General features: G+C 33.8%; 4 protein-coding genes and 1 long non-coding RNA gene across 10 annotated transcripts; 2 read left to right on the top strand and 3 right to left on the bottom strand.

The window, feature by feature from the left end:
• Positions 1-3,694: 3,694 nt before the first annotated feature.
• LOC114320682 (uncharacterized protein At4g06598) lies at positions 3,695-9,451 on the bottom strand. The gene is made up of 5 exons (XM_028267751.2): positions 9,193-9,451; positions 7,369-8,113; positions 6,635-6,710; positions 6,402-6,528; positions 3,695-4,310 (listed from the first exon to the last, which is right to left on the bottom strand). Exons 2-5 carry the CDS (start codon positions 8,091-8,093, stop codon positions 4,135-4,137), a joined length of 1,104 nt encoding a protein of 367 aa, XP_028123552.2. The 5' UTR covers positions 8,094-8,113; positions 9,193-9,451; the 3' UTR covers positions 3,695-4,134.
• A 4,693-nt stretch (positions 9,452-14,144) lies between these two features.
• On the bottom strand, positions 14,145-24,395 carry LOC114320680 (magnesium transporter MRS2-4). The gene is made up of 4 exons (XM_028267750.2): positions 23,680-24,395; positions 19,275-19,723; positions 17,015-17,296; positions 14,145-14,807 (listed from the first exon to the last, which is right to left on the bottom strand). The coding sequence occupies exons 1-4, from the start codon at positions 24,035-24,037 to the stop codon at positions 14,529-14,531; spliced, it is 1,368 nt and encodes a 455-aa protein (XP_028123551.2). The 5' UTR covers positions 24,038-24,395; the 3' UTR covers positions 14,145-14,528.
• A 1,321-nt stretch (positions 24,396-25,716) lies between these two features.
• On the top strand, positions 25,717-26,812 carry LOC145813727 (uncharacterized). The gene is made up of 3 exons (XM_082909624.1): positions 25,717-26,130; positions 26,216-26,242; positions 26,405-26,812. Exons 1-3 carry the CDS (start codon positions 25,717-25,719, stop codon positions 26,810-26,812), a joined length of 849 nt encoding a protein of 282 aa, XP_082765750.1.
• Positions 26,813-37,089: 10,277 nt separating this feature from the next.
• Positions 37,090-39,628, top strand: LOC145819558 (uncharacterized). 2 transcript variants are annotated; one of them, XR_014360311.1, is made up of 2 exons: positions 37,090-37,497; positions 39,229-39,628. It is a non-coding gene; the product is annotated as an uncharacterized LOC145819558 (long non-coding RNA). The 2 variants fall into 2 exon arrangements; XR_014360310.1 differs by having other exon boundaries at positions 39,222-39,628.
• Positions 39,629-46,050: 6,422 nt separating this feature from the next.
• Positions 46,051-53,766, bottom strand: LOC114320679 (uncharacterized). 5 transcript variants are annotated; one of them, XM_028267746.2, is made up of 6 exons: positions 53,518-53,726; positions 50,913-51,613; positions 49,305-50,468; positions 48,830-48,992; positions 47,109-47,657; positions 46,051-46,263 (listed from the first exon to the last, which is right to left on the bottom strand). In XM_028267746.2, the coding sequence occupies exons 2-3, from the start codon at positions 50,977-50,979 to the stop codon at positions 49,348-49,350; spliced, it is 1,188 nt and encodes a 395-aa protein (XP_028123547.2). In that variant the 5' UTR covers positions 50,980-51,613; positions 53,518-53,726; the 3' UTR covers positions 46,051-46,263; positions 47,109-47,657; positions 48,830-48,992; positions 49,305-49,347. The 5 variants fall into 5 exon arrangements, with proteins under 5 accessions (XP_028123547.2, XP_082770583.1, XP_028123549.2 ...); XM_082914457.1 differs by having other exon boundaries at positions 49,147-50,468; positions 53,518-53,692; XM_028267748.2 differs by lacking the exon at positions 50,913-51,613 and adding an exon at positions 53,323-53,388 and having other exon boundaries at positions 53,518-53,690.
• Positions 53,767-57,951: the final 4,185 nt, after the last annotated feature.

Genomic DNA, 57,951 nt, shown 5'->3' with positions numbered 1-57,951 from the left:
CGCTTTGCATGGAACTTCTTATGAAATTCCAAGCTCAGCCTTAAAATATTATTACAATCTCAAGTTGACACACATCTTTTTTTATCAGTACATATCATTTTTTTGGTGAATAAGATGCCGAGAGTTTGGATGATTAGTGTGGTGGCCAAATGAGACCATTTTTTTATATTGGCATCAAATTACAAAGAACGGTCAGGATTGCATAATGTATCACCCATCTAATGGTGGGGAGATTTCTAGAACATACTCTAAAAATTTCTCACATTCTTTACAACAATTATGTAGATATTCTCCATAAATATCTTAATTACGCACCAAGAAATTCAAAGAATATAAACCCAACTTTCATTGGTCTAGTCTGGTCATTGATTTTCTCTTTTTTCTCTTTGGGTGAATTAGGGGAAAGAGTGCACCAATAAGGAAAGATATAAAAAAAGGGAAATTACAATTTGGAAAAAAAAAAAAAAAAAAATTAACAAAATATAGGAGGTGTAACTTTTTGTGAGGTGGAGTGTAACTCAAAAATAAGGGGGTGCAACTCAAAATTATACGCCTCCATATTTGTGCAATTTTCTTGCAAATATATATATATATATATACAATAATGCTTGGTAACTTGAATTTTCATGGTCCGAATGACTCGAATGTCTCAAAACGACAAAAACGACGTCGTTGTTGGAGTAAAACAATGCCATTTTGACACATTCAAACTATTCGGACCACACAAATTTGAGCTACCAAACATTTTTGATATATATATATATATGAGAGTAGTTGGCACATGCTAGTCAATCTAGCTTTCATCATGTGTATATCTTGTGTGCCCTATTTAGTGTTACAGCTTCAAGCCAAATATGAAATTAAGATTCAAGTGATTATTCAAATCTAGTTATTACGTATTTTGAGAATTTCATGTTTGATGGACACTTGATTCTGTTTGTTTTGTTCTTTTAATTTTTTACTTAATTTTACAAATCAATTCAATTGTAGTATCAATTTGATATAAAATTACTTATGGCAACTAACATATCCCAAATCTTAAACTACCATTTGTTTCGGCATATGGAGCAACCTGATTGGAGGCTAAGTTGAACAACCTGGTCTCAAATGTGTAAAATAAATTCTCTTATCCCCAATGCTTCTTCGTCATATTCATGGTGTCAAGTTCCCATTTTGTCAGCTACTTTTTTTCATATGCATTGAAGTAGTATTGAGCTATATTATATGAAATCGGGTACGGTTGTGTTGGGTTTAGACGTACGCGTTTAAATATCTTCTTCATTAATTTTCACATCCAACGACACAGGGACGTTACAAAATATTCATGTTTTTTAATATACTTCTTTTATTAAGGTAAAATTGTATTCATGAGGTTCATTTGGGGTGTTTTATGCATAGTTGTATAGTTAACTCGAAGTGCTAAATGTAGTTGCTAGGTGAATGTCTAGCTATATGTGTGACAAATAAATCATATGCTTACTCAATTGTTGAACGTTCAACAGAAATGCTACATATTTAGAAAAATTCGTGTAACGTAGCTTTCAAGTTGTATGCTAAGAAATAGGATAGGACTAGAGCTGTAACACAAATAAAGCTCTCCTCAAGATCAATTCATTATTGCCTTATTAAGTTTGAACATATTTTGAAACTAATCAAATTGTTAATTTTGACGCAACAAGGTCAAATGTGTTATGAAAAATAAAATTACAATCTCAGTTTGTGATAAGTTCTTTGAAATTAAATAAGTCAAATTTGAAAGCATTTTAAAACTCTTTATGTCCTAATACCAACTTGAACAACCTATTTTGACTCGTATTAAAGTAGTAATATTTTTACTTGTGTAATACCTTTTGAGTATTTCCATTCTTTGTTGCAACAACCCAATGCAGCTCCTCAGCCAATAGTGCAGTGCACACAACATAAAGAATGGCTTTCTGATTTCTAAAGCCACTTAGCTTGCTTTCTTTCATCATAACCCTAGCACAGTATTTTTATATCAAATGCAATGTAAAACACAATCAACAGCTAAGTTCATTGTCAAGACATTTTCCACAATGCAAAATCAAAAACACAAAGTACAAATGTTATAGCAAATTCATTGGTGAAGTAAGAAAGTTTCAAGTCTAGTGAAGACTGACTAACATGTTCCTTGATTTTCTAATCCAACCTCTTTTTTTTCTTTTTAAGATGTTACAGGGATGTTCTATGGAATTCAGTACTACAATGACATGTTTCTACAATCAGGCAACAACAGAAACGTACACACGGAGGTTATATTACACAAAGATTCCGGGGATTTTCACTTTCCGGGAAGGGTGGGCTTTTCCAAGAAAAATTTCCTTCAATAGTGATGAATGTATCATGCCATCTCCAGATGACTACCCAAGGCTCCCAAACAGTGCCTGCCTCGGGCATTCTACTTGTAATGTTTGTTGAAGTTTTGTTTGCTTGAGATCATGCCCGTACGGTTAATTATTTTTCTCTTAACTAGAAATTAAACATATGTTTCATAAATATTTTTTCATAAGCACTTTATCTTCATTATGATTTCTCACACCATAAAAGCTTAAGGTTGCACTTGGTAAAGCTTTCTAACTATGATTTAAGAGTAAGAGTTGTATTTTGAATTTTGAAGTTTTGAAATTATGATTTGAGTGTGAAAATTTTGTTTGGTAAAAGAGTTTTGAAAAGAATTTTCAAAAAGGTTTTGAATTGAGTGAGGAATTTTTGTTGTGACATTTGATATTTGATACAAAAACTTACAACTCATAACCAAACATACAACTCAAAATTCTATTAAAACATATAAAAAAATTTAAAAATTCAGAAAATATTTTTTTCAAATATATGAAAATTAAAATGTCAATTGCAAAAAAAAAAAAAAAATTACACTACTCTGGTCAACTGGTAGGACGTCCGGTGAGACGACCGGTTAGGCCAAATTTAAAAAAAAAAAAATTGAAAATCGCACTCACACAGAGTTTTCTGCAGAGTTGTGAAAAATTAATTCAAAAGCTCTATCCAAACATCATATTGGAACGTGGGGGTAAAATCAACGTTTGGAAATTGTTCCAAACACAGCTATTCCTAAAATTCACTAAAATCATAGAAGCTGCCACAAACAGTACAATATGTGCTCGTGCTAAAATTTTATACATTTCTTAAACAACACCCCCAAAAATCAAATAAATAAATAAATAACCAACTAAAGGCAACTCTGCCTTTTTTATCTTTTACAGTCAATCCCAAGCCTGAAAAAGGGAGGGCAGATGATTGCTAGTCAGCGTAAAAACTTATAGTCACACCTATCTACACTAAATCAACCCAAGGTTAATTTAACCCAAGTCAAAGTTAATCTAATGTACCTCCTCTCCACATATTGAGCCAACAAATTGTTCACAATTTTAGCTTGATACAAGAATGTTAAATCTAGAGGTTCAATGCTGAGCCACAACCTCCAACTTCCATTTCTCAAAAATTATTTCTACCAAATAAAAGAAAGGAATTCAACTTCTTTCAACTCTTCTTTTCTTTTTTTTTTTCTCTATTATTTTCCTTACATCCAAACATAGCTTCAAGGGCATGCATAAATACTGAAATGACACGATCTCATAGCCAACAGAGCCTAATAGGCTAATTGACAACCTATAAACCAAATGCATCATATAAAATAAAATAAATAAATAAATAAAAATTCCTGGAGAAAGCATAGCTTTTATTACAAATTTTACAACAATTCTCGTCAGCATGCATTACAAGTAATTCCCCCACAAATTTGTGCACTATATTGGATTCCAAGAGACAATAAATTTGCAAGGGGGCAAATTTTGAACAGAGTTCTGAATTTTAATCAGTAGAACATACAGTGGAGAAGAACATCGATCATTCTTTTCAGTTTCCACCTCAGATGAGTCAAGCTCGTGGCATGACTACCAGGTGCACATACTAAATTAAATGAGCAAATACAAGTAGAGAATGAAAAGCAGAAACAAAAGTCAAAATGTAAAACAAGTAAAGCTGCTAGATGAAAGGTACCAAGAGTGAAAGAGCTCGGGTCAAACATCACCGGCACAAGGGAGACAGCAATTTTTGTCAAGTCAAGGTGGGTCACAGCTCTCTAGCTACATCATATGTTCAAATGTGAAGTGGGTCACGGCCAGAACTGGTATCCCTGTGCTTCAAAGAGAGGTTTGCGAATTGCGAATCAAGGTCTCTACTATTGTTGCGTCTATGACTAGAAGACGGTTGTTGTTGTTGCTGACACAAGGCTCGCAGCCTTCCAATTTCTCTTTCCAATACTTCATGCTCCACTGCATAAACCCTTCAATTGTCTTAGTTTCTGGATGAAAATATGTGAAAGAATTTACTGCTGCCCTGTGTTGCAGCTCGCAAAAAAATACAAATTAAGGATATATTAACCCCACAGCGCTCATTCTTTCATATGCTTCATGTGTCCACACTAGTTGTGAAGCACACAGTCCTGCATCCAACACACTTGAAAAAACAAAGAACACACCCAGTAGTGTCGAACCTTTACTATTCATTTTTCTTTGTTTGAGAAAGTTCCACTTTGTACAGATGGCACCACAAGTCAAGCATGCAATAAACACTCATATAATAGAACAAGTAAATATAAATGAAAGTGAAGTGAACAAAACAAAAAGAGCATACATGTATTTATCCATATGATAATTGCCAAGCTTCAACTTCCATTTTATGCAATTGTTATCATAAAAAGTAAGATGGTTCAAAATTATAACTGTCTTATATTTAGATGTTGATGTGTTCTCGAAAATGGGGGTTAAGACTGGGTACATCTTGCCCTTCCCAGACCCTGTTTTAGTGCGAGCCTTGTGCATTGTGTCCTCAGCATGGATGCGTCTTCTTTTTTAAAGGTTTGCAATGTCATGTATCCATGTCGCATCAAGTCATGTCAAGTCAATGTCCGGTGTTTATAGCTATGCTACTAAGCTCCAAAGTCGCACATTTTGTAATGCAAGTGACTTCAATACCAATCATATTAAAGCTTTTCAAGCATGTAACCTATCTACCACTTATATGTGTGTATTTATCAACAAAGAAATTATAACATGGCAAAATTGCTAGCAATTTTTCTTAAAAAATGAAGCAATACATATCAATCATGTGAGTTTCTATATATAACCTACCTCAATGCCACCTCTAGTAACAATCATAAAGGAAGATATATATGTTGGATTCTACTAATGAAACAAATGACAACAAACATGTAGATCAACCCAGCTAAAATTTCCGTTCTAATTGTAACAAAGAAATAGTTTTATCATAAATGATTGCCTAATAAATTTGATTATCTAAAATTCACAACTGTCACCATAATTCTGTCCACCAGAAGACAGATTCAAATGAAGGTTGTTTATATTTGCTGCCATTGTCCAATTATCATTTCCTCACCTCAGCATAACATCTTCTACATTGTCCAATGAGAAAATATGTCCACCAACTTTCTAAGGGCATCCAGAAGGATGTCACTTTCTCAAGAAAAGAGAATCCACCATTCACCTTAATTTTAAAAAACTAATACTTATCAAAAGCAGCCAGGTAATGCAATGGTGCACCAATCTAGAGAGAAATCTTTCTGTTTAGCAAGCACTTATGCTGTGCTGACAGGGATGCAAACAAACACAGCTACTACAATTATCCAAGCATAAGTTCAATAATAGGTCTCCTGATCCCAAGACTTAGGTTAGCTATCCAAACATACCCAGGAAACAAGGTATTAAAGTTATTGAAGACCCTGGGCTACAACCAGCTGAACAAGTGAACTAGAATAAGCACGGGCTGAAACAAGCATAATCCACCTACTATGTTAATGAGCCTAAAGCTAAGTAGTGCAACAATTGGGTTAGCAGTTTTCATATTTTTTATTGAATAAAGGTCTACAAGAAACCAAAAATGGTAATGATGTAATGCAACTAAAAAACTAAAAATAAAAGAAGCTTTATCAAATTCCACAGAAATCAGAAACGGATTCTGATCCCCCCCCCCCCCCCCCCCAAAACCCTATAGCAGTTCCAGGAGCATTCATGCAGAAAACGACCAAAAATTTAATGTTTTCTTACAGTAAACGTAAAAGAAATGTTTTAAAAATTATGTAAGCTACAACAAAAATTTTCCCCTGCTTCAATGACATAGGCAAAAACCACTGGAAGTTTACAGTTAGCTCAATATTCCTTTATGCTCATTCCAATACAGTTTATCTTCAATTACCATCTAAGAATTCAGATTCACAATTACCCTCAAACAGCATCCATTATCAATATTCCCATAATTCTTGTAGGATTGATTATACCTGAGTTGGGGGCTTCCAAGCAACAGAAGCAAATACAATTCAAAAAACTTCAAGAAGTATGAAAACTTACAATACTTTATCAGCTGCTCCTGGGCTAAACTTTCTAAACGTTGCTTCAAGGCTTTGTTCTCCATGGTCAGAATAAGATTCTGCTGGTTGAGAAATTCAAGCTCAGCAGAAAATTCAGATCCTTCGGCCTGTAATTGTATATAAGGACTAACATCAGCACATTATGATAAACTACAGCAACTTTCCCCAAAAAAAATGTTTCAAATTTTTTTACTAGTTTCTAATAATACATGCCTGTAAAGCTTGCACATTCCTTTCCAGTTCAGCTATATATTGAAGTTTCCGAACCCGTGAACGTTGAGCAAATTGCCTGCATAACAGCATTTCATATTTATTCCGCAGCAACTCACATATCAAATTAATAGTCTTTACAGATAACACCAATCTCATTTTAAAGATTGCACACTTCTCATATCAAATTACCTAATGTATTCAATAGAATAGTCATATAAATGACACAAAAAAAAAAAAAAAAAAAAACAAACAAACAAACAAACAAACGAAAGCCACCACATCTGAATTACTAATTGAAAGAACTAATATCAAACAACTTCACTTTAAAACCCATACACTCATACACATTGATTTCCAGTTCAAGAGCAAATGAACTTTGCTCAAACGTAGGACCTATTGTCCCACCAGGGAAGAGCATGCAATTTCTTTAATTTGACACTGATCACTGAACGAGCTTTCCTGGTCATGTATAACCAAAATTACAGAGTCGTGCTGATTTATGTTCCTGCTAATATTGGGAACTCTACTGACTGGGAACAGGATTCTCAATCTGGGGCGGATCTTTCTCTGCACCAGAACAAGCATAAAACCTTGCAATTTTAAACTGGAAAATAAACCATAGAACAACTTTGGATAAAGATCATCATCAAACCTTGCAATTTTAAAGGTGATACCACAGAATAAGAGTAAGAAAGCTAAGAAACCAAAGTATTGAAATGAAGGATAGGACATACTGCTTAGCACGTTTTGTATCCATTTCAGATGCAGAAAGCTTAGCATGAGAAGGATCTTTCTTTTCAGAAGTGGCTTTTGGATCATGTGGACCAGATTCAACAGGATCCTGCTTCTCAGTGGTTGTATATGGAACCCCATCTACTTCTTGCAGAACACATGATGATCCCGAGCTTTGAATGATGACGTTGTCTCTAGCAGAAGGAAGGCCACTTGAATGTACCATTGAAATCAAAGATGGATCCCTAGTCCGATTCTTCAGTTTTCCCAAAGAGTTTGGCTCTGGGTAAAAAGAAGCATGCCGCAAATCTCTGTAATGTTCAAACTCTTGTGATCCCCATGCTGGTACTGAAATCATATTTTTATATTTGTACTCATCATGTGCTAAATAATCTACAGTAGAAGCAGTAGCTACATCTATATATGCAAAGGAGTCACTGGATGATCGCCTATGGCCCCCTTTATGTATAGGTGTTTCTGGCTCATTAAGGAGTTCATCCAGCCACAAAGGTTGCTCCTCCATCAGAAAGCTCTCAGAGGAAGTACGTTGGTGGTGTGGATTTATCTCTCTGGGCTTTGCAATACTTTTTGGTCCAATAGCAGGACTAGGTACATAATCAATATATGACGGAGAAATACTTGGAAATGGACTTTTAGGCGGAAGTAAAGAATGCTTTCCATTGAAAAAAGCATTTCTGATGTTTGATGGCCCCTTGACGTTTGCCATGACCCAAGTACACGCAGTCTCTGTCAAAAAAATATAGTACAAATTGAAAATAAATAATAAGGGAAAAATTTTAAGGAAAAGGAAAAGGAAAAATCAGCAACGAAAAATATAAAAACAACATGAACTCCATTAGTTAATCTAAAGAAAGTTGATACTTAAGAAAACAACATCTAGAGAATAACAAGAATCCAACAACTTGCATTTTTGATCCAGGAGTAGAAACTAATCTAAATACACAAACTGAACCTTCTTCACAAGCCCAATAAGTTGAAGCAAATAACTAACATAAAGCAACAGAAAGAAAAAAGAAGGAAAAAAATAAAAATTGGCATACATGTATTGGTACAACAGATATCCTCAATTTTCAAGATATACTACAACCAAAATCTCATTTAAACAAAACCCTTAAAGACTTGAGGATAAGATCTAAGGTCTCAAGTTCGAGTAGGGGCTACTGGAGGTTTGTCTCGGACACCGGTTATCAAAAATAATAAAAAAAATACTCAGACAAGACGGCATTTATGGGTGGCACATACTTTCAAAAATTGTAAAGAAATAGAGATATTTTATGGCAGATACAGGAGTTCAATGTAAGATATTTCCATTCTAAAAATCAAAGCATAGTGATATTTTATGGCAGATACAGGAGTTCAATGTGAGATATTTCCATTCCATTCTAAAAATCAAAGCATAGTGATATTTTATGGCAGATACAGGAGTTCAATGTGAGATATTTCCATTCTAAAAATCAAAGCATAGGGTTGGCCAGAAAAAGCAATTCTTGAATTTGAAAGAAAGTAATCACAGCTAAAACATTTCCAGATTCGCAAGTGATTTCAAACAAAGCATCACTAATTACCCTCTAAGATTTTAAATCATATCGCACGTATTCTATTTTTATTTTATTTTTTCATTTTTCTTCTCTGAGGTCCCAAATATCGATACAACAGTCCAAGATTCACAAATTTATACAGTATTTTCATATTCTCTCCCACATTTCTCAGCAACCAAACAGAATACTTCAAATAGAAGAAAAATTACAAGAAATAAACAGATTAAAGAAAAGCGAGCAACAGATTCGCAGAGAATAAATTCTGACCTTTTTTCTGGGAGTGAAGAAGGTGGAAGATCTTCGAATGCAATGTGATTTAGAGAGAAAGAAGATCGAAAAAACGAATCTTGCTTTCTCTCTCCTAGGGTTTCGATTTGATCTTCGAAATCCCTTCTCTCTCTCTCTCTCTCACTCTGGTTGACGACTCGTGTTTTAATGCTTTGGTTTGGATGGATGAGTTGAAACCGAAAACGATGATGTTTTTACTTCTTTTGCTATTTTGTAATTTTGCCCCAAAAGAGTGAAAAGTAAGTCAAAAGCCCCCAAATTTCTATTTATAACCAGTTGGCCACAGCCTCACAAATAATTTTGGTTAAATGGTAAAACTACAAACTATTTACTTTCTCAAATTTTAGATTTTAGATCATTAGCTCTTTCAGTTTATTAAATATTTTTCAATTTCTAAGTTATAAGAAAATATTGTACACCATATTCTTGCCAAAAAAAAAAAAAATTTAAAAGTTTATAAAAGACATATAAGCCATTTTTGTTAATTGATAAAATTTATGACGTGAAATCAGTTTGATTTTCAGTTTTCAAAACCTTTAAAAAAAAATCATTGAATACAACAAGATATAAAAATAATTAAATTTTTGTATTTTTTTGTATTTGGAAAAAAAATTTAAGTTTTTTTTTCATAAATATTATACTTTTTAAGCATATTTAGATTAGGTGTATCTAAAAATTAAAAAATTGCTTAAAATATTAAAAAATTAAAAAATTTACCAAAAATACAAAAAATAAAAAATTCAATTTACTAAAAAGTTAACTCAATTTTTTGGAACCAAACATGGTATGATTGGGATAATTTTTTAAAATTTTTCACGAAAAAAATGTATAAAAAAAATAGAGAGAAAATAAAATCTTTAATTTTTTTGTATCATTCTTTGGTTTTTTTAGTAATTTTTTGATTTTTTAACTTTTGGGAAGGCTTATCTCTAGTCTACTGTATGGATTAGCACGTAGTGGTGGGCCTGTGAAGCCCATCACGTATCTCTTTTCAATGTCCAAACTGTTCAATGTGTAAAGCTTATCAAGTAGTTCATGCTAAAAAAAATCATATTAATTGGACATCATACCCTCTTGATCGAAACACATTTTTGTCAATAGTAAATATAATTTTAAAAATAAATTGTTAATAAAAACGTGTTCCGATCAAGGGGCTATTGATATCCGATCAACATAATTTTTTGCAAGCATGAAGTACTAGACGAGCTCTACACATTGAACGATTCAGATCATTAAAACGGGACCTTAGTGGGCCCCATAAACCTAACAATACGCTCCAATCCACACAATGGATTAGAGAGAAACCTCTCCCTCAACTCTTTTATGATGTTCCCAAAACTCTTTACAAAATCTTTTTTTTTTTTCAACAATGATTCATCTCCCCTTTTCCCCCATCCCCTTTGACCCCCTCTCTCTCATTAGTTACATTTTCTTTTTCTTTTTCTTTTTTTTCCTGCTCCTCCAATCACCACCCGCCACGTAGCAAAGGGGGTGAGGGGGTGACCCCCAAAAGGTGGTCTCAAGCATTATTCTTTTTTTTTATTTTTAGAATCGTCTAGTCGATACAGACTTAGAAGCTTTTAAAAAATTATCTTGAATTTTTAAAAAGACAAAAATAAGTCCAAAAAAAAAGTTGGTTATTTAATTGGGTAAATTGCACTAATCTTCTCTAAGGTTTGAAAAACAAAAAAAACAGTAATCCTACCGTTTTAACATAATTACACACTGACTTTTTTTTTAATAAGATTGAATGAACCAAAACTAATGTAGATGTGAAAATATAAAAATAAATAACCTAAAATATACGTTTTTGTGTAAAAAAGATGATAATATTTTTTCATCCATATAATTAACAAATTATTAATAAAAATGAATTAAATATTATGTGAATTAAAATCACAAATAAACTTAATATAATTATGTCAAAATTATAAAACTTATTAAGTGTGTAATGTTTCAGCTTTATGAAAATTGAATTTTTTATTTTTCATATTTTTGATTTTTAGTGAATATTTTTAAAATTTAAATAATTTTTTTTACCTTTTTAGATGCAAATTACTTAGATGTATCTAAATAGTAAAATATTGGGAGAATTACACTAACAGTTCTTATAGTTTGAAACTCGTGTCACTTTGATCCCTGACTTTTCAATTGTGACATATTTGACCATGAATTTTGAATTTTGTACCAAATAAGGATAATTGAAAATACCATTGTTTATTTTTAAGGGCAAAATCGTCAATTTAATAAATATATAAACTAATTTGATAAAAATAAATGTCAAAAAAATATTTTTAATTTTTTAAAAATTATTTTTATTCACCAATGATAAAATTATGTAAAATTGATAAACATTAATAAAAATTACGTGATTAATTTTTAAAACTTAATTTTACATGATTATCATCCAAACACATAATAAAAATTAATTTGGTAAAAAAAAAAAATAAATGTCTAAAAGATTTATCAATTTTATATAATTTTATTTTTAGTAGATAGAAATAATTTTTAAAAATTCAAAAATATTTGTTTGACATTTATTTTTGTCAAATTAGTTTATATTTTATCAAATTGATAATTTTACCCTTGAAAAATCTAATGATATCTTCAATTGTCCTTATTTGAAACAAGACTCAAAATTCAGAGTCAAATGTGTCACAATTGAAATGTTATGGACCAAAGTGACAAAAGCCCTAAACTATGAGGACTATTAGTGTAATTTTTCCTAAAATATTTGTAAAATTTTTTTAAAAAAATTAATAAATACACAAAAATATGAAAATTGTACTAAATTTTTTATTTTTGTATTTTTTGGTATTTAGTGTATTTTTAAAATATTTTTTTCACAAATATTATATTTTTAGTGTATTTATGTTAGGTGTGTCTAAATTTTTTTAAAAATTTGCTTAAAATATTAAAAAAATTCATTGAAAACGTTAAAATACAAAAAATAAAAAAATAAAATTTTTTGAAAACCATAGCCAAACAAGCTGATTGTATTTTTTTTTTTTTAATTTCAAAGTAGTTCTATCTAATTTTAGCCAAATAAAATGAAACAACTACTTTTGGGTCTTTTTTTTTTTTTTTTTTAAGGGGTACATTTTTAAATAGGCCACATTTGGGTGGAATACTAGAAATTTGACACAGTGCTCAGAAAAGGACTTGTCTTATTGTACACTTTGCCTAGTTGGAGTTTTGTTTTCTTTTGCAACTTGCAACTGTGTGTTGGATTCTCACAGCTGGTGAGTGGTGAGACAGACAGGATTGAGAAACTCAAAATACATTATCTCCATGTTTTGGGCGGACTGGATTAGCATTTCTATAACTAATAGTTTTAGGATTACGAATTCATTGGATTATGTATCCTATCTTAAATAATAGTCAAGTTTAAAATAATTAGTTTGTACTTCAATTGTTTAACCAAACATCGGATTAATAATTTTATTGGACTATTAGTCCAATCCCAAGCTCATGTCTACCCAAACAAACATATATTATTATATCTTTAACCTTTTTTTTTTTTCTTTTTGAAAAAAGTAGTGTGTTCTTAGAACAGTATTCAACATTGCTACGAGCCACGCGATCATGTGAATTCTATTATTTAGGGACAAATCATTACATGATTGTGTGGTTTTGAACTTATAACAATTCTAACGTCATGTTATAACAGTTGTTAAAAATCAAATTATAATGTAATTTGACAAAAATTTAACTCTCGACTGTCTATCAATATTATATCAAATTATAACATGACCAGATCTTGTATAGAACAAAACTCTTTCTTATTGTCTTTCTTATAATGAGGAGTACTTGTATTTTTATTTAATTTTTTGAGAGATAAATAAAAGAAAAGAAGTGTTGTATACATAAAAATTATACATAATTACGATTCAGAATGCTGTTGCAACCTTGCATCCTTTCACTTTAAAAAATTAAATTCAATGTAAGCTATATTTTCAAATTTGTCATTCTATATTAAAATTCTAATGGTATATGAAGAAATAACTTTTGCATAAAGCTTCCAAGTTGCTCATAATTGGTTAGTGCACAACTTGCGCCTTGTTTGGCAACAACTTTTTCTTGTGCATTACTTTAGAGAAAGTATAAAGTTTCAAAAAAAAAAAAAAAGAGTTGAAACCGTTAAAAAGTCTCTCAAATGTGTTTGGACCATCAATTTTGGTAAAAAATTGAAAAGAGGGAGAGAAAAAAAAAAAAATGAATTCACATCTTATTTATATTTTTTCCCTCTCTTATCAGATTCCTATTCAAATTTATGATTCAAACACAACCTAAATGAATTTAAAAATTTAAATTGTGAACGTGCAACAAAACAAAGTTACAAGGTCCTGTTTAGTGTAGTTGTTAAGACAGATTATAAATTATAACTTAACAAATTATAGATTATGATTTTAATTAGAAACTATTAATTTATTTGGTATAACTGTTGGATTATAAATTTAAGTTGTTGAATAGTGTCTGTTAAATAAGCTGTGAAGTAACTTTTTCAATTAACTTTTATTTTTTATTATTCACTATTTGTCTATATTTCTCATAAAAGATAATAATAATATTTTACAGTCCATTTGTGTCTTTTTCTATTTCTAAGACAATTAAAAATATCTAAGAGTATAACCGTGAATTAACATGCCCACAGCAAAAACTGATAATCAGAAACAAAGAGTGAGCAGTTTCTCAAAATCAACTTTTTTGACTTAAAATAAATTGTTAAAATCAGAAACTGTTTGAAATAAGTATAACTAAACAGTTCAAAATAACTTTTTAAAGACTAGAAGCCATAAGTTGGTTAAAAAAACACCCCACCAAACACCCCCAATATAAGTCAAGCCTTGAAACCCCAAGATGAATCACAGAATGAACAGTACAGTACATTAATGGGATTTGAATAATTTAGTCAGAAAATCATTCCAGAGTTGGTCAACAAAAGTTCCTTACGAACATGAACCCATAAATATAATTGTAATATAAATGTGTATACATTTTTATCCTACATCCAAGTTGAGCACCCTAATACCAGCCAAACTAGAATATTCACACATACCTAAACCAACCAAAAAAACAGAGGAGAGAATTTTCAGCTCAAGAAATTTCTATATCTTTTAATTATAAAACATCTGTATAGCAGATTATAAAGGGATCTATGATCCAAGCATATTACAACACAAGACCCAAAAAAACAAAAAGTCGCTTTAATACGGGGCCTGAAACTGCAGCTTAAAATTTAAGACTTTTCATGGCAAAAGGAACAACATGAGCCCATGAAATTTCTAAATCTACGATGTTAAAAGACATAGAGCTCACGATCCAATCAGTTTCTTCCATCTGGCATATCCTAGAATGAGCAGGAAAAGTAATACACAGGCAGCAGTAATGACTCCAACGAAGATGTTGAATATCCCGTTAATTTTGTACAATTGACAAGGGATGTTCATACCAAACATCCCAGCTATCAGAGTCTCGACAGCAATAGCAAACGATGCAATGGTCAATACCAGCTGCAGTTGAATAAGTTCATTTCGCTGGTTGTCAAGTTGGATATTGACATAATCCTCTGTGTCATCAATATACTCACGGACCTGCAAATATCACAGAAAATAATTTTCTCATAAATGTAATTATTATCTCTTTGGGAGAAAGAAGAACATCAATGCATTATTATACCAGATACCAACATATTGTCATAAAGATCACAAGATGCCAAATGCCCCAGTCTAGAAAACCTTGCCTTCATATATAACCAAAACTCTAAAAACTTAATACAACAACAGAATGTCCTCACATCTTAGAATATGGATTTAAATATTCAGGCTATGGCAAGAATGAAGAAGAGGAATGGGAATCTAATTCCAAGTCTCATTCATTCCGTTGTGTGGGTGTGTCCAAGACAAGAAATGTGAGCAGCAGGTTTACCTTCCAAAACAGAATGAGATTACCACAACAATTGGGAATCTCATTTCCACACCCCCAATGGGAAGTTCACATTCTCAAACTACCCAAGCAGAAAAAGAAAGACGGAACAATAATATCTAGAATTTCACTATTTTCAAATAGAGAATTCCCAAGTGATCCAAACATTAAGGTTGTGCTTGGTTGGAGGATTCGATGAGAGAAATGGAAAGGAAAAAGGAAATGCAATCCCACTTTTTGTTTGGTTATAATGAAAAACACCGGAAAAAAGAAAGTGAGAGAAATACAATCCCACCTTTTGTCTTTTGGGTTCACTTACACTATGTTTGGTTTGGGGATTTGAGGAGGGATTTGGAAAGGGGAAGGGAAAGGGAAAAGTTAGGTGAAATGCGAATAAAATATACCTACATTTCACATAGTTTTACACACCTTTTCCCTTTCCCTTTTCAAATCCCTCTCCAAATCCTCCAACCAAACACAGCATTAGGCTCTTTTCTTTCTCTATTTCCCAACTCAACCAAACATAACTTGAAATTTGAATCCTATCAATTCTTTCACCTTTTCTTTCTATTTCCCTTTCTTACAATGCTCTGTTGGAATCTTGAGGCTTTCAAGAGAAAAGAAAATGTATGGGAAATGAAATTACTTGTACATATTCATTTTTTATGGATGACTAAATAAAGAATAAAAAAGAGGAACCATTTATTTTCTTCTCATTTTCCAAACCCAACCAAAAAAAACAAAGGAAAAAAAAATCTTACTTCATTTTCTTTACCTAAATTTTCCATTTCCTTCTTTTCCCCAAACCAAGATCCAAACATAGCCTTCAATTGCATTGACACACAAATTTTGTTACTAGCAATGAAGTCCTCGTAATGGGATCCCCATTAATTCTCCTTGAACTCTGTCATCCAAACATAGCCTTAATTTCACTTAAGGTACTTTTCCAAGAAATATTCAGGGAGCACCTAAATAATAATTCTCAAAATTGAAATCCCAAGTTTAAAGCACTTGATAGAAAATTGATCAACAAAATTTAGCTATATTTCTTTCCTTAACAGCGCAATTCTTTTTTCCGCAAACCATTGTTAAGCAATTAGGATCTATCATATATCTTACTAATTGTTTTGACGGCTGGGTGGGCCCACCACAACTATGATAGTAAAAAGGCTCTAGTGTAATTATTGTCTTGTCTAGCAAAACGTTAAAAGATTATGGTAGCATGGAGAACTTGCTTACAGTACCCCTTTTCTATAGATAGAAGTACGTTCTCTAGTTAGGAAGAATGCCAGTGGAAAGTTCATCAGTCCCTTCTCTACAGATAGCAGTATTCTTCAGCAAGAATCCCAGTGGTAAAGTACAGCAGCCTCCAAGATTTTCAAACAAGGAACTAAACTTCATAAAGTCGGAACCAAAGTATACAAAAGCAATAGTAATTTGCTGAATGTTGATTAAGCTTAGTGAAAAGTAGTTTTCATTTTCAACTACATGTTTATCTCAAAATTTGCAATTTTAAAAATTCATTACTTAAATATATCATCACCAGAAATTTAATACTAAAATTTCTCAATACTTAATTTTCAGTTTTATCAAACAGGCCGGATTGCAATGACCGAAAGTCACAGGCATTATAACATTGAGAAAGGTTCTCTTTTTTTTGGAGGGGTACAATTGAGAAAGGTTAGTACGTCACCGTCACAAAATACTTTTAAGCCTGCGAAATTAGCTTGATATCCAACCAGATATATAACGTGCATATAAAAAAGTAAGTGATAATTCAATGCAGGAACAACTTTCTTAAGATGGTTTATTGTAATTAGTCTCCTTTGAATTCTGCCCAAGCTACAGTTAAGAAGAAATGAAGAATAATACTTACAGAGAGTATCTTGTTACGAGTCCCATCCAGCTGCATGAAATAAGCCTCGAGCAACATCTCCAGGTCTTCCACATCATGGTCACCCAAATAGTTGCTTGACACCAAACTTGCACTCCTGATAGAGCCAAAACGGCGAAGATGTGGTCCAGCACTGACAATGCTATTTGAAGCTGTAGCTCCTAACAAAGCCTCAGATTGCTGATTCTGAATACATTTCCTTGTTAAGTATAAATGTGCCATGTCTTCATTGTCATCTAAAAGATGTTCAATTTCATCGCGCACCTAACATCAAACAAACATCTGTCTCATATTAAATAAAAAAAATAAAAGCAAAGGCATACCATCAATAACATGTAATAAATGTCAAGACCTATTTAGTCTAGGAGATACCAAACATTAACAGGAGATGCTTACTTAATTTCAACTCTGCTGGAAAATACCATAATTGTTAACAATGACACAAAAAGAACTCAATTAAAATTGGGAAACTAAACTTCCACTACACCTCCATAATTCAATCATAAACCTTCAGCTGCATCTATTGCACAATTTGATAGATGAGAAAATCCAACTAGTGGAGCCCGTGGCTTGCCCCAGTGGTACAGGCCTTGAAGCCAGCTCATGTGTACTGGGGTTCAAACCCCAACTATCCCTCCCCCAACCCCTCCCCTCCCTTGAACTGATCATATATATATATTCAACTTGTGGGAAACCGGAGTATATCCCACGCAAAAGAAGTCCATGTCCGAACTCTTTTCCATCCACAACTCAATATTGAATTGTTTACAGTATATTAAACTGCACCTGCATGCAATGGCCCCATAAGAGGCCACTGAAATGTATGACACATCTTATGGTACATGCCACTAAATTACAATAACGGGACAAAACATAGAAAGCTTATCATGAGGGAGTAGATGATATCGTTGCTTTCAGGGTTGATAATTAATATTGTTCTAATCTTGGAATAAGACAGCTTCTGGCTAAGGTTGAAATTTGAAGCAATTGACATAAACCACAAAGGAAAGTAGGCTTTTGTAACTTGCCCTAAAAACTAACCATAGAAGGGGGTGTAACTTTAGTAACCAACCTGACATTGTCCGGTCCAATAGAAAACCAATTTAGAACCGTATTGGTGAAAAAAGTTAACCAATGTTTTCATTCAAATCTGGGTTGATAGAAAGGAGAACTTAACATTATTTCTCAGAATCAAGGGTACTTCAGTAAGGTAATACTCGCACTTTTTTTCCCCATCAATTTTTTTGTTTCTTCTCTTTTTTACCTTTTAAGCGCTGGTGGGAGTGGGGGACAGAGGTACACATGCCTGCACCTGCCAACACCCGCCAGTAAACAACTGGACTTCTCCAGTTAACTAAGAAGCACAAACACACGACATGACATAGACGTGCCGACTGGACAATTTTCAAAAATGCATGACTCAATGTGGGGGCACTCACAAAATTTATAGTTTGAATATATCATTCAGAGAATAAAAAAAATGCAACATAAAACTAATTCCTATAAATCTACACTATTTTTCTCTAATCATTGTATCCCTGGATATTTTGGTCAAACTTATTAGTTTCATGGTGTCTAAGTGATGGACACTGGTGTCTCCCAAGTGTCCAAAGCATGTCCGGGTCCAAAGAATTTTTTTTTTTTTGTGAAAAAAGGGACACGTTTAAGTAGCTAGCAGGACCACGATCTTCAATGTAAAACAAAACATCATCCTCAAGCAGCTAGCTACACTGATCTGCAATTAACACTGATGTTCCATCTAAAAGTTGTACATAGTTCTAAGCAGTCTTGAATCTTTCACATCCCCAGACCTCAAAATTTATTATGAACATCTCTATCTCTAGAAATGTCAACTAGCAGGGAGTTCTTATCTCTGTCATCATTCTCAGACACCTTGATTTCTAACACAAGACATGGTACACTAGGGATGCAAACGTAACTCAATAAAACATCCTACAAAAAGATTGGCCTTCAAATTTTGGATGGCATAAAAAAAATAAAAAAAATAAAAAGGTAGGATTCTGCAACAGCAGGGTTCTAGCATGATGCCACAAATTCCAATTCATGCAAAGTTAACAATTAAAATGAGGCTACTGATCGAGCAGGCCCTTTCCTCTTTTCTCACATTAATATTTTCAAAATTTTCCATGTCTACATTGATGAAAAAATAACCGGCAAGTGCACCAACACCGTAACATAAGTAATCTGTTATCTAATAGAAGAAGCAATAAATAAAGTTTACCTTTTGTACCCGTGCAAGCAAACGGGTCAGATTGCTTTTCAAACTCCTTACGTGCTCAAGATTTTTGGTGCTAACATTCCTTGCCAGTTCATCCAACACAGGGTAAGCATCTCTCTCAAGGTCTGCCACACTGGAGTCCAGATATGTACAAACAACTTCCAATGCAATCTCAAGAACTTGAAACTCAAATGGGAGTTCACACTGCAGACCTTCCACAGCTTCAGGAACAGGTAGCCATTGTCCCCCAGTTGACGAACACATTTCATTGTCTTGTACATCCATTTGGCCCCCTCCTTGGATCTTGGACAGGCTTTTATGAGGAATTTGTTGCCTCAACTGATCCACAAACGGAAGAACCTCCTGCCGGAGAGGATCAAGCAACAGTACTTCTTCAGCTGTAACTATAGCCTTTATAAACTCTAAGTTGACAACCATGGCTTTCTCCCTGGCTGCAAGAGAAGGGAAGAGGAGGGGGAGGAACCAACATTACTCTCTCATCACAACCAACTAATATATACAAAGTTGTCCATCTATGTAGGTATCACTAGCAGCAAATAAAAGAAAAATAAATTACTCCAAGATCATTATAACTAAAAGAGACCAGGGGGTTTCTTGATGTCAGAACACATGAATAGGAAATCAAAACAGCATTATTAGGGGATAAAGAAATGAAAACAAGAACTAAAGGGTTGTTTGATAACTCCATCAAGTGCTTAAATCTAAATATTTTTTCACCTACTAAACGTACCACTAAATGCTAAATACACTCATCAAAATGTGATTTTCACATGTAATTAATGGACAAACTTAAAATTCCAAATTTTGGAATAAAGCATCCAAAGCCCAAGAGACACAAGCACAACAAGGATTCATTTTAAAAGACTACAAGAAATATATAAGAACATAAAGAGAACTGGTGCTAGCATGAAGTTGAAAGTTGTAACAAACATTGCCAAGGATTCAAAGGTTCAATATTGACCCAAAGCCTTGACATCATTGTAATACCCTAAGGCCATGTTTGTTTGGGTGGACTGAATTAGGTTGGATTAGCATTCCCATGACTAATAGTCCTAGGACTACGAATCCCTTTAGATTGCATATCCTATCCTATATTTGGATTGAGTTAGGATTATAAGGAGGAATTAACAAAATATTATCCAATCCGATGTTTGTTTAAGGGGATTGGAATGGATAGGATATGACAGGACATGAGACATCCAACATATTGACCATAATACCTCTATTATGGTCATTTGATAAGTTAGTCCAGACTTTGACTTAGGGATGTCCTAAATAAGTGCATTTTTTGTCTTTTTGGGCTAAAAAGTTGAGGAAAAAAATATGGACGTTAGGATTAACTTTTTGACTTTTTATGAAAAAATGTGTATTAAAAAATTGTATAAGTAAGTGTGTAGGAGAAGATAGGATAGGAGGCCATACGGACTGACAGTGGATTGGCAATGGAGTAGGCTGAGTGAGTAGATGAGAAAATATTGTCTCCTTCTCAGGCTTTGATTGGATGGTGTTGTCTGGCCCGTGGGGGCCCACCACGAGTCCCGTTTTTCTAATCGAAACCGTTCAATGCGTGGAACTCGTCGAGTACTATATGCTTGTAAAAAATCATGTTAATTGGATACCAATAGCTATATGATCGTGTTAATTTTTTTTGTTAACTGTTAACTATAACACCATCCATTTTTATACAAAACTGATTTGATCATGTAGTTAGCGATATCCGATAGACGTGATTTTTTGCAGGCATATAGTACTAGACGAGTTCTACATATTAAACGGTTCAGATTATCAAAACGGGACCCATGGTGGGCCCCCACGGGCCCAACTTTACCATCCAATTTTGTGATTGGCCAGTTGTAATATTTTTTTTTTTCTCTGTCACTGACTACTTGATCACGTCAATACCAATCTTGGGCCAAAAAGTTTATTTATTTTAATATTTGTATATTAATTTTTTTTTATGAATAGTGATAATTTTTTAATTTTTTTGGGTAACTTTTTGGCTTTTTCTAAGGTTGCCAAACTAGTCCTTAGTCCCCCAATTTATATCTCAACCCCTACGTGGGATTGAATAGTCCATCATATATGGGATACCATATCCAGATGCATTGTTAGTTCATACTTAAATTTTTTAACCAAATATCGGATTAATAATTTTATTGGACTATTAGTCGAATTCCAAGCACATATCCGTCCAAACAAACATGGCCTAAGTGTTATTGCATAACATGTGCATGTTTTTATTTCGTACTTACCCGTTAACAAAATTGCTTCAATGAACGAACAAGGTATGATGAAACAAGTGCCATCAATTCTTAGGTGCCATCAATTCCTATATTCCATTCCACCTCATACCAGAATATCCTACAACCATGATCGTATTTACAACCATGATTGTAACATACAAGCACGCTTTTGAGCCCAATGTCCACATCAACAACACTATCTCAATTGTAGCCCTTTCCTTTCTCCTGCACTCACCTAGCCCTTTCTAGTATGATCACAAAGAAATTTTTCTCTATGAAAATTAAAATTTCTCTAAGTCGAACAAAATTTCTCTGTGAAAATTATTGAGGGATCTTAACTACTATAAAAATATTATATGTCATTTATCTTATAAAATCTTAATCTCATGAACCTTAAAAAAAAAATTCCCTTTCTGTAATGTTATTGTTTATTAATATAATGTTTATCATGTTCTCAAAAAAAAACAAAAACAAAAATATCACGCTTGTGCTTTTTTTTCAAAAGTTCTGATCAATCAGACTAATCATGTTAGTTACTAATTTTGTAACTTAAACTTTTTAAATATAATAATATTAAAATATTACATCTAATTCTCTGATTTTTCACTTTTTTAAAATTACAAATACATTTATTGAGATTTATTTAAAATATAATTAACATTATAGTTGTAAAAATTACATCCCGCTCCTTGAAATTTATAATTTCATAACAAATAGTCTCTTTTATTAATAAATCATCAAATCAATTAATAGTTTTTAATTATATCATAAATTTATTTTAATTAATAATTCAATAATTTTATCATTATATAGGAAAATAGTTAAGAATTTATTGGATTAGCATTTTCATGACTAGTAGTCCTAGGACTACGAATCCCTTTCGATTGTGTATCTTATCCTATGTTTAGATTGAGTTAGGATTATAAGGAGGGATTAACAAAATATTATCCAATCCGATGTTTCTTTAATTGGAATAGATAGCATATGACAGGACATGAGACATCTAATATATTGACCATAATATCTCTATTATGGTCATTTGATAAGTTAGTCCAGACTTTGACTTAATCCTTCAATTTATATCTCACCCCCTACGTGAGATTGAATAATTCATCATATGTGAGATACCATATCCGGATGCATTGTTAGTTCATACTTAAATTTTTTAATCAAACATCGGATTAATAATTTTATTGGACTATTAGTCCAATCCCAATCACATGTCTACCCAAACAAACATGGCCTAAGTGTTATTGCATAACATGTGCATGTTTTTATTTCGTACTTACCCGCTAACAAAATTGCTTCACTGAACGAACAAGGTATGATGGAACAAGTACCATCAATTCTTAGGTGCCATCAATTCCTATATTCCATTCCATCTCATACCAGAATACCCTACAACCATGATCATATTTACAACCTTGATTGCAACATACAAGCACGCTTCTGAGCCGAATGTCCACATCAACAACACTATCTCAATTGTAGCCCTTTCCTTTCTCCTCACTCACCTAGGCATTCAACACCTTTGCAAGGAATTTAAATCCAGCCTATATGTTGAACCCCCCTGCAACTTAAATTCATGACATGATGCTAGCTATAATACCAAATGTTAGGTCTAACATAATTCTTATATCCCGTACCTAGTGGAATATTCCAATGTATGTTTCATACCTAGGGATGGCAATGGGTTGGATTTTTCGTGCGAATTTTTTATTTTAAACTCAAGTATTTTGATAATACAATTTCATACTTTAATCCTTATAGTTTTAACCTTCCTACTACCCCCCTATAATTTACCCTACCCTACCAATATTTTCCCAAACAATTATTTATTAAAATCAGGTTGGGACAACAAATACAATCGAGTCGTAATTTTCCCTCCCTACTCATACCATTTGGGCGATCCTAACATACACTAACAAGGAATGAAAAAAACAAAAAGAAAACAAAAAAAATCAATTAAAGGTCACAAAAGGTAGAAATTAAATTGCAAGTATATATATACACATGAATGCAGATATGTGTCTCTGAATTGGCTTTCTTATTTATCAAAAAAACAGAAGAAGGTATGTATGTGTATGTGAATGCTTGTGTGTGTGAAAATGGATCAAAGATTGATTTGAAAATGAAGGAATTACCAAGGATATTGGAGGAGTGAGAGAAGATGGGGCCAAGAATCCTCAAATCCCTAGCCGGAATCGACGCACGCTTAATAATCATGCTCTTATCGCACTCGATCAGCTCCGATTGCCCGAACTTGTCGAACCGCATCCACAGCTTCGCCCCTCCGGCCTTCTTCTTCGGCTTGATCGACGTCCCCGCCGCCACCATGGCGGAGATCGAGTTATTCACGGCGGCAGCGGCGGCGTTATTCGGCGACTGCGCATCAATAGCATTGTTCGGCAACAGAGACACCACCTCAACCTCCGTGTGCGGCGGTTTCTTCATCCGTCGACGGCTGCTCGTCCGGCGAAATGAGAATGGCCCCTTCCCCATTCTCTCTCTGAAACCTAATGCCTTTCTTCTGGTTCTCTCTCTCTAGATTTATATGTTTGTCTGTCTAGGCCATGAAAAAGGAATGGAGGAGAGAAGGATGGTTGTCTTCTTCTTCTTCTTCTTCTTCTTCGGATGATTCTTGTGCGTCTTCTTCCATAAACAAGCCTTTTCTTTCAAAGATTCGCAGAGGCAAGCGCGACGAAGCTGTGGATGCTAATAAATAATGCAACAACTAACCTGTGCTCTGGTTAATTTCTTATTTATACCCTTTTAATTATTAATAATTTTATTTCTTTAATTTTTTCTAGTCTTTAATTTTTGTATTGTTGTTTAGTTGAATAGCCTTTGAGGTTTGATGTCTGATTTATGTAAGAGAAACTAATGAAATACCCCTTTTTAATTTTGTTTAGTAGGGGAGATTTTAAGGTATTTTTTTATTAGTTAAGGTTTTTTAATATTTTTACAAAAAAAAAATTGATTCAAATAAATTTTAGTCTCGACTTAAAGAAATTTTAAAATTTGTCTGATATGATCACAGAGAAATTTTTCTCAGTAAAAATTAAAATTTCTCGTAGTCAAACAAAATTTCTCCGTGAAAAATATTGAGGGATCTTAACTAGTATAAAAATATTGTATGTCATTTATCTTATAAAATATTAATATCATAAACTTTAAAAAAAAAATCCCATTTATGTAATGTTATTGTTTATTAATATAATGTTTCTTATGTCCTCAAAAAAAAAAATCCAAAAATGCCGTGCTTGTGTTATTGTTTATTTTTTTTTCAAAAGTTATGATCAATCAGACTAATCATGTTAGACCATCTCCAACGGTGAACCAAAATTGATATCAGATTTAAATTTTGATGAAAAATGTACTTTTCTATGCTCCAACCGTTGCATCAAATGAATATCAAAATGAGAAATCAGCAAAAAAAGTATCAAACTGAGAACAAGTTCTGGATTTTATCAAATCACTGTTACTGACCATTGAAAGAGATGCATCGATTGCCCGACCGGTTGGTCAACCGGTTCATCAGATTATGCGACAGGTTTGGACTATGAGGGGTTTGAACTGGCTGAACTGATGGGTTTAAACTGGTCCGTGGCCTGAGCTGTGTAGGTGAACCGGTCAACCAGCCAGTTGACCGGCTGGTTGACCATCCGGTCGCCCGGTCTACGCATGAGAATGGTACTGCCTTGAACAGGTTTGGTTTGACAGGTTTGGTTTGAACAGGTAGAATTGTGGACTTGGAATAATTTGAAATAATTTGAAGGGTGATATAAATTTCAATTTCATTGAAAATATAATTCAAATTGTTATCTTTTATATAAATATTTTAAAATTAGTCGTTTCAGTAAATTTACCGTTGGATGGACAGAGTCTTTTGATAATTTGCCGCTCATATACATATTTTAAAAAGTAGCTCTTTTAATAAATTTACCGTTGCATGAACAGAGTTTTTTTAAAATTTACCGTTGATAATGTGTGCTATAAAATATATCAGTTTTGTATATCAAGATGACAGAGTCTTTTATTTTGAGAAGAGCATTACATTGTATGTTGTGAATTTTGTTTCTTCTGTGATTTTTCTCCTTTGAAACTTTAATTTATATTGTATACCATTCTAATATTTTTTACTATTTTACATATTATATGTACTGTATTTTTTTGAAGTTATGGAAGATTTTCAAATGTTTGAAGAATCACAAATGTTTCAGCACAACACTGATATTAATTTTGTGTCGGAAACTTCGCGAGAACAGAACACGCAGAGCAGTGATAATCATTTCATTTCAGAAACTTCTTGTGTTTCTCGTGGTAAAGCATTTACAATTATAGAAGATGAAACTTTATGTAGATCTTGGTTAGCAGTCTCTCAAGATCCCATTACTGGTAATAGTCAGACTATGGTTATATTTTGGGAACGAGTACTTGTTAATTTTAATTCACAATTGAGTGGTGAATCAAATCGAAACCATATTTCTTTGTCTCACCATTGGTCTGTCATGCAAAAGGCAATTAATAAATTTTGTGGTTTTCTTGAACAAATTCAACTGAGGCAACAAAGTGGAACAACTGAGGCAGACATGGTAACATTTATTTGTGTTATTAAATATCAAATTTCTTCTGTAAATGCATATTTGTTATTAAAATTGTTGTAATTTTTTCTTGTAGGTCGCTGAAGCAAAGCGGATGTATCATGTAATACAGAAAAAACACTTCACATTTGATACATGTTGGGATATTTTGCGCCGAAGTTGTAAGTGAGATGAATTTCGAACACAATCCAAAAAGAGTACGCAACATGCTTATCCATGTTCTAATCCACCAACTGGAGAATCTGATGCATTTCAATCCAACCAGAATAATGTTCTGCCCGAAGAACCATCTAATCCATCAACACAACCAATTGGTACTAAAGCAGCGAAAGAGAAGTTGAAGAATCAAACCACCCACGATAGTAGATTTGATGAAATGGCTGCCAACCAATCCAAACTGGTTGAAGTGTTATCAACTATTTCTGCTAGAACTATTAAGCGAGATGAACAAAAGGCGATCGACCGTAACCAGAAAGCTGCAGAGCGTCGAAGAAGGGCCGAAGATAGGGAGGAACAACTAAAACTCCTATCTATGATGAATGAAAGAGAACAACGAAATGAAGATCATAAAATAATGTCAATGGACATGACAAATTTAAATCCAATGCAAAGGGCGTACTACGAAGATCTTCAACGACAGATTTTATTTCGAACAACTAATAGATTACCTTGAAAGGTTCTGTATTTACTGGTTTCATCTATTGGTGTCATCTATTGGAAAAGGAAACGGAAAAACTGTGTACAATTATATGAAATGTGTCACTTGCGTTTTCTATATATGTAAAATGAGAAATTAATTAATTTGTGCTCAGTTTTTGTTTCTTGAGATGGTTGCGATCTATTCTCTACTGCTTCTTTGGATACCATATTGATTGGTAAAAACAAAACACACCAATTACTAAGTACTTATCATGAATGCAATTCTTCTTCATGGATATGTCAGATAAGGGGCTCATATATTTTTTTTTCTTCTACAATTTCCTACAACTATCTAAATGGGTGTTGTTCTTCTGTTACGCAATCAAGTCCAATGGGCTACATCTTCATATTGTTATAGATGATTATAATTCCAAGGTTTTATAATTTCACCCTTCATTCAATCTGCGTCTTATCTTCATCTCAATGAATCTCCTCTGTCTGATTTCTCAAATAAGAATATGTTGTCTCTTTGTACATACAGTATTACAGATAACTACTTACATATAAATACATCCTTTATTCTTTTCTTTGGTTACCATTACACCTTTCAAAAACTTTCATACAAATTTAAGTAATCAGAAACATTAATAACATATTACAGATTATGGTATGAGTGAAGGTCGAAAAGATGGTGCTAAAGTAATACCCAACCAAGATCATTTTATATCACATAATATTACAAAATCAGTACATTCATAAAAGAAATTTACCTAACAAAAGGTTGTGAAAATAATACAAGACAAAACAATGGAAACACATAATGGCACACCGATCAGCAGTCATTATCTGGTTGTGATGGAGGAGGGAAGTAGTGATGGTATATGTCATTTACACGATGCTCAATTCTATCAATGCGATTGTTTGCCATGTCATGACGTCTTCTAATGTCCAAACGAAACTCACCAAATTGTTCAATTAATGAGTTCTGTGTAGTGGCAAATGTCTCAAACTGAGTACCCAACGAATTGACCTGATTAGCCATTTGATGTTCCCATTCAACGCGTTGATTATAACGTTGTTCTTCTATGGCCAAAAAATCAGTCCAATATTGAGGTGGTTCAGTTGATGGCATCACATTGACAGGAGGATCTTGTCGACCATCATCTGGTGGGACTTCATCCTCTGAATCTTCTGCAGCATTATCATTTCCCATTAAATTGGCGGCTGCACCAGCACGATTCACAGTATATTGCGTAATGGGTGAACGGATTTTGATCTCCATTTCATTTGCAAGATGAACCTTAAAATATTTGAAAATTTTTGTCAAGAGCGCCCAAACAGTAATGACCGGCCCATTTCTTGATTTGCCAGCACCATTTCTTTCATAATTATGTAAGGCACATCTAACTTCTGCCCAACCTCAAAACAGTATAACAAATAGGCATTAAAATATGGAACCGCATCATGATGTCCTTTTTTCGGAGTGACATTTTCCACAATCCACCGGTGGAGGATGCGAAGATAAGATTTTAAATGTCTTGCTTGTAGACTAGTTCCAGTAAATCTGTTTTGACATATAGTAGTATATACATCAGAACCATTACCGACAATATTAACTAACTCAGCCTCAGTCTGAAAATAGGTATTTTCTTCACCTACCTCAACTCCAATAATGCGTGCCAAAGTAGGAACATCAAACTGTACACCCTTTCCTTTCACATATGAGATAAGAGTAAAATTTCCATCTTCTTCATGAGTAACTCTTAGGTGAACATAAAAAAGGGATACTAGCCGTGGATATACCTTTTGGGGTAAATTAATTAAATTTAGCCATCCCATTGATTCAAGTTTACTAACTAGTAGTGCATCATATTGAGGTGGCAGATTGACCCTCCTCCCTGTTACAATAGGTCGGCTTGAGAAATTTTGAAAGGCTAGTTCATGACTTTCACTGAGAAATTCATCTGTAGGATATGACTGATTTTGAGGCTGTTGTTGTTCGCGTCGTTGAGGGTTAGAACTTTCACCAGCTTCTGTTCTCACTCTTTTAGTTCTAGGCATGATGTAAATATCTGTTGAATTTTAATAAAAATGTGCTATAATGAAGTAATTAACATAAACACTGTCTTTTAAAATGCTTACTGAAAACATGAACTTATAATTAAAATGTAGACATGTATTTTTAATGAAGCATGGCCACTGAAAATTTAAGAACATAGTAATGTAGTATAAAAGCATGCAGATTTAAGTATTCAGTACATATCAAATGAATGTAGCTCATGTTTTAAAACATGAGCACTAAAAATTCAGTATTGTAGTTCAGGTTTTAGTAAATTACATTCATTTTATAGAACTACAAAGTAACATCAAGTACAAATCAAAATATTGTTTTGTAGTACAGGTTTTAATAAACTATATTCATTTTAAAAACATTAAAGTAACATGAAGAAAAAATCAAAATCTTGATCTGTAGTTGAGGTTTTAATAAACTAATGTCATTTAAAAAACATTAAACTCAACTCTTGTTCTGTGGTTGAGGTTTAAATGAACTACATTAATTTTCAAGACATGAAAGTAAAAAACATTCATTTTCAAAACATGAAAGTAAATAAACTCATGTTCTGTGGTTGAGGTTTTAATAAATTACATGTATTTTGAAAACAAGAAAGTAACATCAAGTGAAACTTAAACAACATTAATTTAGAAAACATGAAAGTAACATATAGTGAAATTATGTTCCTGTCTTCTATAAACCAGTTGAAGAATTGAGTGGCATGCACACTGGAACCAAAAAAAAAAAAAATTGAAAAGGCCGGTTGACCAACCGGTTGCCCCGTGAATCACCTTGCTCCAATAATGCTGCCTTTTGGTTCTGTTTTGATGATCTGCCTTGTTTTGATGATCTGCCTTGTTCCTCTGTTCCTACTGATGCTGCTTTCGTGATGATGGAGATTCACACTTGAAAATGTAGAGTGTGTGGTTAGAGGGCTTCAGTGAAACCATGTGAAATGTGAATGTGGTGATGGCAATGTTCAGATGATATAGAGGATGGTAGGTGGTTGAATTGATATCTTCTGAATGGTAGGTGGTTCAATAAATGATTTTATATCATATAGTTCAATGTCTGTAGGGTCAATGTTGAATGTGGCAGAAAAGTAGGTTGAATGCATCAACATCAAAGTCATTTACGGATGGCACAAATAATTGATGCCACAAATAATGCAGAAATAATTTATGGAATGGCACAAATAATTGATGCCACAAATAATGTATGGCATAAATACATTGAATAATGCACACATAATGTATGCATTGAATAATGAAAATGCATTGAATTTAAAATAAATATACATACAAATACATTGAATATACATACTGAAATGCATGCAATCAGTCAAATTATAAATATTGAAGATAAATCCTTACAAAAAAAATTATTAGAATGCACAAATAATGGCATGCATGATGAATCCCACGAGCCAGACCCTTACTTAATTGAATGCTTCATTTGATGAAAAAATTGAATGCTCCAATCCTCACTTCTTAAAAATGCCAAACCCTTAATCATCAAATCTTTTTAAAAATTCCAAACCTATTCCCAAAAGTTTGAGAATCACGAATTTGGTAAAAAGCTTTTTTTTTGCCTTGATTTGATGAAACAACTGTAAAAGTTTGATGTAGATTGGAGGTGATTTTTACTAAATTTGTCATCAAATTTTAATTTGATAAAAGATTGAAGATTCTTAGGAAATGTGTGATTCACTGTTTAAGGATGGAAGGGAATCAATGAGTAATGGTAGGAATATAAATACAAAACACGAGACAAATATGTCTCATATGAAATGTGATGTACATGATATGAGATCCACATATAACACTCATTTCATGTAAAACATATATGTCATATTTTATATTTCATATTTGTGTTCCTACACTTATTGGGGAATCAATAGTGAACCAAACTTGCAACTCCAAAACAGAATTATAAAACTCCAAAACAGAATTGTCATACTGAAATAAATTATTTTGATGATTGTTATAAATTGAACAGAGAACAATTACGAATATTGAAGATTGGATCACCACAATAGCACATCTAATCACATAACTTCTGCGTTACTTGGTTAATATAGTGCATCATAATGAAGATTACAAACAAGACAACCTTCTATTTCTTTACTAAACAAAATTACAAAATATATCTGTGGTGAATCTAGTTTTTACCACGAAGATGCCACATATGTTCTATTAAATCATTACGGAGGGCATGATATGCATTTTTATCCCTAATACCTAAATGACGAGACAAAAATGATTCAAAGTCATTGGTAGGAGTAGAGGAAAGTTGCACTGGTGTGTTGGTAGATGAAATTTCATAATCAAAATCAAGGTGCTCCTCCCTCTCATCTTCAACAATCATATTGTGTAATATAATGCAAGTCTTCATTATGTTGGCAAGCATTTTTGGATCCCAAAAACGTATAGCACCACCTATAATTGCGAATCGAGATTGGAGGACTCCGAATGCCCGCTCGACATCTTTCCTGGCAGATTCTTGCATCATTGCAAAATGTTGTCTCTTTGCTCCTTGGGGAGAAGAAATTGTTTGAACCAGTGTTGCCCATTGCGGGTATATACCATCAGCAAGGTAATAACCCATATCGTAACTATGTCCATTAACAGTGTAGTGGACAGAGGGAGCCTTACCTTGGGCAAGATCAGAAAACAAAGGTGACCGGTCTAATACATTCAAGTCATTGTGTGACCCAGGCATTCCAAAAAATGCATGCCAAATCCATAAGTCATAAGAAGCTACTGCATCAAGAATAATGGTTGGCTTTTTTTGATGGCCTACGTATTGACCTTGCCATGCTTTTGGACAATTTTTCCACTCCCAATGCATGCAATCTAAACTTCCCAACATACCCGGAAACCCCCGAACCTCGCCAATAGCAGGTAACCTAGCAATGTCAGTTGGTGTCGGAGATCTCAGATATTCTACTCCAAAGATTTCAATGACTGAATAACAAAATTGTTGCAAACTTTGAATCACAGTGCTTTCCCCAATACGTATGTAATCATCAACTGCATCTGCTGCGACACCGTATGATAATATTCTCATCGCTGAAGTCATTTTTTGTAGGGCAGATAATCCAAGTACATGAGCCGCATCTTGTCTTTGAATAAAATATGGATTGTGTGCTTCGATTGCATTCAAAATTTGCAAATACAAAGGACGACGCATTCGAAAACGTCTCTGAAATATTGTAGGTGAATACACTGGATTTGCAGCAAAATAATCTGCAAACAATCTGTCATGACCTTGCCTTCTATCTCTGCGTATATACTTGTGACCTACAATAGAACCCCCTATTTTCTTTGAGCTATCACTTGACTTAAGAATCTGAAGCATACTACTGGTATTCTGCTCATAAGCTGCTAAAAGTGTGATCATATATTCATCATCAGACTCCTCATCAGAGGAGGAGGAAGAAGAAGAGGATGAAAATGAAGTAAATATTATGGATTTCAAAGTATCCATTACCCTCTGTTTTTGTTTAAGATATGATCCTTGTGTAGTTGTCTAAGATATGATCCTTGTGTAGTTGTCTGGCATATAAATAATAATGTGTTTATATGAGATTTTGGTAAACCAATGGAGGGAAAAACAAATAGGAAAATAATTAGGAACAGAAACGGAGGGAAATCAAAAAAGAAAAAAAAAAAAAACATAAAGATTACCGGTCGACCGGCCGGTCAACCAACCTGTTGCCCCCTACCAGTTCACATCGGTCAGTTCACTTGGTTGGTTCAAATAGTTCAGTGGTTGGTTCAACACAGTTCAGAAAGGTTTTTAAAAAAAAAAAAAATTTTCCTCTACCCGGTCGGTCGACCATCCGGTTGTCCTGACTGATATTTGATGAAGGTGAACCGTTGGAGCGTGAAGTATCAAATTCAGGAAATGGCCATTTTTTAACTCAGATTTGGTGAAATATTAAGTTAACCGTTGGAGATGCTCTTAGTTACTAATTTTGTAACTTAAACTTTTTAAATATAATAATATTAAAATATTACATCTAATCCTCTCATTTTTCACTTTTTTTAAATTACAAATACATTTATTGAGATTTATTTAAAATATAGTTACATTATAGTTGTAAAAATTACATCCCGCTCCTTGAAATTTATAATTTCATACCAAATAATCTCTTTTATTAATAAATCATCAAATTAATTAATAGTTTTTGATGATATCAAAATTTTATTTTAATTAATAATTCAATAATTTTATCATTATTGTAACGCCCCGAAAATAAACCAACATGATCAACTCACATTAATTAACATCCACTAAGCCATGACAATGAACCATCCATCTTACATAGAAAAAGAGAGTGTTTATATAAAAGTTCACATGCGAATATGCATTCAATGATAAATGAATCACTTGAATCTATAGCATGTGAGGTATCTAATCTCAAAACAATAAAATGCCCTTAAGGGCTTACATCTTCCAAGACAGTAGCCCCGCTACATAAAATGGTCTCTCGGACCCAAACATATTAACCCTTGGCTTACAAAAATATCACAACAAAAATAAGGGCAAGACTACTCTTCACCAAAATACATCAACGCCCTCAGCTCGGTGGGATCACAATATCTTTACCTGCACCAAATCCCATATGGGTGACCATAAAGCCCAATAGAGAATTCTCGCAAAGTATATATAGTTATGCCTTTTTCCTCAACACAAAAGTAAATGTAAAAGCAATGCTATGCCAAGGTTAATCAATGAGGAAAAATATTCATTTCAATATACTGTTTCAAAATCACCATGTTCTCAATATTATCATATGATTTCATCAATTTCAAACTTCCAACATTAATTCAATGGGGGCGGTAAATACGACACTAGTAATCCCTAGGCTGGTGTCTGCAAGTAGGCTCAACAAGAACTACCAAACTGTCATTTTTACCGGTGCTAACCGGAAGGCTCGACACCTATCCGCGCGGTTTTCTGGTCTTTCACCGAGGACACTCAGGCCAACTTATCAAGGTTCATCTACACTCCCTATCCGGACTTACCACGTATTTACCCCATTCACATTACCATATTTCTCATACAAATCATTTTCTGTCATGAATGCAAATTCCTTCGATTGAGAACCACAATACACAATAATAAATGAAATGGTTTGCAATGCAATAATTTCCATAATTCATAACATTTCTTCATGTTCAAAGCCTTTACAATAATGCCACATTCACAATTTTCCCATTTATTTCTTCATTGTTCCCTTCACAAGTCAACCACATGTCATCCATTCATACCATAATTTCCTCATTTCACGAGTTATAGCAACATAGTCTCACCAAGAGCTACACGTAAAGCTTTCACAACAATTTACTACCTCTCAACACATTGAAAGTTTACCATTTTGCAAACACATTATGAAATTTATACCTATTCAACTTCAATTCAAAGATAGAAAAGAATTTCAAGAACCTTTCCATGTTCCTTCCAAAATCCCTAATTTTTAGGGTTTTCACCAAAAACCAAACCTTTCCCATCCCCATAAGGAAACCCCATCAAATCATCCTCTTGAGTTCAATAACTAAACAAGCCCACTAATATTTAGTAAAATGATTTGGGATTAAACCCATTTTGAAAACTCCACATTTTAGGTCACAAAATCAAAATCAACACTAATCTTCCAAGGAAACTTTTAAATCAACAACGACAATACATAACCTACATATATAACTCAAGAAATCCATACCTCAAAGTAGAAGCTCAAAGAAGAAGATGAGAATAAACTCAAAGTGCTCCAAAGCCCAACTTTTTCAGATCAACGTGAAGCCCACACCAAGCTCTACATTTTCTTCAAAGAGACTTGGGTAGAGACACCCAAGAACCAAGTGTATTTGTAGATAGAAGACGTATGTAGAGAGAGTAGGGCTGTTCACGGGTCGGTTTGGCTCGGATATACCCTTTACCTGTCAGCCGAACCGACACTCTCGGGTTAACAAATTAGTGATCCGTGGTCGACCACAGTGTGGTTCGAAATCGACCGAATTAAATAAGACGGTTTGACGGTCGGTTCAGTCGAATTCGAAAATCTAAGTAGATGAGAAATTTTTGTGTAAAATATTGAATTGAACTCATACTCATAAATATACATATATATACATATACACACATACATACATCTATGACAGCGTATGAAAAAAAATGAAGAAAAATGGAGAGAGAAAGAGAAAGACTCACCATCGTAGCTGTAACCATCTCCATCGCCATCGCAGATCATTGCTATTGCTAGCTGCCTCGTCTTAACCCCAATCATTACCATCAAAAGAAAGAGAAACACAGATGAACCATGAGGGAGAGATGACTTTGTCTCTCAAAGAAAGAGATGAAAAATGAGAGAAAGAGAAAGGCCAGAGACGAGATTAAAGAGAGAGAATAAAAGATTCTTCAACTTTTGGTCTACCTAGGGTTTATGAGAGAGAGAAGAAACTGTGAAGACAATACAGAGAGAGAGAGAGAGAGTCATCATTTTTGTTCTTTCCACGGTTTACGAGAGAAGAAAGAAGAGAGAGAGTGGGAACAAATGAGAGTAAAAGAAGGGAATGACTTTTCAATTTTGAGTCTTCCAAGATTTTATGAGATACATAAAGTGAAGAGATATTAATCTCTTTAGAAAGTGAAAGGCCACTCTATCAAGTCAATGACAGACTATTATGCATACTCCCAATGTAAATATAATATTTATTATATACTTATTATTGTTTCGGTCGGGTCGAAATCGTCGGATTTATATTTAAAAAAACCATTACCGACCGTGAATTTGTGAAATTTAGTTTAAAATAACCGCAGCCGACCGTTCTTCTCTTCGAAATCACCCGTGGTAGCCCGGGTCAGTCCGGATCGGACGGTTTGGGTGGGTATTTGGTTCATACGAACAGCCCTAAGAGAGAGAGTGTACCGGATCTAGGGTTTGAAGGAAGAAGAGAGTGAAAAAGTGTGCAAAAACACGCTGTTGTGAACTGATATACTCGAGGCTCGCTCGAGCGAATGAGTGGTCGCCCGAGCGACCAGACACAACAGAACCTCGCTCGAGAGCAAGAAGCGTCACTTGAGCGAACAATGCGAAGCTTCAGGTTTGCAATCCAGAAGCACGCTCGAGCGCAAGAGTGTTCGCTCGAGCGAAGAAACTCAAATCATAGTCCTCGCTCGCTTGAGCGAAGGAAAGCTCGCTCGAGCGAAGAAACACAACCTTCAGGTCAAAAAAAGACGCAGACGCACGCTTGAGCGAAAGAGTGCTCGCTCGAGCCAAAGACATACTACTCAAATCTTGCTCGAGTGAATGAACCCTGGCTCGAGCGAAAGAACTAAAACCCAAAGCTCACTCGAGCGACCAAAGCCTCGCTCGAGCGAAGAAACCAAAATCTGGGCAGCAACTATTTATTTCAAATCACATCCAACCTGTTTCAAACCTGTCCAACACATTCAAAAACTTAAATACAAAGAATTTGAAAGACGGAAACAAGATAAAGACAACAATAACCATGACGGAATCCCAAATCCGGAATACAATAAGCAAAGGAAGGAAAATCGGAATCGTTATAATTATATAGGAAAATAGTTAAGAATTTTATCTTTCAATTAATTCTGTTAAATAAAAAATTATGATAATGAAATATTTATAATTTTTCAAACTAGACGAGACAATTTATATTTTAAGTAAACTATGTAATTGTAATTTTTTTTTTTTTTTGGTCTCACTTGTTTTAACTTCTATAGTTAAGTCATTATTAGCAAAATAATGTTTGAGGGCCCGTAATGAGTGGGTCGAATTTGGCTCAAAACCCAAAACGACGTCGTTTTGGGTTTTGATATTTTTTTTTCTTCTTCCTCAGTCTGATACGCAGTGAGTGAGGAGAGAAAGAGAAAGAGAAAGAGAGGGAGAGGGAGAGGGAGAGGCCGTCGCCGTCGCCGATAGCCGATCGCCGCGCCTCCGCCTTCGCCGCCTCGCTGCTCTGCTCTGATCGTCTCCGTCGCTGCTCTGATCGTCGCCTCCGCCCCTCGTCGGCTCTGCCCCGCTCGTCGCCTCCGCCGATTGTGTCGCCTCCGCTGCCTCCTCCTCCATTTTTTAGGCCCCCTCCATTCCTTCCTCCCCCTCCCCCTCATTCCTTTCTTCGTCCTGCTGAAAAGAAAAAAAAAAAAAAAATTAGGAAATTTTTTTTTGAGCCATTCGAGCCGCTGCCCATTCGGGCTCTGTAGCACCACTCTTATTAGCAAATGGAAAATGATTTAGAGCTCGAATATTTTGGCTCGAAATGGCTCGAAACTTTCAAGTCACGCGCTACTTCTCTTTCTCTGTCCTTCAGACCCAAAGTTCCAGCTCAAACTTTCTCATTCTCTACCTAAAGCCCTTTCGCTCTCATCCCCTCACTCCTTTCCTCTCCACCTGAAACCTTGTCATCGCTTCTTCATCCGACTACCTCTCCGACGCGAACATCCAACTTCCTTCGACTACCTCATCCGACTCCACACCGGAAAGTTCTCATACTCTCGTCATTCTCCTCCGAGTTGGTGGTCAGCGGGATACTCCTCTCATCTCATGCTCCTCTCATTCGACTACATTGATCTGACTCCTCTCAGTGCCAAAAACTTGTAATACGTTGGATTACCGACCAATTGAAAACGAATCTCAGGTAAACTCGACATCACAAAACTAGGGTTTGAAGATTCAAGAAATTAGGGTTTCATGTTTTTCCCTTTTGCCTGATTCAAGAAATTGGGGTTTTGTGTTTTTCCCTTTTGCCTAACTCACTGATGTATTGTATGTATATATGTTCTGCTGTTTGAATGAAAAAATTGATGATTTTCGCTGCTATATATTAGTTTGCTGGTGAAATTTTCTGTTGAACATGAATAAAATTTTCAACACTGTCCATTTGATACAATGTCTGGGCAGTGATGAACAGGTAATTTTTTTATAGGCAATCCATTTGATACAATGTCTGGGCAGTGTTTGATACAAGTTTTTTACATGTTGTTGTCTAAGTTCTGGGCAGTCCATTTGATACAATGTCTGAAAGTATAATCAAACATGACAACAGCAAGCTGTAAAGACACTAAATATTATTCCAAGAATATAGAATAATTTTTCCATGTCCTAAAAAATTATAATATCAAGTTGTAAAGATGAGATATATATGGTTTTTGTTGTCCACTGAAAGTACTTTAGCACTGATTCATTATTCATAGAAGAAGATAAAAATTTCTCATCCTTTTCTTTGGAGAGTTCCATTGACTATTTAGCACTGATTCATTATTCACACTGATTCATGCTTCACACCTTGTCATCAAGCAAGTATATATAAAACTCATGCAAGCAATCCCCTTTTATGCATATGACTTCTTTGGAGAGTTCCATTGACTAACAGCAAGCAAGCACATCTGAGATTATGGAAGCTATGGAAAGTTAACATAGGGATTTAAGAAAAAGGAATTTCAAACACTATTTTGGGGAAAACACTACACCAATTAAGGAGTAGGGTCTATTACACTACACCAGATGTGAGTCTCTGCATCTGTTTATGCAAATTAACAGGCTCATCAAATTAGATGAATAGAATAATAGGTAAACAATGAATTGCTGGATTTGTATGCATAAATTGCAATCACACCATATGTTTTTTTTTTTCATCTTTTTATCTTTGTAGTTAAAATCCAGAAAACCCACAAACCCAAGATAAGTTCTTTGAAGATGCTTTTGATAGTTTTTTGGATTAGTTAAAACTAAAAGATAAGTTTTTTTTTTGGCTCAATGATGATGCTCAACGTTGTTGGTCATGTGACATCTCTATTCATTGAAAACATTACTTCTTACTTTGTATTCTTTGTTTAATTTACATTATTTATTTGGAATTTTTTTTGATAAATATTTGGAAGATCTTTGCATAGACACTAAGGTAACAGCATGCAAGCAATTCCTCATAAACACAAGCTTCGTATTTTTATGGAAAAATGTCCAAATGGTTTTGGTTTATTTTTATTTTATTTTCGAAGTCTGTAAATTCATCGGCCTTTAGATTATAAATTATGTTAGATTTTCCAATAATGCTACAATACACATAATATATCACGGGCAAATTACACAGTAAAGTCTCATAACTAAATCACTACCTTTTGATAATCAAAATTACCACTACATTTCAATTCATTTATTGATTTTTCATCATTTATTTGTTTTGATCCACGATTCCAATTCATTTATTGATTTTTCATTCTATATTTCTATAATTTTCATTGTAATCAATCAATTCAAGTCTGGATTCTTACAATCTTGTAATGGGCTACGAATCTATTTATTCTGCACTTCTTTTTTTTTTTTGCAAGACATTATATATATATATATATATATTACTTCAAGTTCGCAGACGATGATGATGAGGACGTTACCTCCACAATCTGTTCCATTACTGTACTTCATAAAGCTGTAAGGACAGAGGAATTCAATGATGTAAGGACAACGCTTTCGGAGATGGACACTAAAATTCATGACCATGGTAGAAGGCTTCGAAGGATGGAAAAGAATTTCAAGGCGATGATTTATGTGATTGTATTCTGCGTCATTTTGTACTTTATAATGTAAGTTAGTTAAACATTTAGGTTTTGGGGAATTTTATGGATGTAATTATGGATGTACTTATGGATGTACTGGACATGATGGATCAAGTATATATGTTATCTTTTCAATATTGTCATGAATTGAATGTCGTGTTCTCATGGATTGTGGATATATGTTGTCACAGGTATATGTTGTCATTGTAAATTCAATTTTTTTATGTTACTGTTGGACTTGTTCTGGAGCTGTTTTTCAACAGTTTTAGGCTTGTTTTGGTCTTTCAATATATCTATTCAACATCATTTGAGCCTCCAAAGAGACTATATCTGTTGAACATGAATAAAATTTATCAAGAATACAAAAAATGCAACAACAGCAGCCATTGTGACAACACAAATGTAGCAGCTACACAAAATTCATTGAAGTTGTGTACTTGAACAAACATATGCTCTCTCACCACCTTTTTCGCATTTTTTTTTTAAACCTTTTATATGACCACTATACTTGATAAGATATTTTTTACTTTCATTTCATTCTATAGTGTAATAAAAAAAAAATCATCCAATCATGAACATCTAGAAAGAAATAATACATTCTAGAATCTAATTTCCATGCAATTTCACCATGAATAGCTGTTAGTATAATAGCCAATTCTCCAAAAAAGCCATTACAAAGAAATATAAGAACAAATAAAATTCCAAATTGATAAACACAATAAATAAAAATAGAACTTCTCTATTTTATTGCAAGGGGAAAAAATGGTTACAAAAAATAGAACTTCTATTTTATTACAATTAAAGCCTCAAACAGAACTTCTCCATTCCCCTTCCTGTCAATCCTCTGCTTTTCATCATCAATGGCAGCATCATTCTCCATCTTGGGCTTCTTGTAGAACATGAAATTCCTAACTCCAACTGACTCAAAGCTACAAAAAAAAAACAAAAACAAATTCAAAATCAAAATAAAGCCTGAAAATATTGAAAATAGAAGATTAAAATTTGTGAGATTGAAAATAGTTGAGCTCAACCAGCTGCTGCTGCTGCACAAAATTCATTTACAAAATGCAGTAGCAGCAACATTGAGTTCAACCAGCAGTAGATGAATTTTGTTCAACATTGACACACCAACAAAACAAGACAAATGCAGCAGCAGCAAACAAAAGTCAAACCAAAGTCATCAAAGTAGTTCTAATAAAATGCAGCAGCAGCATTGACTCCAACAAAAAAAAAAATGCAGCATTGACACAAACAAAGGATTCGTTTCCAGTTCTTCAACTTCCTCGCTTCCATTCAATGAAGGATTATTTGAATCAATGTCCATTGACGCATATAACTTGAAACAAAAATTCAGTCTACATAACCAGTAAACAGACATAAAAGAAAATGTAAGTGAATGCAGATAGTTAAAAGGTAGAGTGTATTAACAGAAATTCAGTCCATGTATTCTTTCACCTCCCAAACCAGACTGTATGACAAGTACGTCCAAAACCCCTCACATTTTGTACACAAAAAAAGCCTCACTAATTGAAAAAAAAAACCATATTTTCACAAATTTAAACTAATTCCCATCACATTCAAGCAATAAACATAATTTTGACTTCATAGAATGCATCAGAATTTACTATTTCATTAAACTGGAATGCATCATAATTGATACAAAAACCTGGAATGCCCACTTCATACATGAATGCATCAGAATTTACTATTTTCATTAACAAAATTACAATTTCTCTATGTGGACTTTCATCAAACACCTGGAATGCATCACTACCAAAACATTGGCCATACAACCAATGAAAAAAAAAAAGCCCAGACCATTGCAGACATCTCAAATGCATCACAAAAATCAATAGATTTGCACCTATCACAAATGCAAAAAAAAATCAGAAGAGGAACTTACCAAATCTCCTATGCATGGCGGTAGGGATTTCGAACAGAGGTGGTAGTCGTCGGAGAAGATGTTTCACTGTCTCAGCTTACCTAAGTCAGTTGTCGGCGAACACCCAAGTCGGTCGGTCGTCTGCTCTCCTGTTTCCCGCGCTCGGTCGTCTCCTCTCCTCTCTAATGTGTTTTGTGTTTTAATTGTTATACCTTCTTTTTTTTTTTTTTTTAAAGCGTGTGAAACATATTTTCGAGCCATTCGGGGTAGCTCATTTCGAGCTACCCAGCAGAACCGATTAGCAAATGAGTAATGATTCATCCCCCTTTTCCCCCCACCCCCTTTGACCCTCTCTCTCTCTCATTGGCTATTTTTTCTTTTTCTTTTTCTTTTTTTTCCTGCTCCTCCAATCACTCCCTACCACGTGGCAAAGGGGGTGAGGGGGTGACCCCCCAAAAGAGGTCCCAAGCATTATTCTTAGCAAATATATAACGTCATATCTCATTTTCATCAGCAGTGGTTTTTTTAAGATTACAAAATTAATTCATCCTGCATAATTGATGCCCTTGATATGATTGGGGGTAGAGATCAAACATTACAAATCTATCACCCTATTGTCATGTTGTCATCTTAGTCATTACAATAATTATAATTTAAAAAATTTGAGAATAAATTACTAATAGATCATAATAATTAAATTTTATTTTTATCAGAATTAATTGAAAATAAGTTTTAATAAAATCGTCGTTAAAAATAATTTTTTGTGATTATTTTTTTGCATATGTCGTTAAAAATTGACAATTAATAGTTTTTGTTACTGTTTTTATAAATTATCAATAGAACTTATAATTAGTGACTTTTTTGTGATGAACTTTTTAAATTATGTTGAAAGTTAAAAATTAATAATTTTTTTTATAACGATTTTTTAAACCGTCGCTAAAACTTATAATTAGTGACATTTTTTGTGACAAATTTTAAATTGTCACTAAAAATTAACAATTAATGATATTTTTTAATAATATTTGATGAAAAATATCATTAATTTTCACAGAACATATTAGACAATAAATTTACATATTAAAATCTACATGTAAGTCGGTCAAAATTTTATTCACACATTTTTTAAGTTTATGAATAATACATCCATATTGATTGGTCTAAAACAATACACAAAGATGGGGAAATACAAATTCCACATATTAAAATCAATTATTAAAAGATATGTGAATTAATTCATTTTTATTAACATTAACTATAATAATCTCGAACAAAATATTACAAGTAATAATATAAAAACCGCAACTGTCTCACATCAATGTTGCCGAGGGTCACTGTCACTTTCCGACAAAGCCGTCCACGACTTTCCAACAAGTATTTACATTATGCGAAGAACACAAAGTGGAATGTTTCGGCTCCATTTGGTAGAGCTTTGTAACTATGATTTGAGAATATGAGTTGTATTTTAAGTTTGTGTGTTTTAGAATTATGATTTGAGTGTAGAAAATTTGTTTGGTTATGGTTTTTGAATAAAGTGTTGAATTGAGTGTAGAATTGAGTTTTGAAAGTTTGATTTGACATGTGAAGTAAGAAAATTTGTTTGGTTATGAGTTTTGAAAAGAGTTTTCAAAATTTAATTCAAATTGCTATAACTCATAACAAAACACATTACTTTCACATTATTGAAAATTTTGATCAACACTCATAACCAAATTCTTTTTAAAATTCAATTAAAAAAATTTATTATTAACAAAAATTAACATTAATCAATTTTTTAATTGAAAATACTACGAAGGAAATAATTTTTTTTCAAAATAAATATTCAAAAAATTTAAATCATAAATATTTAAATAATTTAAATAATCTAAAAAATTTAATAAGTAAAAAATTAAAATAAATATTCAAAAATTTTAAATCGTAAAAATTTAAATAATTTAAATATTCAAAAAATTAAAATAATTTAAAATTTTAATATTTTAAATTTAAAAACAACTCTACACTCAAATCGCAACCAAACACATAAAACAAAACTCAATTAAAAAATTATTTTTAAAACTCATAACCAAACACATTACTCGAAACTCCATGCTACTTTTACAACTCTACACTCAAATCGTAACCAAATACATAACAAAAAAATTAAAATATTTAAAAATATTTTTATAAAATAGAGTTTGAATTTATTTTTATAAAATATTTTAAAATTTTAAAAATTAAAATCGTAATATTTAAAAATTAAAATATTTAAAAATATTCAAAAAATTAAAAAAATTAAAAATATTTAAAAAATTAAAAAAATTAAAAAATTAAAAAAATCGTAACATATTTAAATATTAAAATATTTAAAATCTTAACAAAATTAAAATATTTTTAAAATATTGATTTGAATGGAGTTTTGAATTATGTGTTTGGTTATGAGTTTTGAAAAGTAATAATTATGTTTTGAATTGAGTTTTGAAAAATGAGTGTAGAATTATGATTTGAAAACCCTAAACAAACACCATACTCAAAAGTGAGTGTGGAACTAGATTTTGAAGACTCCACCGAACGGAGCCTTTCTGTTTCTCCAAAGAGCCTCTCAAATATTCAAATGGAGCTGAATTTATCTGTTCATTTTCAAATTCATAAATTGAGGATATGTGCATTTTCAAATTCAAAAATAATACTAATATTTATGTCGTTACACTTCCAAATAAAAAAATTATCTCAACTTTCAATCTAATCATCATTTAAAATATAAAAATTATTATTTATTCTTTCAAGTTAAAAGCTAGTGAAGCTCAATTACCTACACGGTTGGAGGAAAATAAATGGTTTCACTAAAAAAATCGTTAGATAATAGTAACCAAATAGTTACTTGACTGTCGCCAAAAATTGGTTCTCCAAAACCCTGGTTATTAAACAAAATAATTACCGATTGCTGCGACTAGAGAGATTATAAAAATACACAAGTTTATTTTTCATTAATACCAAGGAAGAGCATATCTGAAATTAAATGTCCTTTACACCAACATATTCGAATTACTATGTCCATATAATAAAACAAAAACAAAATAGCTATCTCACTTGAAAAGAGGATTTATAGTCAATTGTCCCTTTTTAAATTTAAAATGTGATTATTAACCACATTTTAAAGTAGTTTGAGAAATAATTTGATTTGTATACTAATTATTTTGATTTTTAAAAAACTGATCAAGTCAAAGAACCCTTTGTAGCACTCTTTATGACAAATAAAATGCACAACCAACCACAGACACTCACATCCTTGCATTATATACCGATCTGTCAAAACTGACCGAACCAAATCGATCCGCCGCATTTTGGACGGATGTGTGATTACAAGCGGACGGTTGCGGATTGATTTTCTCCAATCTGCCAATTTGGCAGACGGATGGCGAATTTGAGATTTATTTGACCGCAACCGAATCGCCAAACCGCCAAACCACGAGCACCCCTAGTAATTTATAAGATTTTGTATTTTTAATTTGTTTAAATATTATGTTTGTGTTTTCAATTGAAAAATAGTTTAAATATTCTGTTGAAAAAAAATTTTCAACTTGAATATATTTTTTGAATTGAAAAAATAAATGTATTATTTATCTATATTTTTTGATTTATAAATCTAAATCTAAAAATAATAAATAGAAAATATGATATATACTGATTGGTTTTTGTTTTCAAAAACATATGTAGATGTAACAATGCAGAGACATACAATCTCTACTACTGTTCTGTTCATGATTTTGGTGGTTTGAATTGTTATTATATTTTAAGAATCACAGATTGTAATACTTTATGTGGATGAATCATACTGTGGTTATAATATGTGAATGAGGCACAGTGATCGTGATATTCTAAAGTTTTAAACTTTCTTTCTTCAAATAAGGCATACAGTGATTGCGATACTTTTTTAAGTCATTGACTGTAATACTTTATTTCTTTCTTTTTTTTTGAGAAAGTACACAAGTTGAATTATGTTAAAAATTTATAAAATTTTAAACCGCAAAACCGATTCGCATCCATCCGCCAAACCGCTAATCCGCTCAACCACATCCGCCGAATTGGCGGACGGATGCGGGTTGATTTTCTCCAATCCGCCAATCTGGCGGACGGATACCGGATTGGAGGTTCCGTAGTCGCAACCGACCCGCGCCTACCCCTACCTTGCATGTTCATGTGTTGATATACTTGATGCACAAATGGTATTAACATCTATGGACTCAAAACCAACCACTGAAGTTATTTTTTTTTTAAAAAAGTACAACAGGAAACAAAAGGGACAGAACTATATATGCGCAGGAAAAAGTCTACGTACACAAGCCAATCACAGAACCGAAGCTTTCTCATGTGAGGTGAATCCCACACAAACCGTTCATAGAACTGATGTGAGAGAGATGTATCTAATTCTGTGACAGGTTTGCATATAGAAGAAGAATCAACTTCAAAGAGCATAAGACCATCATTCCACTCCAAGGATCAAGTTCAGAGAGCACAAGGAACAACCTCTGCTCTGCTTATCAACACGTGCAGCTTAGGCGTAGCCATCGACACTAACATCACTGGCTCGCATCCAAGGACTCAAAACTAGAACACATGAATAACCTTTCAACATGGGTGATGCTAGGGAGACCAAATTTTCTACCAAACAAATGACCAAATGTCTCATATGGTTGTGGGGGTCCGCAATTTTGTGGACCCCACACCCATGTGAGTCATTTGGTCATTTATTTGGTAGAAAATTTGGGACCTCTAGCATTTTCCTTTCAACATTCCTATTCAATTTATTTAGGAAGTTTTCTGACCAATTTGAACACAGTAGATATGGAGTTCGTGATGGGTACAATCAGTTGAACAGTGTGTACATGTGTTTCTGAAACTCAGATTAGCTGTTACCTTCCCGACATAAATATTAGTACAATGGAGGAACTTCCAACACTTCAGGCGATGAAGACTGCTCGCCCATTTGACGTATCTGTTTTATCACGCACCAGAGACATTAGATTAAGATTTGTACATTTCTAAATAAAATTTAACATGAACAAAAATGAGAAGCTGCAGATCACATGGGAAATCTGCAAACTGCAGTGATGTTGGATTGGGAGTTATCTCGGCCAACCTCAGATGATTTTTTTCCAATTTCTTGGGGCTGAAACACATCTCAACCCAAGTAGCAGAGACATGGACATTTAAAGTTTTTTTGTAAAATTTTATACTTTTACAAATATATTATGTCATATATACAAATAATTTATTCAAAGATAATGAAAAATATGAAAGATAACATTAATTACTTTAAAAAAACTATATATTTCATAACTTGAAAACAAGGTATTATTCACATAACAATTACATTATAAAAAACGTAAGACAATTATAAAACAATGTAATCTTATATATGTTTCAAAACACATTTAGTGTTCATAAGTTATATTATAAGAATATAGAACATTGAAGGGATTCATCTCATAAGACGTGTTTAGAGGGTTCAAGAGGTATTATTGAAGTGCCCTTGAAGTGTCCAACATTATGAATTTGATTTTTTGATTAAGACGTGTTGGAAAAGTATCGGACACACTTTTAGAAGTGTCTGAAGAGTGCCAAGTGTCGGACACAACACACTTCAATCACAAAAATGTCCGTGCTTCTTAGACCTCAACATTAGTTGTTGCTAAGGGGTAAAGATTTCGGGATTGCAGCTAGCAAACTCTGTGATAAGCTTTCCCATACAAAATAAATTCTGTAGAAAGGGATGAACTCTTTCAAAATAGTAAAATTCACACAAAATCTACGAGGATTGAAAAGAAAATATGAACTTACAAGTTGAGTGAAGCATTTAGAACAAAAAAGGCAAGCATCCATCCAATCACCAGATGATTTCTTCAACGTCACTTTCACATGAATCCCGACCATAAAGATCATTTTTTGTTATAATTAGCGTACCACAATGCCAATTGGCTATCAACAAGCAGCTCTGAAGCACAGTAGCACTTGCAACGACACCTGACTTCGGGATTGCTGGGATGGTGAAAGACATCATTGAAATACTTCGTTTGCACATAACAAGGCAGATGGAGTAGGAAACCTTAAGTGGACTCAATTATAAGAAAATTTTCAGAACTCAATAGACGGAGAGAAGCGCACAAACAGAGCAAGACATTACTTAGGCAATGCCAACAAGCACTTCAACCACCGAAATAGCACACCCAATAGCTCTTTATCAACGAAGTCATTTGGCACCTTGACATCGATTCATCGCGTCCTAGGGTTGAAGAAGATCACAAGTGTTCAGTTGTTCAATGATTCAAGTGGTATGTAAGTTGGGTTTCAGCAGTACAGAGATGCAAGCTTTGTCATGAGAATAGTCCCCTGAATACAAGACTTGGATATTAGCAGTGTCAACCATGGGCCATGAACATGACCAGCACTGTAATGTAAGCAGTAGATACATTTTTTAAACAGAAGTCAATGATCTGTGAAGGTATGCTACAAAACCTCAATTTTAGTTAAGTTGCAAACATGAATAGAAGCTAATTCTTATAAATTGCCAAACTTCAAAATAAATTAATTCAAAATTAAAAGCACGATGAAGAAGCATTAGATGCAATTGAACATTGCATGCAAAGATATGAAAAAAAGAGATCAGTACAAATCGTATTACAGTTTATTTTCCTGTTTTTTCAACCGATAGGAGGGAAATATGCAAAGAGAAAGCTGCATTGCGCAACGGTAAGACTTGAACCCAGCCATCACATCTATTAAGGAAGTCCCTCATCACCCAGGCCAATCCCTTTCTCTCTTATTTTCCTCTTTCTTCAAACTAATAAGGTCCTTGATTTGCAAACTCATGCATTCACCGGAGATACAACCCTAGAAGCAACATAATTCCTACATGATCATAGTAATATTTACTATGTGCACGGCACGTGGATGCAACCTTTTTTGAGTATTAAACAAGTTCCTTGATATTTCCTACCACATTGAACTCCAAGCATACATGTCTCTAAGATGAAGCATTGTCCCTAAATAATGCAGAACTGCTCAAACATCGAACATTGGTGTCAAGAGTGCCTTCAGACAACTGGATGGATAAGAAGAAGCCAATTTTTGTCATAGAAAATAAGGTTATTAAAGAGATAAATTCTGAACTAGAAGACAACTTTTAGTTTAAAAAAATAAAAATAAATAAAGAAGAGCCTTGGGATCTATTGGGGATTATCCACCCTTGAACCCTAACCTAGATGAGAAATAAACAGCCACAGGAGAGTCTTCATAGTGCAATAAAAAGTAAACTTTGTTCGCTAAATAACCTCGAAACATGAAATAAAATAATTTCCATGATGTTGCTAATCCAGTTACAATGCTCTCTCTGTATATAGACAACCTTCTGGAGGAAATTTCCAAGTCCAGGTAACTTATCAGCGGATGTACTTTCCAAATCTCATTTTATTATATTTTTTTAAGTCAAATATAATTACAAACTGTTTCATACCACAGAATAACATATGGAATTGACTTATGATGAGTTTCTAGTGAATAACCTTTCAACACCAAAAAACCATGTTGGCAGTCAAGTTGGCTGGGCCGCTGAGGTAATAGCTCGGCAACTAGATTCATTCTTGAGCTTGCCTGATGCACATGGTTGGCCGATGTTTGTATGCATCCACAGGGATTAGTCTCAACTAAAAATGGTTTCAGGAAACTCTGGAACAACAAGATAAACATTTTAACATCAGAACAACAAAATCTTACAGAGTTGCAAACTCATTAACCAAAGCTAAGAAACAAACAGGAGAGAATTCACAATTTTTTAAAAAAATATATATTAAAGAATCATTTATTTCTAAATAAGATTTACCATGAACAAAATTAAGAAGAAGCATATACAGTCTCAAAATAAGGTTTAACATAAACCATCTCCAGTCTTAGTTTGAAATCCTTCCTCCATGTGCACAGGAGATAGGGCCTCAAAAAGCGCTAAAATAAACAAAGAAACAGATGAAGGCATCAACTGACCAATATATCTTTTGGTGAAACATCTTCATCATTAGTACAGATATTATTGCGGAACCGAGAAGAGCAGGAACCCATTATCCCAGCATACCCTAATCTCTTTTCCAACACTAAGTCTCTTCCCTCGAATAATTTTTCCCCATTTGCCAATAAGATTGTAATAACTCCCACGCCACCTCAACTTCATTGCATAAAGATCACCAGTATCAAAATCTTGAGCATCGATATTAAGTTGCCGTTCATTTCTCAGCTTTTCACGTGTTTGTTGCGTCCAGTGCAAGAGAATATGATCTTCAACTGATTTTCCCGGTAAAGTAAGGAATGGATGATTTGTATCCACATCAGACAATGTTAAGGCCTTCTTAATAGGCCATTGATCCAGCACTACGGGCGCTGCAGAATTCTGCTCTTGTGGGACTGAGAAGTGTAAGCGTTTGTTGGCCCACCGTATTTTGATCTCTTTCCCAACACCAAGTCCCTTCCGTCGAATGATTTTTCCCCATTTCCCAATAAGGTTATAATAATTTCCACGCCACTTCAACTTCATTACATATAGTTCACCGGTATCATAATCTAGAGCATTCACATTAACTTGTTCTTCATTTCTCAGCAGTTCTCGTTCTTGCGGTGTCAAATACACAAGAATGTGATCTTCAACTGGTCGGCGAGGCAAAGGGAGGAATGGGTGGTTGATATCCACGTCAGACAATGTCAGAACCTTCGTAATAGGCCATTGTTGTGGCTCTTGTGGTGCTGCAACAATCTGCATTTGTGGTATTACAACATTTTGCTGTGGTGAAACGGAGAAGTGTAAGCATCCATTAGCCCATCGTATTTTAATTTCCCTCCCTACATCAAGCCCCTTTCCTCGAACAATTTTGCCCCATTTTCCAATTAGATTATAATAACTCCCACGCCACTTTAGCTTCATCACATACATGCCGCCAGTATCATCATCTTGGGCATTAACACTCACGTGCTCTACGTTTCTCAAATGGTCCCGGTCTTGCGGTGTCAAATGCACAACAATATGGTCTTCAACTGGTTGGCGAGGTAGAGTGAGAAATGGATGAGTGATATCCACATCAGACAATGTAAGGGCCTTCCTGATAGGCCATAGGTCGTGGCCTCGTGACGAAACATTATGATATGTTGTTCTCCTCATTGCTGGGGAAAATAAAATAAAAGCAATTGACATAATTAACTTTTGGATTTTATGGTATTTAGTCAATTTTACCAAAAGGCTTTTTCATGCAGTTATACTTGGTAAGAAATTCCTTGAACAACGCATATGAGGCCAACACCTTCATGCAAACAAACACATTCCTCTACACAGCACATAACTCAACTCAATGTCAAAATAATTTCAGCAAAGCAGTTGAATTATGTTTATATAAGACTATATGTACAATAATATGAATTTAATGGTTAATGTTCTTGATTCTTGACTAATTCTACATATGAATTCAATAACTAAATATATTGACTAATAGAATTGTTATTAAGTTTCACTATGCTTCTTAAGTTATAAATAAAAAAAACTTGGTAACAGATACATTTTTCAGCACCAAAATAGTATATGCATGAGAGGGAGCAATGAAATTTATTTACCACTTTGGTTGGATAGGCCACCAAACACGACTGGATTGACCACCTTGTGGGATGGGCCACTAGACATGGCTGGATAGACCACCGTGTGTTAGATGGGCCACCGGACACAGCTGGATATGCCAGAATGTCGCTCAACATAATGGAGCATAACTAGATATGCCGAAGTGCCGCTGATAGGCTGATACAAGGCTAGATATGCTGGAATGCAGCTTGATAGGCCCAAGCATGGTCAAATGGACCCAAACACGACAAGATTGGCTACTCCCCGGCTAGATAGGTTACCCCATGGCTAGATAAGTTGTCAAGCATATCAAGAAAAATCACCGGGATGGAATTGAACAACTATGTTGGCCGGCATGGAAGTGACGAAGTGAGGATTTTCTCAGTCAAACCAAGCAAAATTGCGTCTCTTCGAAGGACGAGGGACACAGGCAAAAAAGCCTTAGCTTAGCTAGGCATTCTTTGGATTGGAATAAGACCTAGCTTGATTAGGCATTCCATGTATAAGTCCTAACTCAGTTAGGCACTCTTTGGAATAAGACCTAGCACTTGCTAGGCATTTTGTCTGTAAACCTTAGCACGGCTAGGTAATCTCTGGATTTAGTCCTAGCATTCACCAGACATTCTTGGACTAAGTCCTAGTACTCATTAGATGTTCTTGAAAAAAGTCCTAGCTCAGGTAGGCATTCTTTACAAAAGCCCTACACTCAAACATCACATCAAGGCAACTAATTAGAGTTATCTCAAAGACTAGCGGGCATGTAGTAGCAATGCCCGGCAGTCATATGCTATTTCAACCAAAAACGGCAATACATGGTCATCTATCAAAGCAACAAAAAAAAGCTACCACTCCTCTATTGGCTCAAAGATAATGGAAATTGGGGGCAAATGAGGGAGGTAAAAATTAGCTCAAATGAACGTGGAGCCTACCTCAACCTGCATGGTATAATCTCATTGGTTAAGTCAAGAACGTGCCACAAGGCATGGAAAGAAATGACAAGAATGGCGAAAAAAAAGAATAATCTATTAGAAGGGGTATTCCAAAGAGCATCCTGGGAAGCATTTAGACCTACTTGATCACCAAGAAAAGCTCTACCATATATACATCTGCAACTCCATGGGTTAAAGTATGCTTTGGTCAATTACTCGGCCTCTCAATTGCTACCTATTCTCTTATGGGGGTTGATAGAAGCGTCAAAATGCCCCTGGCCAACCAACGGTCGGGCCACTAACACTGTTTTCTCTTGTACATCTCAAGTTCATAGTGGCTCTAGTCATCTTTTGAATTCGATTCTCATCATCAACAAGCAAAGTATATTTTTCCCCTTACACTTCTAATCCGTTTTATTATTTTTGCTAAATAAATATTACTAGTAATTTCCACATAATATATTTTCAGTTACATGATTATTTTTGTATCCTAATAATTCAACACTATATGATGATTTTATGAAAAGTAAGCAAAAGACTTATTTATCAACCACAGTAGAATGAAGTTGATTCCCCAAAACATTATTAACAATGGAGATGTTAACATACAAAATATTAACTATATATTTTTACCTTATTAGTACACTTATTACATGGCCATTTTTAATCTAACTGCAAAAGGTGCACATCGAAATTACTTTATTTCAAAGAATTTCAACTAAACTTACCGAGAAACAAGCAAGTACACCCAATCAGCATGCACAATGTATCAAGAATATAGCAAGTGGAAAGTAAGTATCAGATGTTTGGCCAACCAAAATTGCTGATTAAATCAGCAATTTCCAAGACCGGCATCGGATTAATCCTGAGTATTATATTTAACTTGTAACTTTGTGTAACTAATGTTTGTTTGTGTGTGTGTGTGTGCGCGCGCGCGGGGGGGGGGGGGGCACTATTTCTGCAACTGGAAAGACAGTATTCACAGCCCCATCAACAAGACTTTTAAAACACACATATTCAAGAAAGAAACTGTTAATTCAGATACCAGCCTCGTAAGCATACATATAAATATATATAACTTATCAATATCGATGCTATCTATATTATTATATAAAGCACACAACTCAGAATTTGAAGGTTTTTCATGCTTTTTTGTTTTCCAATAATGCCCATAAAATTGTTATCTGCTAAAATTCCTGTAACCAACTACTAAATGATTTTCGAATTTTTACACTTTTGAGTCACATAATTTATTCCCAAATTACCCATCTGTAGTTAAGAATTGAAGCACATGTTTTTCTGTAACTACCCACTCAATCTATAATGGCCAATTTTAACCCACAATGAAAATTTTAGGTACACCCACATTGTGTATATATAATCAATGTGCATATATGTCCAATGACAGATTATCTTTGCAAATACACTTAGACCAAGAAACAGAAATGATAAAGTGTTGGAAACCCAGAAAACTGATCACCTTCAAAGATCAAATTTCAACAGAAGCATGCAGGGTATATTCCCCTCCGTCCAATCCATTCTAAGTCTACCAATTTAAAGCCCAAAAACAAAACCCAACAAAAAAAAAAAGGGATTCAAATGAAGAATCTAAACGTGCTTGAGAATTCATGAAAGATCAAGCGATACAAATACACAATTGAAGAGAGAAAATTACCTGATCAAATAAGCTGGAAAACAAGGGCGTTGAAAAGGGTAATATATGTATGTATATAAAGAGGGCAAGTTTTAAAGCTTCATAGACGAATGCGGATATCGATAATTTGAGCCTTTTTGTCACAGAAAATGTGTTGAGATTCAATGAAAGGATAGAGAGAGAGAAAGAGACTCATGTTTCAACAAGCAACGATAATGACTCACATTTATGCTATGAATGTTGATGGTGCCACTCAATTTGAGCCCAACAAAGACAATTGCTTGCCTTGCCCAAGGTTTCTCAAAATTACAAGCACACCCTGAATTTTCAGAAATTGTTTTTTTTTTTTTTTACCCAACATAACATTCCAAAGAAATGGAACCAATATCCTTAAACTATTGGAAAATATGTAAAAGAATTGAAAATTTTTAATTTGTCCAAAGGAATATAAATATTGGGGGAAATGTCCAAGTACAATTTTCAACTATCAAAATGTAGTCCTAGAGAGTTCAATTTAATTAAAAAAAATTGGTTAGAAGGTGGGAAATTGTTATTGAATTTTAATGAATAAAATTTCTTAGTTCAATTTTTTATTTATTTATTTTTGAGGGAGGTGTTGAAGGCTATATGAGCCGCGAGTTAAATTATTAACAAAATCATTGTCAACATAGTTATTTATCTCCATATCTTACGACTATCATATTACAACCATCATGATCTTATTCTCGACAGCCTTTTTTTTTTTTAAATAAACCTTCATTATATTGTTAATTAGACACTCTTTACCACTAAACACAAGATAAGACTATGTCATCTTGTTGGTTTAGTAATTGGCTATGATCTCGTTGTGATTAAAAATAATGCATCTTGAGCTCAATTTATATCGTTTAACGCTTATTTTTTGTGAACATTATAAAACATTTCACCAATGTCATGCTCTATTTATTAGAATTTGTTAGATATGTTTTTATTCATTTTTAAACTGATAAGCTTAGTTTCTCATAACTTACGTTGAAAATATCAAATGAGGACCCTAATGTAATAAGGTTAACGATCGGGCATTTGGAAGCTACTTGATTTGTAATAGATTTCACTTCCAAGATAAATGAAATTTTGTTATGTGATATTAACAAACACAATGAAATAATTTTGTCATTGATATTGTCAATTTGATATTTGTAATCTTCAAAATCGGAATAAGTATGCTAGTGTCCTTCAAATTTACCCTCTTCATTTCTCCCTTTTGAATAGACAATGAAATTTCACTATCCCAAAACAACAAACATAGAAATTTCATCAAAATTTTCTTCTTCATTCATATTTAACATAAAATATTATTTGATAAATACCGACGATAAAATTCCATCAATATTAATTTTATAAAAATTTACATCTAGATCGGAAGTTATGACATTTAAAAGTTTGAAAAATGAAATTAATCACTATAAATGTTTTGGCTGCAAAGATGCACGAGTTATCTTCCGCAACAAAACTTATGACTCATTTATCTTTGCATATTTTTTTTATTTTCTCTTACACCTACTTTCTTTTGAAAATATAAAAATCTTTTTCATAAGATACAAATCGTACAATGCATTTAGTTGAAAAACTCCATCTATACATAATATTATAAAAATAATATGACAATATCATTATTATTATATCAAAGTAATCTTTATAAATATCTTGTTGAAATGCTTGTTGGATCAATCCTCTGTGTAAATAAAATAAATTGAAATAATTCAAACAAAATAAAATAAAACTTACAGTATTTATTTTGTAGAACTGAATAAATAATTCAAAGACCAAATCGAGTGTGTGACACTCTGTCCTTAAGACAGATTCGCCCCGCTACGGTGCTTACGGTTGAGTGGCGTCTATCTCCCAGGATACAATGATCTTCACAAAATTATTGTAGCACACCAAACAAATTTGTACGGCGAACCAAACATTGTGTTCTATACTCTCTTTATATTATTCTAAAACTAAAAATGAAGAATAAATGCACTAGAGCAAAATGGACAGCAATGAGACAATTTTCAGACTGATTTTCGGATAACAAAACTGTTGGAGAGTGCTGGTATATATAGAGCCGAACAAGTGCAGAATTTTGAACTGAACAGATGGGTATTTGAATTGAACAGGTATACTTCAAAATTCAAATAGATCTAACCTGTTTGAACAGATTTAACTGCTGGACAGTTAAACCCGGAACTGCTGGGCAGTTTCTGGAAGTTAAAAAATTGAAAAACAGTTTTAATCTGTTGAAGAATTTCGGACAAAAGTTTGGACAAAAATTGGAATTCAAATTTGAATTAAATTCCCGCAATATTTTTTGAAAAAATTGAAATGAATTTTGTCCAAAAAATTAATACAAGAACCGACCCGACCCACAACTCACACCCGGCACGGCTTGGCCCGGCCGGCCGGACGGCGGTGGCGGCACGCGCGTGTGGTGGTTTGGGCTAAAGTTCACTTTGTCCATAACTCCTTACTTCTACAAACTTGGGGTACCCCTTGGGGCCCAACCCAAGTGTTGTAGGCTACAGTTTATATACTCAACAAAACTCTCTTAAAGTTTCAATGTGGGACAAGCCTCACAAAGAACCCACATTTAATACTTAAATGTTCAATTCCACGAACTCGAAAACGACGTCTACTTTCCATTCACTCATAAATGGTTTTGGCGTACCGTCTTCACCGTGTGACTTGCCATGCGGCAAGGAACACGTCACCTCTTCGAACCCGCTCCAAAAGACGTTTGGGGCCCACTAAATTTTGGGCTCAAAGTCGGCCCAAAATATGCCTATATTAACCATTTTTACCACAATCCCCCACATGAATGGAATTTGACGGAGAGAAAATGCAACAACATGATCTAAATACGGAGAGTATAAAAATTGGAAATATTCTGCAAAGGATAGGTAGCTTTTGGCTTTGAACCTTCCCTTGTGAGACACTATTAGATTTACTAGCTAACTAGTGAACATGATGTCTTGAACTGTTCAGCCATTTGTATAAACCAAGACAATAGAACTCACATAGTATATCCCCAGACACAGTTTAGTTCTCACTATTGTGTTCATTTTGGCCCTGAACAACCTGATCTTTCTTGAGTGCTCTAGAGAATTGTAGCCCTTCACAAATCTCATAGAATAGGCCTAGTTCACACTCATATAGGTAATTCTTATGAAGAGTATCCTACCATACTCCACTAGGTATACCTAGATATAAGAATTATTAAAAGTATTACTTAACTTAAAACGCTGCAGACATCGCTATTTCATCAAAGAAATGGGTAGAAGTTAGACTCCCCAGTGATCCTTTTGAGATATTCACAACTCGGTTGTCCCTTTGAACCTAGATCTTGGGATCTCCAGTCAACTAGGTTAGGTTGCCGTTGTGGTAACTCTTATTTAATAGGCTTAAGTCCCATTCCCCTCGATGAATTCTCAACTAACTCTCTTGCTAACCTTTTGATTAGTGGATCCGCTATGTGTCTTTAGACTTCACATAATCAATGGCAATAATTCCATTAGAGAGTAGTTGTCTAACGGTATTATGTCGACGATGAATATGTCGAGACTTACCATTATACATATGACTCTGTACTCTACTTATTGCAGATTGACTATGGTAATGTATGCATATAGCAGGCACCAATTTTGGCCATATTGGAATATCTTCAAGGAAGTGGCGAAGTCATTCTACCTCTTCCCCTGCTTTGTCTAAAGCTTTGAATTCTGATTCCATAGTAGACCTAGAAATACAAGTCTGTTTGGAAGATTTCCAAGATACAGCCACCCCACCAAGAGTAAAGACATACCCACTGATGGACTTTGAGTCTCTAGTATCCGATATTCAATTTGCATCACAGTATCCTTCAAGTACTGCTGGATATCTTGTATAATTCAGCCTAATGTTACGAGTGAATCGGAGATATCTTAGAACCCTTATAATTGCTTTCCAGTGTTCTACTCCCGGATTACTAGTATATCTACTTAATTTACTTACTGCATAAGTTATATCCGGGCGAGTGCAGTTCATCAAGTACATTAAGTTTCCAATAATTTGGGCATACTTTAATTGAGAAATACTTTCATGTACATTCTTAAAAAGATACAAATTAACATCTACAGGTGTTCTAGCAAGATGATCATCATCTTTGCTGAATTTGTCAAGTATTTTCTCTATGTAATGAGATTGTGACAAAGCATATCCTTCTGATGTTTTGGTAATTTTTATACCAAGAATTATATCAGCAATGCCCATGTCTTTCATGTCAAAATGTTTATTCAACATTTTCTTAGTGGTTTTAATCATGTCATTATTACTACCTATGATGAACATATCATCTACATAAAGACAAACAATGACATAACCTTTGTCTGTGTTTTTAAAATAAACACATTTGTCACACTCATTAATTTTAAATCCATTTGATATCATTGCCTT

Source organism: Camellia sinensis, chromosome 2, assembly GCF_055761805.1.
Source record: "Camellia sinensis isolate YWXY chromosome 2, ASM5576180v1, whole genome shotgun sequence".
Lineage (NCBI taxonomy): Eukaryota > Viridiplantae > Streptophyta > Magnoliopsida > Ericales > Theaceae > Camellia > Camellia sinensis.
The sequence above is the reverse complement of the archived record's forward strand: the minus strand, read 5'-3'. Positions and strand labels throughout refer to the sequence as shown.

Excerpts from the sequence above, each read along its gene's own strand:
- LOC145813727 (XM_082909624.1), top strand. The coding sequence starts at position 25,717 with ATGGAAGATTTTCAAATGTTTGAAGAATCACAAATGTTTCAGCACAAC. Across the intron at positions 26,131-26,215 it reads GAACAACTGAGGCAGACATG|GTCGCTGAAGCAAAGCGGAT; the intron begins GTAACATTTATT and ends TTTTTCTTGTAG. Across the intron at positions 26,243-26,404 it reads AAGCAAAGCGGATGTATCAT|AATAATGTTCTGCCCGAAGA; the intron begins GTAATACAGAAA and ends CAATCCAACCAG.
- LOC114320682 (XM_028267751.2), bottom strand. The coding sequence starts at position 8,093 with ATGGCAAACGTCAAGGGGCCATCAAACATCAGAAATGCTTTTTTCAAT. Across the intron at positions 6,711-7,368 it reads GATACAAAACGTGCTAAGCA|GCAATTTGCTCAACGTTCAC; the intron begins GTATGTCCTATC and ends GCTGTTATGCAG. Across the intron at positions 4,311-6,401 it reads GGAGCAGCTGATAAAGTATT|TGGAGCATGAAGTATTGGAA; the intron begins GTAAGTTTTCAT and ends GGGTTTATGCAG.
- LOC114320679 (XM_028267746.2), bottom strand. The coding sequence starts at position 50,979 with ATGTCTAGTGGCCCATCCCACAAGGTGGTCAATCCAGTCGTGTTTGGT. Across the intron at positions 50,469-50,912 it reads TGGCCTATCCAACCAAAGTG|CAATGAGGAGAACAACATAT; the intron begins GTAAATAAATTT and ends TATTTTCCCCAG.
- LOC114320680 (XM_028267750.2), bottom strand. The coding sequence starts at position 24,037 with ATGGGGAAGGGGCCATTCTCATTTCGCCGGACGAGCAGCCGTCGACGG. Across the intron at positions 17,297-19,274 it reads TGCTTGCACGGGTACAAAAG|GTGCGCGATGAAATTGAACA; the intron begins GTAAACTTTATT and ends GTTTGATGTTAG. Across the intron at positions 14,808-17,014 it reads CTCGTAACAAGATACTCTCT|GTCCGTGAGTATATTGATGA; the intron begins GTAAGTATTATT and ends TGATATTTGCAG.